We start from the raw sequence: 71,786 nt of genomic DNA, 5'->3' as shown, positions 1-71,786 counted from the left end.
GAAAATTATTGAGCTTCGAATTTTATAAATACTGTGCCAATCATTAAGTTTTCTGCAGTTTGAGATGCACACCTACAAAAGTTGTACTCTTATTGACAGTTTATTCATACAGCAGCTTAAATAAGTATTTAACATGTCACAATTTTTCTCACTACATATACTGTATTAGCAAAGGTGCTATTGACATGACAATTTCACCAAATGTTAGGTAACCCAAGTAATTAGAACAAATAAGCTCAGAAATTGAGTTGTGTATAATAAAGTGAAATGACACAGGGTAAAAGTATTGAACACGCCAACTGGTACTTTGTGCAAAAGCCTTTGTTAGCAATGCCAGGTTCAAGACGCCTCCTGTATGGAGAAACTTGCCACATGTATTGCTCTGGTGTGATTTTGCCCCAATCCTCCACACAAGCAGTCTTCAAATCTTGAAGGTTCAGTGGGCTTCTTTTATGGACCTTGAGTTTCAGTTCTTTCCATAGATTTTCGATTGGATTCAAGTCAGGTGATTGGCTGGGGCACTGTCGCGGCTTTATTTTAAAATATTTGCAGATAAACAATTAAGGAATGCGCCATGAGCAAAGCTGACTCACCACAAGGCTCGAGTTGAACGTCAGTAGCATTTTTACATTGTGTTCTTCATTCACTCCATGAACTAAGTGCATCATCTTTTCTCATGATCGCGACTATCTACTGTGACATATATTCTGTTTATATCATACATATACATCTTCTGTCCAGGTGTGAGGTGCCTAAACTTTTCCGACATCCAGTGTGTTGGCATTTCTCTCGCTTGTGGTCGACGTAACAAGTAGAGATTCACTGTCTAATCTTTATTTCTAATCAAAAGCTGTGCTAATCTTAAATCTAAAGCGATGCAACACTGGAATCTACAGGGATCTCTTAGTCATTACAGTGATTTACCAACCTGAATTTCAAAGACAAGCTGGGCGAGACCCTCTTCCATGCATCATTTTGAATCCCACTCGAGTCATAGGCAGGACATGCCCCACTGCAATATGATTGCTGCATGACAAACCCCGCTACATTATGACTGGCTGCTGCATCCAGGTAGGACACGCCCTACTGCATCCAGGTGGGAAAAGAAGTCTCTTACTGGAGTGTGGTGGCGTAATTACAAATCCCACTAACCTTAATACAGCCCAACCTACCCTAACACTAGGCCTAACCATAACCAACTTGATTGTTTTTTTTTTTTTTTGTACAAATGTGATAGATACATACTTGAATTGGTCATCCCGTTACATCCGTGTAGCCTGCCCTCCCTGCAATGCAGCAGCCAAACATTTTGCAACTCTAGCGGGAGTCATCATAACGCCTCCCAGTTGAAAACATACTTGACGAATATAGACTGTAGGTCAGTGGCATTAAACAGCTGGATTCCAGTTGACGAATATAAATGTCAAAGGCATTAAATGAGGTAAGCGGAGTGTTAAGGCCTTGGTGTTGTCTGTGTGTAGAGTGTAGGGACTATGGCGCCCCAACGCAAGTTTGCCCATATTTAAAAGTAGTTGCTCGCGGCCTACCAGGAAGTAGCCTAGTGGCTTTTCCCGCTGGTGCGGACGTGAAGTAGACCATATGTCATTGTTGTTCTATCCCAAAGCTCTGGACACTGGAACACTGCATTATTACTCCATTCATGATGGTGGGACTTGGAAAGCCAACTATTTGTTTGTGTTACTCGGTGTAAATTTTTTTTTTTTTAAAAAGGTTTTAGAACCACTGTATTAGAAAGTATGATAGTTGAGAATGTGCAAATGTTACTTGTACAATTGTAAAAGTTTTATGATGGCAACAGCCTGTAAAGAATTAATTTCCTTTGACATGATTTCCTGTGGAAAAATAGTTTGAAATTAGAACATCAACCAGCATCACAGAATTGATTGTGTTCAACTTCGGAGGTTCTAATAAAAATTCTTGTCAGAGTAGGCACATATGCTTTGTATTCCCTCATGTTGTGTTCACTCACTTGGGGAACCTTTTGTTTGTTGTCTGTGAAGACATAATACGTAACCTTGAAGTCAACCAGGAAGTACTTTTCAGCCGACTCCAGGAAGGCCTCCAGGAAGAGAGTATATCTGTGCAGAAGTGGGAACACACCCAGAAGGATAATTAGTGAAGACAACCGATCACTCACAATTAAATACTGGAGATGCATACAGTACATACAAGTTTACGACAAAGACCATTACATACTTGCCAACGGCGAAAATCACCACAGCAACTCCTGGATACATTGTTTTATAGATTGCATCAATTACTACTGGGTCAAAAGTTCCCTCCCAAACCAGGGGGACATTCCAGTTTGTCACTGAGTTAACATCAGTGCGTCTGAGGAGAGAACATTTTGAACTCAATTACAGCATTCTGTGTCGCAGTCATTAGGCTGGCCACCATCTGTGGGCGATTAGTGTACATAGTGTTTTGTGTTTGTGTCATAGGTGTGCTTGCACCATCAAGTATCTTGAGTCTGTTAATTCAACTGTCAGATAAATTAACTCAGAAATACAATAGAAAAGTAAACAGAAAATGACAAAAACACAGTTTTTGTATCGCTCACCCTTTCTGAGTACTTGGCTGGGCATATTTCAGCCTGGAAAAGAAGAAGGTTGGATTTTGAAATGTGTCAAGTAAATGGATTTCAACAAAACAGGAATGATGGGTTAGGTTATACATTAGCAAATACCCCCAGTGTAGCCTTCATGCCTTTTTACATGACTTAAAGCAGAAATTGAACTTATACAAAGCAAATGTGTTTTTACAGGCGCCATTAGTTAGGTCCGTTTTAGGGTGGCTTAAACAACCTTATCTTCCATCTCATCAACAAAAATCCAAATAATAGTAGAGCTCATTTTTGAACATTGTCTTCTAACTGTTACAAAATACAATTCAGTGTTTTTATGGCAGGTAAAACTGCTGAAAATATACACAGCGAGAGAATAAAACATTATTTACTGGCAAAATGTCTTATTTACCGGCAAGGATTTGCAATTACCACAGTAAATGTATGTATGACCACAGTAAATAGATGCATCACTCACCCTGCTTGCATTTTTAGTTCTTCAATACTCCAGCGCCCACAGTTGTTCACTCCATCTCGTGTAACTACATCTTCTTTGAGTACATAGTCTTTTGGGGATGCATTTTGGTTTATCTGTGCACTGCTGATTATTGCATCATCCTCTGTCTTGGGCAAATTGGCCAAGTGGAATACACTGAAAAGGGGAAATATTCATGTATGTGAGCTACAATATGAGGTGGATTTATACGAATCATGGACATTTAAAAAAAGGGTCATAAATAGGAATCTGCTGATTGGTTTCCTCTTTGTGACCCTATAAAGAAATATACACTACTCACTGCATTTATTGACATTGGTCATGCATGTACACTGTGTAGTTTTTACCTGACAAATGAGTTAGAGTACCCTAAGAAGACATAGAGAGTTCTGTGAAGAAGAAACATAGTAAAATCATTGTCACTTTAAATAGGTAGATAAGGTAAAAAGTATTCACACTTGACACTTGAGAAACAGGAGGGTGATTGTATTGATAATTTTGCCTTATGGTGTTAATAATATAATGAAGTGTTGTGTGAGGCAAAATGGTGGTGATATTATGACAAGAACAAGTATCAAAATAAAATGGGTGAGAGGGGAATATGGTCTATTTCAATTGTTAACAGGGTTTTCTGCTTTTCTGTGTGACTTCACAGTCTTCATAGTTAGAGCTGCAGGGCAAGCATGTATGTTTCTTTCAAACATAAATGAAAAAAGCAGCTTAAGAGTGTGACATAGTTGCACTAGCTTGTTCTGGGTTGTCCCCGGGGCTTCCTGCCGATGGGACGTGCCCGGAATACCACACCAGTGAGGCGTCCAGGAGAAACCTAATCAGATCCCTGAGCCACCTCATCTCTCTCCTCTCGTACTCTCCGGGATCGGTCCCGTCGCCGCACTGGGCGCCTGGGTCGCCGCCCGTCTCCGCCCCTCCAGGTTTGGGGATCTGAACCTTTCGATCAGCCGGGGGCGACATCGCCCCGCCTTCCGAACGGCACTTTCCCATGCCTTAGGACCGACTGAACCATGTTCAACTGCTGTTCACATGAAACCCTTCTCCACTTCGGCCTTCAAAGCTCTCATTTGAATATTTGCTACTACCACCAAGATCTGCACCTGCGGCGGCTCCACCCGGGCACGTACGCCCAGCGGCGTGGGCTGCCAAGGGCGAGGCTCTCCTGCGCCAAAGCGGGCCCCACCCGTTTACCTCTCAACGGTTTCACGCCCTATTGGGCGAGTCTCTCCTGCGCCAAAGCGGGCCCCACCCGTTTACCTCTCAATGGTTTCACGCCCTATTGGGCGAGTCTCTCCTGCGCCAAAGCGGGCCCTACCCGTTTAACTCGCTCTTCTTTTCAATTTTCCCTTAAGCTACTTTCCCAAACAACCCGACTTCTGGAAGGCTGCGGCCACTTTTTGTTCTGCACGCAGTGCATGTAGATTGTTCCGCTTTACTCCTCTGTGTCATCCACTCTGCCTGTGCCCACGCACGCGTGCACACACACACACACGCACACGCACGCACACACACACACACACACACACGCGCACACAATAATACAATAATAATACAATAAAAGACTCATATATAGCGTTTTAAAGCTGTGTAAGTTGCGTATTTGTGACAGAAATATACTGTATATGCATTTTAACTGCTGCAGCTAAAATCCAATTTTATTTTTTATTTTTTTTTTGGGCAACTGAATTTTTGCCCCCACGCTGTGGGGCACTTTGCCTTATTTTGGGATATAACTGTGAAAATGCATACTCTCTCCATCTGTCTGTTGATCAGTGCAGTTATTGTAAGTTATTTTGTAGCTCATGTTACATGTTCTAGTTTACAGTTCATGGTCTTGAAAGAAGTTAAAAATTAAGAACAGCAGATATCGACATTCCAGTTATTTGAAAAGAGGATTGGATATCTTAAAATTTTCTCCCTGAACAATTGTTACAAAGGCTTCTACACTTGGCATTCCTACAACAGAATAAGTCATCGCTTCCTGTGGGTATATCAGCTTTGTGTTCAATTAAACAGGCCCACATTTTCACACAAAGTTAATTTGTGATTGAGAGTAACCTGAGACGAGATATCATTATTTCAGTCTTCATCCATTGGGCTGTGAAAACTTGCCTTGGCTCAATCATGGGTTTGGAAACACTGAGCTGGCTACTACAGTATATACAAAGTATATAATGAAATGAGTTATAGCGTAAAGTATGTTTCTGAAAGGTGTTGAGAACGCTTCTTCAGTGTGCCCTCTTTTGACTTTGAGCACCTCCAAACGTCTCCGCACCCCTGTGGTCCTTTAAAGTTTTGTTTGTATAACAAAAAAAAAATTGCCTAGAGGAAATTTATCAGAATCAGAATCGTCTTTATTTGCCAAGTATGTCCAAAAAACACACAAGGAATTTGTCTCCGCTCTAGTACAACAACAGACTAGCAAATAAGAGAAACTTTGTCTCTGACAGTTTCAGTTTTGGAATTTGAGTTTCGTATTTGTAATAAATATGCTCCTGTGGAACTACTGTAGTTCTAATTATAATATATAAACAACTTCACGAAATTCTTTTTAAAAAAATGAAGCAAATACAAGCATGATGATGATTTGACCGTCTGGCATCAAAGCACACCTGTCTGATGTTTTGCATTCAGTATAAAACCATTGCCATTATAATGTTGTGAGTACTCACCCGAAAAAAAATAGAGAAAAAGTCAAGCAGACTAAAATATTAACCCTGCAAACAAAGCGCAACATCTCAGCTTTCTGGGCAAACGTCGAACTTACTGACTTAAACATTCTAAACTAAAATGTCGACTAAATTCCCTGAAGCAGATGATCTACTTCTGACTCCTGTACCGACTAGACTGACTACTGTGCAGCACTGGCCGGGGAAGAGACATACAGAGAAAAAGGGGAGGGGCGGTGAAGCACACTGGACATGCATCGGTCCCATCTAACATTTGCATGCATGCAGGGACAAGCAGTTTCAAGAAGTCTCCAGAAATATGTGAAGGAACAATAACTTAATACATCCACTAGTCAAGTGCTTACTTAGTAATGCACTTTGTTAAGAGTGGCATGAGGTAAAAAACGTAAACCAGCTACTAAAAATATATATATATTTCTGGACCTGCTGTGTGTTAATTTGGATTCAAAGGTGTTTCAGAGCTTAATGTTTAATATTTAGGAATAAGATTTGTGTGATTATCTAGAGTTGTGTTACATATATGCTTTTACTACACATTATACCAAACTACAGAATCCAAGCACTTTAGCTAAGACAACAAACAAGATGAGTCATAAATTATTTGTATTACTTTTATGATTCATGTGTTGATAACAAACCAACCTTTGAAGATTGAACCAGGGTTTGAAAGAAAAGTGAAGCAAAGAGAATTCAATTCTTCGCCAAGTCAAGAAGACGAAGCTGAGTTTCCGCGGAAACAAGGCGAGGTGGCCCGAGTTGGAAGACCAACTCGAGCAATGGATTAATGAGCAAAGAACAGCCGGGAGAAGAGTCTCTACAGTCACCATTCGACTGAGGGCAGTAACGCTTGCAGAAGAAATGAAAATCGAACATTTTCAAGGAGGTCCATCTTGGTGCTTTCGTTTTATGAAATAGCGCCATCTATCCAACCGGGCAAGGACTACCGTGGCACAGCAACTTAACTTAATCAAAAGGGCTGGATGGACGATGAGAAAATGAGAGAGTGTCTGAGTGAGGTGTACATAAAGAGACCGGATGCTTTTTTCCATGTGTCACCGTCCCTGTTGATCTGTGACTCCATGCGCGCCCATCTCACAGCCGCTGTGAAAAACCAAGTGCAACTAAGACTGGGAGGCAACGCCGGGCGAGTTACGCCACCATATGTGAATGGATTGTGGATGCTTGGGTTAAGGTATCTGCTTTGACTGTTGTACGAGCTGTCGCGAAAGCCGGCATCATTGTTGAACAGCCCCCCGGCAATGAGACTGACTCTGACAAAAACGGTCAGAAATAGCCATATCTTTAATGTCAACCGATAGAATTTCAACATCCTTTGAGATGACTAGGTCTAAGATGTGACCTTGAGTGTGGGTTGGACTCTTAATGTTGAGAGAGGTCAAATGTGTCGAGTAGTAGTAGTAGATTTTTTTTCCATGTTATTGTCAACATGAATGTTAGTCTCCCGTTATGACAAAATAGTTGTAGTCAGTACAAATAACTGACAGCAGTTCTGAAAAATCCTCCATAAATTTGAAGTCGTTCTTTATTAAAGAGCTAATTTCGACAAAAGATCATTAGGGCCACATGAGAATGAAGTCATACAATTACCAAAAAAAAAGTCATAATGTTACAGGCATACCTTTATGCTATTACAAAAATCCTTTTTTGGTTGTAGTTTTACGACTTTATGTATACATTTGAGTTTATTTTCTCAATAGTTTTCTTTTCCATGTTGCTCTAACGCTTCCTTGAACACAGAAGTCCAAATGATGTCTGTGTATATTGAAAATATTTTGTAAAACAGTCAAAAGTTTTTCTGTACTTTATGTTTGTCATACATTTAATGAACTTGCAGTAGTCAAACTTTGAAACCACACATCAAAAGAATGGCAGGACTTTCCTCTCCATATGTACTGCTTGTTTATCACTACTGCACAATCGGTTTTATGTGAATGTCAAAATGTGTTCAGTTATTTCTGCCAATTAAAGGTGTCATTTCCACCAGTGCCCTGTCATGTACTATCCCATTTAAAAGCTGCAGCAGGGGGCTACAGTAAATCCAACCAAGGTGGAATCAGAATCAGAATCATTATTTTGCCAAGTATGTCCAAAAAACACACAAGGAATGTGTCTCCGGTAGTTGGAGACACTCTAGTACGACAACAGACAGTCGATTGACAGAGAACACTTTTGAGACATAAAGACTTTGAGAAAAACAGTCACTGAGCAATAAAGGGTTGCTAGTTATCTGGTAATGCAGTTTGTAAAATTGTTAGAGGAACCATATTTGGTGAAAGTGGAACTAGAATCATGTGATAGAACAGGCACATGTAAACAGAAACACAAACTACCACTTAGCTGCTCTGCTTTTGATCTTGCACCTTATATCTCACTGATATTTGAATGAAACTGTTGACACTCCTTCAAGACCACTGACGTCAAGTTGAAGTGGGTTAGGGGTATAGAGTTTCTATACTACTGCCGCTCCCAAGACCTCACAAACAGCAGATGCTCTTAAATTTTGTTTAGAAATTCACTTTAATTCCTTGGGTTTTGACATTGTGGTTGCCCATAGCAATGAAATACTGTTGCAGAATTTTTATTTTTGATATATAAATTATACTAATTAATATCATAATAGTAGTTTGAATGTTCTCCCTGCCCCTGCTTGGGTTTTCTCCGGGTAATCCGGTTTTCTCCCACAATCCAAATGATTGTGATTAAAGACTCTAAATTGTCCATACGTGTGACTGTGGATGCGAATTGTTGTTTGTCTATACGTGCCCTGCCATTGGCTGGCGACCAGTTCAGAGTGGACACTGCCTCTTGCCCGCAGTCAGCCGGGATAGCATACTCACGACCCTAGTGAGGATAAGCCGTGTAGAAAATGTATGTATGGATGGATGTTTTCCGTATTCTAATTACCTCACAAAGATTGGGATGTTTTTAAAAAGTGGTGATTGAATAATATTTTTTTCTCTGGTAGATTGGTGGAATCTGGTGGATTAAAGCACAAAGATAAAACAACAAAACATTTTTACTACAACCCCAATCCCAATGAAGTTGGGACGTTGTGTTAAACATAAATAAAAACAGAATACAATGATTCGCAAATCATGTTCGACCTATATTTAATTGAATACACTACAAAAACAAGATATTTAATGTTCAAACTGACAAACTTCCTTGTTTTTCGCAAATAGTCATTAACTTACAATTCCACGTTCCAAAACAGCTGGGACAGGGTCATGTTTACCACTGTGTTACATCACTGTTTCTTTTAATAACATTCAATAAACGTTTGGGAACTGAGTACACTTATTGTTGAAGCTTTGTAGGTGGAATTCTTTCCCTTTCTCACTTGATGTACTGCTTCAGCTGTTCAACAGTCCGGGGTCTCCGTTGTCATATTTTACGCTTCATAATGCGCCACACATTTTCAATGGGAGACAGGTCTGGACTGCAGGCAGGCCAGTCGAGTACCCGCACTCTTTTACTACGAAGCCACGCTGTTGTAACACGTGCAGAATGTGGTTTGGCATTGTCTTGCTGAAATAAGCACGGGTGGATGGTTCCTTTTCCTCTTTGGCCCGGACGACACGACATCCACAAGTCCCAAAAATAATTTGAAATGTGGACTCGTCGGACCACAGAACACTTTTCCACTTTGCATCAGTCCATCTTAGATGAGCTCGGGCCCAGAGAAGCCGGCAGCGTTTCTGGGTGTTGTTGATAAATGACTTTTGCTTTGTATAGTAGAGTTTCAAGTTGCACTTACGGATGTAGTGCTGAACTGTATTTACTGACATTGGTTTTCTGAAGTGTCCCTGAGCCCAAGTGGTGATATCATTTAAACATTGATGTCGGTTTTTGATGCAGTGCCGCCTGAGGGATCGAAGGTCACGGGCATTCAATGTTGGTTTTCGGCCTTGCCCCTTACATGCAGTGATTTCTCCAGATTCTTTGACCCTTTTGATGATATTATGGACCATAGATGATAAAATCCCTAAATTCCTTGCAATTGTACGTTGAGGAACATTGTCCTTAAACTGTTCGAATATTTTCTCACGCACTTGTCCACAAAGAGGTGAACCTTGCCCCATCGTTGCTTGTGAATGACTGAGCAATTCAGGGAAGCTCCTTTTATACCCAATCATGACACCCATCTGTTCCCAATTATCCTGTTCACCTGTGGGATGTTCCAAACAGGTGTTTGATGAGCTTTCCTCAACTTTCTCAGTCTTTTTTGCCACCTGTCCCAGCTTTTTTGGAACGTGTTCCAGCCATAAAATTCTACATTCATGATTATTTTCTAAAAACAATACAGTTTTATCAGTTTGAACATTAAATATATTGTCTTTGTAGTGTTTTCAATTAAATATAGGTTGAACATGATTTGCAAATCATTGTACTCCGTTTTGGCACGGTGGCCGACTGGTTAGAGCGTCAGCCTCACAGTTCTGAGGACCCGGGTTCAATCCCCGGCCCCCCCTGTGTGGAGTTTGCATGTTCTCCCCGTGCCTGCGTGGGTTTTCTCCGGGCACTCCGGTTTCCTCCCACATCCCAAAAACATGCATTAATTGGAGACTCTAAATTGCCCGTAGGCATGACTGTGAGTGCGAATGGTTGTTTGTTCCTATGTGCCCTGCGATTGGCTGGCAACCAGTTCAGGGTGTACCCCGCCTCCTGCCCGATGACAGCTGGGATAGGCTCCAGCACGCCCGCGACCCTAGTGAGGAGAAGCGGCTCAGAAAATGGATGGATGGATGTACTCCGTTTTATTTATGTTTAACACGTCCCAAACAGGTGTTTGATGAGCATTCCTCAACTTTTTTTGCCACCTGTCCCAGCTTTTTGGCACGTGTTGCAGCCATAAAATTCTAAGTTAATGATTATTTGCTAAAAACAATAAAGTTTATCAGTTTGAACATTAAATATCTTGTCTTTGTTGTGTATTCAATTAAATATAGGTTGAACAAGATATGCAAATCATTGTACTCCGTTTTATTTATGTTTAACAAAACGTCCCAACTTCATTGGAAATGGGGTTATAGATTTTTTATTTGGCACAACCTAGTGCCAGTGAATAAGACATGTAGTTATCCAGATAAAATTTATTATAACAATCTATCAAAATGTGTAGCATGCCCGTCTGTAGATAGGTATACCTGTCCTTGGCCTCTCGTGAACATCTGTACCCTCCACGCTTCAAGTACGCTTCAAGTATGTTTGCTGCCGTATAATAGTTAGATTGGTAAACTCAGTTCTAGTCATAAATTGCTGTCAAACAAAAGATGAGTCATTAATTCTTTGTATTACTTTATTATACCATTATATCATCTGTAATACAATACAAACCTCTTAAATTTAAGCTATGACGTTTTATTACTGCATTATCTTCTTACATATTGCATCATTATCATGCACTTGGGAATAATTTGCTGGTGCACAACTGGGACAAAGAATAATCACTACTTAACTTGACATGAATATTACTTAAAATTCTTAAACAGTTCCTGATCAATATATACTAAAAAAAAGCCCAGCTGTTCATTACACTGGATTACAAAATATATTTTTGGGTAAATTGTCTATGCTTTTCCAACTGCTTTAGGACAATTTTGCATTGCTGAATCAGAACATGACATTTCTCTTGTCCAGGTCACTTTTTCAAGTTGTTAACAGTTTATTATTAATAATAATGAATGTTACAAACGTTGCTTACTGTAAAAAATACTCATAAAAAATACTGAAGCCTTTCTTCCATGCCACACGTTTTTGTTTAATTTTCTAAAACAAATCTAATTAACAATTATTATACATTTATAATAATATTATATATAATCATATTATACATGAACTATTTGTTTGGCTGAAATAATAGTTTCACTTTGACCACGGGCGTTGCTAAACATAAAGCACTACTGGGGCACAGGCCCCCTACTACAGCATATCCCCTTCCTCTCTCTCTCTTTCACACACACACACAAACACACACGGACACACACAGACATACCGCTTTATCCTCACAAGGGTCGAGGGTGTGCTGGAGCCTATCCCAGCTATCTTCGGGCGAGAGGCGGGGTACACCCAGCCAATTGTAGGGCATAATTAAACAAACAACCATTCGCGCAGTTTGTGTATATATATATATATATATATATACACATGTATATATATATAATTTATATATATATATATATATATATATATATATATATATATATTATATATTTAATTATTTCAATATTTACTTATTTAATTTTGGCACTTTTGCTCCCCCTGTGCATCATGAAACGTATAGCTGTCATTCTTGCCCATCAAACTCAGTGGGTGGGCGGTACGCGGGACTAGTGCTGATTCATCTCCAATCAATTGCTTTTTCCTTTTTCCGCGAGTTAATCGTTCACATTTTAGTGTCAACGATTAACAATTAGACAGTTTAGTGAGTCCAGGAGGTGCCTTTCATAGATATTAGAGTGCTGCTCTGACCGAAGAGACAGAGCGGCCGGAGCGTCACGTGACGTGATGTTTACAGGCAGAACTGACACATTCAATATGGTGGATGCACTCACGAGTCCCTGCCAATGGCCAACACGCCCGTTCTTAAATTTATCGAAAATGGAGCCCGCCCTGCCTCTTTAAACACTGCACTTCTAGGTTATGTTGAAAAATTCAATCTGACGCTCTCACTGCTCCCTGAGAGTGCAGTGTGTCGCATCTACCACTGCAATGTTTCTCATTGATTCATTAATTTGCGATCTGCTCGTGACGGACGTGACCTTCCCTGCTCCGCCGCTCGAGATTATAAATTATATCTACTAACAAAAGGCAATTCAGAACTAACAATGCAACGATGTGGCTGTAAGCAATATCCGCAAAGTGGCCCCTGGCTCGCTGCGCAGGCTGGTGGGACCCACCTCCTACGGCTGATCTGGTCGATATCAACGACAGAACTTTAAACAGACATTGCAATGACAGGTTGGGGGTCGGAGAACTCCCTAACGGCACCTCTCGCTAGTAGGCTTGTTGGAAATACATTGACAGCACAACAAAACAAACAAAATAGTGGTAAGTGTGTATCTGTTGTTACATGAGAAAAGTATTGCTGCCAGTTTGTCCCAGTCGGACAAGCGTCACAAAAGTTGACTGCACATTACTAGCTAACATTAGTTAAAACAGCAGACCCGCTATTAAACAAGTTGAGACAAAACAACACATACCTTTTTGGATTTGTTAACACTGATTAACCATGGCGGCCCGGTGGACCACTGGTTAGCGCATCTGACTCACAGTTCTGGTTCGAATCCGGCCTGGGGCTGTGTGGATTTTTCACAGCACGCATACATGCTTTGCATTGCATCCCACGTCCCAAGTCAAAACCCACCATTTGGACTACCAGCAAATATAGGATTAATCAGGAACTATTGTGATTCAATTGACTGCCCATCCCCCATCACTGCCAGCATCCACATGGTATGGACGCTGTTGACGGTATTTTTCCAGTATTTGAGTCGATACCAATTATGCCAAATTCGGTGCAGTGCTAAACACTTTTTGGTTGTCGAGAATGTTTTTTTTTTGTTTGTTTTTGTATTTTGCTAAAGTGAGCATGGTGTCATGTGTCACTTTATCAAAAGGAGGGGTGATGTCTGGAGTGTTTTTTTGAGTGGTTTGTTTTGTTGGGGCACGGTGAACGACTGGTTAGAGCGTCTGCCTAACAGTTCTGATGACTGGGGTTCAATCCCCGGCCCCGCCTGTGTGGAGTTTGCATGTTCTCCCCATGCCTGCGTGGGTTTTCTCCGGGCACTTCGGTTTCCTCCCACATCCCAAAAACATGCATGATTAATTGAGAACTCTAAATTGCCCGTAGTTGTGCATATGAATGCGAATGGTTGTGCCCTGCGATTGGCTGGCAACCAGTTCAGTTCATATTACAAATTACACAAACTACAAGACTAGTAGACAATAGATTGTTTATGGTGGGAAAAGGTACACAGGGGCCTTAATGAAATTCTTAGCTGATACTAGCATACAGTCAGCAAAGACACATTTTAACTGTCATCTGAAAAATGTAATTTCTAAATTTCAAACCCCAAAACCTCAGATGAAAAATCTAATCACGTTACAGATGGTACGTTTGGGCATTATTGCAGATCCTGGTGATGATGATTCACTGTTAGTATACCCTTTTAGCTACATTCAGTGCTGGTAACTGATTGCATGTCGATAGGTCATAGAGGAGCAGAAGATAGGTCATAAAAGCTGAGCAACGACCAATCACCTGTTGTCTGAACTGATGCGTGCACACTATCATAACTCAAACCCCTCTCAGTGGTTTAGCATTACTTGCCATAATTATTGTGTTCAATATGTGAAGTGATGCTCCCACTTTGACAGTCGACACAATTTCATTCCTTATGTGACGTGACAACTATGACGAGCTTCTTTGGTTGCATGCGATTGCCACTACCTCTACTAATTTCACTTCCTAAAGTGTGAATGTTCGGTTCGCTCTCAAAATCGCTCAAACTGTTATGTTTGTTTTTTCATGCTGCTGCAAACTTACATGTAGTGTCTTCCCCACATCCCACTTCGTCATCACTCTTTCCGCGCACCTTAACTTCTTTTTTCTGTCCACAACACATTAACCAAACCGTCCTTGAGGTTCTTGTTTCTAGCTGGTTCACTGGATATCGTATTGCACTTGTTTTCACTGTCGGCTCTTCGGGTGCTTTGTTTCTTGTCTTGTTGCCTAGCCCTTTTGATCAAGTCTTTGGTTTCCTGCATGGTTGGCTCTGCGTTTGTCCAGCATACGCTTGTAGCCCCACTAACCCTCTATCACTCTCTTCTCCTACTTGTGACCGATGCGTTCCTGACCTGTTTCCTCATGCTGACTGTTTGGATAATATGACTAAAATGGGCTCGGATTCTTCAGTCTAATTTTTTTGTGTTGTATTACAACCTTTTTATGAAGGATTTTCTTAAACCTACATTATGGTGTGAAACGCTGGATATATTTTTTTAGGGTATTTGTTTAATACATGTCATATCACTGTTTACTAATTTGTCATTTTGTTTGATTGATTGATTAACTGATTATCAAAAGGGGGGATTTGTTATGGCAATATGACAAAATATATTCTATATACTCTTTTATTGTATTATCCCATAGTTTTGTGTGTGATGATTTTATTACTTCAATAGTCATTTGTTCTTGTGTGGCCTAGCAGCTAAATTGTCTAGTAGCTAAATTGTTTCTTGGTCCTTTCCGTCATACTGCCTCACTGGCTGTACCAAGCTCCCTTTTCCCTCAAGGACAAGATAAGATAACTGTATGAATATGTCTTTCTTTCTTCTTTCCTCATTCCCCTCCCATTTTTTCTCAGTTTATTAGGCATTGCTTTCGCATAAGTGTCTCAGAGACGGGCAGAGACGCGAAGCAACTCGTAACCTCTCTTGAATGTCTCTCTCTTTGCAAAGATATTATTAAAACTACAAAAGACTGATTGTTTCCTGATTTAATTTCCAAAACACTTGCTTTGAGTTTGGTAAATTAAAACTTGAATCCAGTGCACACTCTGGTATTTTTATCTCTCAAAGAACACATCCGCCAGGTAAAGTCTGTATGCACTGCAGTGCAGTGATCACTAAGCAGACTTTACAATTTCCAAGCATTTTATTCCATGTGTTGAATGATGTACTTGGGGAGTATCTGTACCAGCAGTCATCATATGGCTACGAGACATCCTTCAATGGGTCTTCACAGCATAACTATGAAGTAGGTAACAATTGTTTGGCATGTTTTAGGTAAGCCCATTCACCTTACAGAATGAATCACTAACATGAGATTATACATTTTAATGTGCAGGTAACCCTCATTATAGCGGCCTTTAAGTCAACAGCAGTACTCCTCACACCAAGGCTACAGTGGACAAGCACAGAGATATGGTTAGAAAAAAACCAACACTTTTGCTGTGTTAGCACAACCCTGAAAGTAAATGAATGATTAAACTGATTTAGTCCTAACACGGTAGCGGCTGGTCAAGGTGGCTCCTAACAGTATTTTCAATATCAGCAGGGTCAAAGCCAAAAGTACGTGTCTTACTGCTCCCCCCAGGGAGGACCAGGAGCACACGCAATGAGGCCCTTCACCTATGAACGGGTCAGTGAAGTTACATGATTATTGAATTCTCCTTTTGCTTCAATCAATGAGGCCAATCAAAATGAAAAAGATGTCATTATTTATAGTCGACCCTCTAATGTTGAATATATCTGTCTAGGTAAAAAAAGGTTTAATTTTTGCAAGTGTTTGATGGAGGAACATATGGTTTCTATTTCTATAACATCCTATGGGGAAAGCCTAAGTTGACCAGAGTCAGAATCGAACCAGAGTGGGTTGTGTTTGATATAAGACGGAGAACTGCATATCTCTCAGAAGTAGCCTTCATGTTGATAATCAACAATGCCAAAGCACACACCAGTTTTTGGAATACCCAGGAACATTGCAAGGAATAATGGGTTTGATTTTGGTATAATCGTGTACTGTATATAGTACATGGCTGGTGGCCAAGTTAATAATAATAATAATAATAATAATAATAATGGATGTATGAATAATTGTTCATGTTATTTGTAGGCACCTTTCAGGGCACTCAAGGTCAAGCATAGTAAAAGAAAACAAGCGGTACAATAAAATAAAAAAACATAAAAGTCACGTAACATGTCAAATGATATGGGAAATGTGAAAGTGAATAGGCAGTCCGGAGTAGGTGAGTATCGAGTTTGGATTTGAAGATGAGTCTGTTTTTCGGATATCAGGTGGTAGTGAGTTTCAAAGAATTGAGCTGAAAGCTCTGTCCCTCACGATGGACAAATGGGCAAAAAAGACAGTGAGGTGGATGGAGGGCGAAGAGCAGGAGGGTATGGGAACGTGAAGGAGGTCAGTAAGATATGGCGGCGCGAGGTTATTTATGGCCTCGAAGGTGTAGATCAGTATTTTATATTGGATGCGGTAATGGACAGAGGGCCAGTGTAGTTTTTGCAGGGCTGGAGTGATGTGGTGAGTGGAGGGGGTCCTTGTGATGATACAGGTGGCAGTTTTGGAGAAGCTGTACCTTTTGTAGTGGCTTGTGGGGGAGAGCAAACAGAAGGGAGTTGCAAGAATCCAGGCAGGAGGTGCCTGGATTGTTTTTTTCTTTATGTTAAATATGTTTTCAAATATGGAATTTACATCTACTGTACAGTATATTTGTCCGTGACCATATACACTAGTAGTGATAACATAATGACCACTGACAGTTAAACATTTATCTACAATGGCAGCTGTCAGTGGTTCACAACTTTTTCCATTCAAAATTGATGCTATAGATCACTGATGTCAAACTCAAGGCCCGGGTCCTGATCCGGCCTGCCGCATCATTTTATGTGGCCCGCGAAAGCAAATCATGTGTCAACTTCCATGATTCTTGTTTAAAATTGCACATTGTCATCCATCCATCCCTTTTTTGAGCCGCTTCTCCTCACTAGGGTCGCGGGCGTGCTGGAGCCTATCCCAGCTATCATCGGGCAGGAGGCGGGGTACCCCCTGAACTGGTTGCCAGCCAATCGCAGGGTACCTAGAAACAAACAACCATTCACACTCACATTCACACCTACGGGCAATTTAGAGTTGTCAATTAACCTACCATGCATGTTTTGGGGATGTGGGAGGAAACTGGAGTGCCTGGAGAAAACCCACGCTGGCACGGGGAGAACATCCAAACTCCACACAGGCGGGGCCGGGGATTGAGCCCCGGTCCTCAGAACTGTGAGGCAAACTGTGAGTCGTCCACCGTGCCGCCCACATTGTCATATGTAAGAAATAATGTTGAGATATTGCAAGCATTTTTGCAACCGAACTCCTTTTTACAGTAACAATACAGTACAATAGTTGAACAAATTATTATCCTTGACTTCTGATTTGAAAACCAGTTAGCCATGAATTTTCTGTGTATATGTAATAATGTGATGAGGCGATTAAACATTTTTATGTTTTCACAGCCGTAACAGCCCTCTGAGGGAAACCGTAACTACAATGTGGCCCATGACAAAAATGAGTTTGACACCCCTGCACTATAGATGGTGACTTTGACAAGGGATGAATTCTAGTGGCTGTTCAGGGTTAGAATATTTTCGAGATTTTTTTTTGGAGTGTTTTCAGTCTATGGTGGGAAAAGGCCAACGTGAGTTGTATGATCCCTCAGAAGAGTGCTCTGTAAAGATTAATGCTGGTACCGGGTATAAAGAAAAGGGCAATACGGCATACTGTTGATTTGTTTATTTTATTTATATTGTGTACTAACAAAATCCACAATTTTTTTTTATTAATAAAACTGCTCATAATGTACTGTAGCTACAATATAATGGTAAATGTAGAATCATGTCAGAATCAGAATCAGAATCAGAATCATCTTTATTTGCCAAGTATGTCCAAAACACACAAGGAATTTGTCTCCGGTAGTTGGAGCCGCTCTAGTACAACAGACAGTCAATTTACAGAACACTTTGGAGACAGAGACATTGACAAAAAACAATTGCGCAAAAAGATGCAGAGTCCTCTAGCACTTAGAGCAGTTCGAATGACTAATATTGCAATAGACCGGTGCAATGACCATTGTGCAAGGGGCGCTGAGACTTCAAGGATTGTATGCGGTTTAAAGTGACGAGTAGTGCGATAATCTGGGACAATGTTGGTTGTGCAAATGTTACAGATACTCCTCAAACAGTGTGCAATGGAGCAGATGCTACTCTGGCATGAGTGGCCAGTATATGCAAATAGTGCAGCACGGCGAGACAACTACAGTGAGTGCACGAGTAATACATAATTGGCCCCACAGAAATGTGACAACGAACTCAAGTCAAAAAATTGCCAGCTTGTTGTAATGGAATTATAGGTTAGGTGTTTAAAAAGTTGATCGCAAGAGGGAAGAAGCTGTTGGAATGTCTACTAGTTCTAGTTTGCATTGATCGGTAGCGCCTACCTGAGGGAAGGAGCTGGAAGAGCTGGTGACCGGGGTGCGGAGGGTACGAGAGGATTTTGTACGCCCTTGTCTTAGTTCTGGCAGCGTGCAAGTCCTCAATGGTGGGTAGGGGGGTACCGACAAACCTTTCAGCAGTTTTGATTGTCCGTTGCAGTTGGAGTTTGTCCTTTTTTGTAGCAGCACCAAACCAGACTGTGATGGAAGAACACAGGACTGATTCGACTACCGCTGTGTTGAACTGTCTCAGCAGCTCCGGTGGCAGGCCGTGCTTTCTCAGAAGCCGCAGGAAGTACATCCTCTGCTGGGCCTTTTTGAGGACGGAGTTGATGTTAGTCGCCCACTTCAGGTCCTGAGAGACTGTAATTCCCAGGAACTTGAAGGTCTCGACGGTTGACACAAGGCGGCTGGACAAAGTGAGGGGCAGCTGTGGCGAAGGATGCCTCCTGAAATCCACGATCATCTCTACAGTCTTGAGCGTGTTCAGCTCCAGGTTGTGTCGGCCGCACCACAGCTCCAGCCGCTCCACTTCCTGTCGATATGCAGACTCGTCACCGTCCTTGATGAGGCCGATGACAGTGGTTTCAACTGCAAAATTCAGGAGTTTGACAGTCGGGTTCGCTGAGGTGCAGTCGTTCGTGTCGAGAGAGAAGAGCAGCGGAGAGAGGACACAACCTTGGGGCACCCCAGTGCTGATGCTGCGTGTGGATGAGGTGGCCTCCCCCAGCCTGACCTGCTGTGTCCTGCCCGTCAGAAAGCTGTAAATCCACTGGCAGATGGCAGGTGAGACGCTGAGCTGGAGAAGCTTGGATGAAAGGAGTTCAGGGATGATGGTGTTGAACGCTGAGCTGAAGTCCACGAACAGGATCCTCGCGTAGGTCCCTGCACTGTCGAGGTGTTCTAGGATGAAGTGCAGTCCCATGTTGACTGCATCCTCCGCAGACCTGTTCGCTTGGTAGGCAAACTGCAGGGGGTCCAGCAGGGGACCTGTGACACTCTTGAGGTGGTCCAGCACGAGACGTTCAAAGGACTTCATGACCACAGATGTCAAAGCGACAGGCCTGTAGTCATTCAGACCCGAGATTGCAGGTTTTTTGGGGACTGGAATGATGGTGGAGCGTTTGAAACAGGATGGAACTTCGCACAGTTCCAGAGATCTATTGAAGATCTGAGTGAAGATTGGAGCGAGCTGGTCCGCGCAGACTTTGAGGCAGGATGGGGACACATGGTCCGGGCCTGCCGCTTTGTTAATCTTTTGCTCAAACTGATTTCTGCCTTTTATTTGTTTTGAATAGTGTCCTTTTAGCTCAATTGAAGTATTTCATATTTAAAAAAATTTCATCCATCTTTATTATAAATTTAGTATGACGTGTTGGTTAAAGGTACTTTGGCATATTTAAAAAGACTCTTAAATGGCTGAGGAAAAGAGGCCGCTAAACTGTGCAAATAAAAGTGTAGGATTTTGTGGTGGTCAGGACTTTTAGGAATGACATTTTCGGGTTGCATGGTTTTAACACCCAAGTCTTTTATCATTTGGATTGGAGTATTGGAGCTGAAGAAAAAAGTTGCTCTAAAAAACATTTGGATCCCGAATGATAATTTCTATGTACGTCACTGGAGGTGTAATTTTATCATTTGTCCATTTGGTAAAGCTTTCAATATTGCAAATCTTTCCTTTCGCCTCTCGTGTTGGATGTTTTATCTTACACATTCCAGATGATGGCAGTAAAGTATCAAAATAGGCCCTATGAGATTGTACCTCTGTGCTTCCTGTAGTCGTCAACGTCACTTCCGTTTAGTCACATTGTTGATGGCGTTATTTTTCTGCAATAGCCGGAATAACATTTAAACGTGCTGATGCAAGCGGTGGAGACCAAAACGTCGAGATGCTAGCGACATTATCGAGTTTTCAGAGTCTTCTTCGGCTTCACCCAGGCAGACGTTTAGGACTCGCCTGCATTTTCGCTGAGAAGAAACTCGCCTGTGCCGCTCGCTGTCTCCTTCCAGCGACGTGGAGACTGAAAGTCCCCGGCAGAGATGTCAGCACTGCCGCTCCATTGCAGGCAAAAGTCCAAGCTAAACGGAAGAAGAGGGAGTTTTCCGAAAAGAAACTGGTAGGTCTGTGAGAATCTCTCTGTCATTACGTAAAAACCCCACAATCGTGTCATACTGAGTGGTATTTCTAATATTTTGGGCAAAATAAAGTCCACATCACCCACGTGAATTACAACTATAAACAGCTTCAGCTTCTTACTGACAGTATGTAGACTGTATCTGTAAGACTTGTTTAAAAATGTGGTTTTACAGCTCTTTTATTGGATCTCAATGGATAGTGCACATGTTGTTTGTACAGCAGTCGCCTTTGAGTTACGGCACATATTTTACATTCGAAAAACATCCAAACAAAAATGTCACAAAAAGTACAAATTGTATACTGCAATGAAATAATAATGATCGAGTCTGAATTTACTCACAAATTTACTTAAGTGTGGAATATGCGTCAATTTAGTTGAGCACACAACACAAAGCTGTTTCTTATAAATGGAAACAGATGAATACACAGGTTAATTGTACCTTTTGCCATGGAACAGCATTTAATTTTTCTGCCTGTCACTATATGTTGCTGTCATAGAGGAACTAAGATGCATTATTTGTACTAAATGAATAATAATTTTCAGACCAATTAAGTTAAATCCCAAAGATAGCTGGGATAGGCTGCAGCACGCCCGTGTGAATTAATCAATTAATTTGTGATTTGACATGGGGGTAATTACTTTTTTACACACGGCCAGGTAACTATTTTTTTCCTTACTAAATGAAATCACCATTTAAAAACAGCATTACTTTCTTGAGCATTTCTACTTTTAAATAATATTTCTTGCACTGTATGCAGGTTTAATTGTATTTTAAAAAAATCTCATTGTTTTAAATATTTACAAGCGTTTTTTTTCTTTGTTTTTAAATGCTTTTAATCATGTAACGCACATTGAGTTACCTTGTGTATGAAATGCGCTATATACATAAATTTGCTTTGCTTTTAAGTTCACTTGGGGTATATTTGTCTGACCTTTACCTGTGTTTGGTGATATTACATTAAAGTGTGGAAACTATGCAAAAATACAAGAATTTAAGAAGGGGACCAATACTTTTTGACGTCACTGTAAAATGCAGAGAAGTCACATTGAAAAGTAGCACAGATTGCACAGTCTGATTGTGTAAGTGTTGATGTGACTTCTATCCACAGACTCGCCACTTCGTAGACCACAGATGTGTGCGACTGGTGGCCGGTTCGGGCGGAAAAGGGGCTTGCAGCTTTCACAGCGAGCCGCGAAAAGAGTGGGGGGGGCCGGATGGAGGAAATGGGGGTGATGGAGGAAGCATCTCTTTCAAGGGTGAGAGAAAAGTGTGTACCAAACGTGTATCAAAATCTTCAATGCTGCATACATATTTGTACAAAATTTTATATTGCTTTGCTTTCAGCTGATCGGTTTGTCAAGTCTCTGGCTCAAGTAGTTCCTGTATTCAAGGCAGAAGATGGACACTCAGGAGGCAGCAAGAACTGTTATGGTCGGAATGGCCGCCCAACCTTTATTTGTGTGAGCTCAGACAGTATTTGTCAAGTTTCTAGTAATTTAGGAATCTGCTTTGCCATTGTAATGTGACTGGGACACCTTGCATTTTCTGAAGGTTCCAATTGGCACTGTGGTGAAGGAGCAGGGCAGGACGCTAATGGATCTCTCTGAGCATGGGCAAGTGTATCTGGCTGTGTTTGGAGGGGCCGGAGGTAAAGGCAACAGGTTCTTTCTCTCCAATGAGAATCGTGCTCCAATGTCTGCAACTCCTGGAAGTGTGGGCCAGGAGAGAGTCCTTCATCTGGAGCTGCGCACTATGGCCCACGCTGGACTGGTAATAATCTGGTTTAGTTTAAAAATGCACGTTGTTTAAATTTGCCATAAGACACTGAAAAAAAAAGAATTTCATATAAACACTTTTATTCAATCAGGTCGGTTTTCCAAATGCTGGCAAATCCTCTCTTTTGAGAGCCATCTCCAATGCCAGGCCTGCTGTGGCTGCTTACCCTTTCACAACACTCAACCCACATGTAGGAATTGTCAAGTACAGGGATCATGAGCAAGTTGCAGGTAGAGAAGCTAACAGGATTATTATTTGTATTTTAATGTTAAATGGTGACTTTTACAGTGCATCTGGAAAGTAATCACAGTACTTTGCTTTTTCCACATTTTATAGCAGCCTTATTCCTTAATAGATCCATACAGCCATTTTCGTACAGCTTATTCTCACTAGGTTTGCAGGCGTGCTGGAGCCTATCCCAGCTGACTCTGGGCGAGAGGCGGAGTACACCCTGATCTGGTAGCCAGCCAATCGTAGGGCACAGAAACAAACAATCATTCACACTCACATTTACGCCTATGGGCAATTTAGATTCTTCAATTAACCTATCATGCATGTTTTTGGGATGTGGGAGGAAACCGGAGTACCACAAAAGCACAATGTGAAAAAAGTACTATATATAAAGTACTATATATACACACACACACACACACACACACACACACACAGCGGCTGAAATAAGTATTTAACACGTTACCATTTTCTCATTAAATATATTTCCCAAGGTGCCATTGACATGAAAATTTCAACAAATGTTGGTAACGACCTAAGTAATCCATACATACAAAAAATGTAGAACAACGAAGTTCAGAAATTAAGTTGTGTGTAGTAATGTGAAATAACACAGGGAAAAAGTATTGAATATGCCAATTGGTATTTAATACTTTGGACAAAAGCTTTTGTTTTCACTGACAACTTCAAGATGCCTTCTGTATGGAGAAACTAGTCACACGCATTGCTCTGGTGTGATACACAAGCAGTCCTCAAATCTGGAAGGTTCCGTGGGCTTCTTTTATGGACCTTGAGCTTTGGTTCTTTCCATAGATTTCCGATTGGATTCAAGTCAGGTGATTGGCTGGGCCATCCGAGCAGCTTTATTTTTTTTCTTTGAAACCCATTGAGAGCAGCCCCCCACCGTCATGTTCCCACCTCCGAACTTCACTGTTGGTATGGGATTTTTTTTAGGCTGATGTGCAGAGCCATTTCTCCCCCAAACGCATTATGGTATCCAAACATTTCAATTTTGCTCTCATCCGGCCAGACTATATTCTCCCAGTATTTAACTGGGTTGTCCAAATGTAGTTCAGCAAACTTTAAAAGTATTTTGACATGCATTTTTTCAGAAATGGGGTCTTGCGTGGTGAGCGTGCATACAGCCCATGGCGGCAGAGTACATTACTCACTGTTTTCCTTGTGCCAACAGTACCTGCTAATAAATTATCATGAGATGTCTTGACTCACACCTTGGCAATGAGACCTTTTTTTTAGGCCATCAATTAGGACTGAACCAGCTGATATTCATTTGCACTGAAAAAGGGCTGGATTGCTGTTTGATTATTGATAGTTTTTAGGTGTTGTCTTGGCTTTCCATGCATTTTTGCACCTCCCTTCATGTGTTCAATACTTTTTCCCTATGTCATTTCACATTTTTACACAAAACTTAATTTCTGATCTTATTTGTTCTACTTTCTTTGAATGTAAGGATTACTTGGGTTGTTCCTAATATCAGGTCACATTTTCAGTTCAATAGCACCTTTGGAAGTATATTTAGTGAGAAAAATGGTGACGTGTTAAATACTTATTTCAGCCCCTGTATATATTTTTATAATTTTGGCAATGAAGCTAAAAATTGAGCTCAGGCACACACCTGCCTATAAAAGGTCCCCACCATCACCACACACAGAAACACACAAATGCACGTCAGTACAAACCAATCATGAAGTTAAATCAATTGTTAGGAGACCTCTAAGGCAAGATTGTCTCAAGGTACAGATCAGGGAAAGAAAGATTGCTGCTGCTTTGATGGTTTCAATGAGCATCAAATGGAAGAAGTTCAAAACTACCAGGACTCTTCCTAGAGCTGGCCACCCATCTAAATGAGCAATCGGAGGTGAAGGGTCTTAGTAAAGGAGGTGACCAAGAACCCGATGGTCACTCTGTCAGAACTCCGGCCTCTGTGGAAAGAGGAGAACCTTCTAGAAGGACAACCATCTCTGGAGCAATCCACCAATCGGGGCGGTATGGTATAGGGCCCAGACATGTTTGGAGGTAACCAGGCACAACTCGTCATCTGCCCGATACCATCCCTACAGTGAAGTGTGGTGGCAGCATCATGCTGTGGGATATTTTTCAGCAATATGAACTGGGAGATGTGTCAGGATTGAGGGGAAACATGAATGCAACACTATACAGACTAAAGACATCCTGGAAGAAAATATGGTCCAGAGTGCTCGTAACCCCTCACTGGGGCTATGATTCATCTTAAAGCAGGGTGACAACTCTAAGCACACAGCCAAGATCCAGTATCATAGGAATGGCTTCATGACAACTCGGTAAATGTCCTTTCGTGGTCCAGTCAGACCCCAGACTTAAGTCCGGTTGATCATCATCACAAGCTTGTGGCCTCAAAAAAAAAAAAAAAATGCTGCGAAAGTTGGATTAACAAAGCATTGAGCAAAGGCTGTGAAGATTTCTGTATCTAATTTTTAAAGAGAAATGATGTAATTGAATCCATTAAGGAATTTATTCGGTTTTGGAATAAGACAATGTCAATGTAGTAAAGCATTGTGAATACTTTCAGGATGCACTATATACAGTACTTGCTATGCTTTTAACAATGTCTGTGCTGCCTGATACAGTTGCTGACATCCCAGGCATCATTGAAGGAGCACATCTCAATCGAGGCCTGGGCATCTCTTTCCTACGACACATTGAGCGTTGCCGATTCCTCCTCTTTGTTCTGGACTTGTCGTCTCCAGAGCCCTGGACCCAGCTCCAGTACCTGCGCTATGAACTGGACCAGTATGAGCCTGGTCTGTCTCAGCGGCCTCACGCCATTGTCGCCAACAAAATAGACTTACCCAAAGCCCGTGAGAACTTTCATACTTTGAAGAGCCATGTTACTCAGAGAGTCATTCCTGTGTCAGCTGTCACTGGGCACAACACAGAGGAACTCATCCTTCACCTTAGAGAGCTGTATGACGGCTACCTCCATGGAGATGGAAGCATAGAGGAAGAAAACCCCACAAGATGGTAATGAGAATGGAACAAGGTTTGTCAGAAACATTCCAGGACTGGTGCCACAAAAGATATACAGTGAAGCCTCGATAAAATGGACCCCGATATAACAGATATCCATCGGGACTGAAAAAGTGTGTCCAAAAATAGTTTCCATTTCTCGCTTAAAATGCCATTGACAAAGTCTGTTAGTTCCAGAATTGGCCGCTGTTGCTTACTCGGGCTGTTGCGCAATGCAGGCAGAGAATGGGATTGATGTATTGCCAGGTCACAGAGATACAGTATGACTAGATCCATTTCAAAAGACGTGCCTCCTGTGCCTTTCTGGTGACCATGTTGAGTGTGGGGAATTGACGTGGCAGCTATGTGATGATGGTTCAATCTACTGCCAATTGTGTATTGAGCATGGTAGAGAGAGAGCGGCATGGCTCTGAGGAATACAAAACCGGAATATGCTATTTTTGGTATAGTAACATTTTTTTTGTCAAGCCGTTCCCCTTTGGCAACGGATTTGGAACTAGGAAGTACACTAATTCCTCGCTGCTCATGAAAGCGACTCTCTGATGAGGAGTACTGTATGTCAACAATTCATTATGACCAAGCACACCGGCGTTATAAATTTGGATAAAATATGAAACTTTCAAACATTTTCAAGCTTTTTTTAGATTTATTTACAATAACTTCGTACTGTACTTGGTGTTTTAGGTCACAAAGAAAACCTACAAACAATAATTTTGTACTGTACAGTAATATGGGTTCATATGGCCTAAAAAAAAAGTGCTTCAATGTAACAGACCATCGGCTATATCGGACAACCCACCGCCCCTATTAGTCCGTTCTATCAGGTTTCCACTGTATTTCAAATTCAAACTGCAAGTATTCTCTCTTGAAGTAATCCCATCTGGGTCTCACGCCCTTTCCCACTTTCTCTGACACACTTTCAAGCACTCCTGGAAGGATTATTCCGGCATCCTTTGCAGCTCTGTTGTCATGGCCGCCGTGACGTCGGCCACATCTTGAAAACGGTTCCCCTTAAAGGTCAGAGGACAAAGATGTTATGGGGTCAGTTAAAATTCATATTTGCATTGTTTGCATGCACAACATTTCCAGCAAGTTCTCAAGTATAGTTTAGCTAAAAATTAGGTTTTTAGGCGTATTGAGCACGCCCCGAACATACCCGAAAATCGAGACGTCGGGGTCTAGGTACTCTATTCACCACAAGGGCTACCGGAAGTGATGTTGGAATTGCCAAACACGGCGTGCTACACTCTGTACGCAGTGGTGAGCAACGTGTTGGTACATGAGGAGGAGGAGGATGTCAAAGTACAGGAGCACCCAACTGAACATGGCATCCTCAAACCGTACATGTTTGAGCCGATCAGGAGGTCGGAACCTGACAGAGACGACGATGAACAGCCAAGTAGCAGCTGTACAACAGAAAAAGAGTGGCCACTGGTTCGATATAACGGCACTGCCGGCAGAAGAGACAACATAGTACTGCGCAGAGTGGATTGGAAATACAGACTGCGCAATGCGCGCGACAAGTTGTGCGGGGTACGGAAGGTACGGATGAAGGTGCCCGAGCCGACGGCCCCCGCGCGGCGATCTCCCGAGAGCGCGGCTCCGGGGAGCGCACACCAAACCACTGCCGCCCGAGCGCGCCTACATTAGGATGGCCTCGCCCCACCCACCCCACCGGCCTGTCCGGGCCGAGGCGTCCCGCCTCCGCCGCAGGCCGGGTGGCACGCGCGAAACGTGCGGTCCCCGGTGTGGTGTCTCGATCGATCGCTCAAAATGAGTCTATAATGTATATATAAATGAGAGGTGATCAAAATGAATCACTATAAGATATACGATTTAAAAAATCTAACAAATCTGTGTAAATAAGATCCAATCAATTCCTTACAATTACATTTTTTTTATATATGTATTGGTTTTATATTGAAGAGAAAGACACAAAAGTAATATAGTAAAACACCCCAACTTTTATTTGTGAAAAAGCAACACAGAGCCAACAATTTTTTTTAAGAGCAAAAAACACACTGTCGTCATTGTTGTCGTCAATCAATCAATAAAAATAAAGAAACACTATATATCTTTGGCAATCGTTTTAAAAAGAACAAATAGATAAATAAATAAATACATAAAGAAAAATAAAGAAACCCTATATATCTTTGGCAATCGTTTTAAAAAGAACAAATAGATAAATAAATACATAAATAAATAAATAAAAATAAAGAAACACTATATATCTTTGGCAATCGTTTTAAAAAGAACAAATAGATAAATAGATGAATAAATAAATACATAAATAAAAACAAAGAAACATTATTTATCTGTGCATAGGTCAGATGCCACTGAACATTTGGAGGGAAGTAAAAAGTTTGGAGGCTTCCTCCTCAGGAGGTGGTAACATCAGATAGGATCCCAAGAGAGTCCTGATTGTATCCCGGGAAAAAAGGCACGTAAGTGGTCCGAAGCGACGACGACAACAGCACCACGCCGGATGCTATTGTGTGTTCGGGGTGCGGGGGGGATTGTTGCGAGGTTGAGGCAGCAGATGGCGTACGGGTTGATGTTGGGTCTGCGTGTGAGAAGAAAGCAAAATGAGAGGATGCATGGAAAGGGAAGACGACTGAAAGACGCAGATGTTGTCTCCAGCATTACCTTTGATTGTGCCTCGTCCCTCTTCTCAGCGAGCCAGTCTTCCACCGAACGCCCTGCCGACTGAGAGCAAAAGTGCTCGTTCCTGTAACGGCTATGGCCAAATGCTTTTGACTTGGGGTTTCCACAGAGCTTGCATTTATGTTGAGTTGCATTTCTCCTTTTGGGACCACCACTGCTGCCAGGGGGGGTGCTGACACTTGGAGTGGCGAAGCCCATATGCGGCCGTATCTGATGCTTCCGTATGCGAGCAGCAGCGGACGAAGACGAAGCGGCCACAGCAGCAGCAGACGAGGACGAAGCGGACACAGCAACAGCAGCAGCAGCGGAGGAGGACGAAGCGGACACAGTGGCGGAGTAGGGTGAAGCGGATGCAGCAGCAGCGGCGGCGACGGAGGAGGAGGAGGATGAAGCGGACACACGCGCTTCAAAAAGCTCTGGCAGGACAGGCCCTCTGTGAGTGACTGCCAGACCAGAGCTGTCGTTCGGGTGGTGGTATTGCAGGCCTTTACTGGGCTGCACCGCCTTCTCCAGTAAAGGCTTGAACGGTGGGAGTGCCTCTGCTGCGACCTGGTCTGCGTGGGCGCCGGAAGCACTACGCACAGGCCCCTGGCCAGTTCCTCCTTGCTTCTCCGGTTGTACCTATTAAAATAAATAAATAAAAGGCAAAGTAAAAATGGACAAAATATACAGGCCCGGATGCGTGCAAGTGAGTGAGTCTTACCACTGTGAAACGGTCCGGTGATTGACCTCCACCAGCTGGATGGGAGCGGCGGCCAGCAGCTGCACAGACCTGCAGATCTGTTTGATCCGCCCAAAGTCACGCATCACTAGCCCCCATCGGCTCATCCGGATTCCGGCCAGGCTGTGCCCCTGAGCGTGGATGTGGCACAGCGCGATGAAAATGGCCTCCATCAACCTGCTCACACTCGGGATGTGCGCCACCTCCGTGCCCTTTCCGATGGCGAGACTATCCGCAGAAAACGCTGCCACGTGAGTTGCCAGCTTGGAAACCTCTCACATACCTTACAGGACAAACCGCACGTACCGTTTGGCACTGTCCACGCCCGTCGAGTGGCGATTTCTGGCCCGAGGTCTTGAAGCAGTCCTTGGACAACCTGTCCTTGTGCCGCGTAAGAAGGGCAAGGGGGGCCTTGTCCCTGGAGTCCACCTTCAGCCACAGATCCCTGATGTTGGCCACCTGCGTCTGAGTGACAAAGGGACACAGACGCAGCCCCACCAGCGCCGACGCCAGGCGGAAGACGTGCTGGTAGCCTGTGCGTCCGTCCGGTCAGAGGACGTCCTGCGTCAAACGGGCGGCTTTTGGTCAAACTGGGAATTCAGCAAAAAAGACAAATGGACGGAGAGGCCTAACATCCTCTACGTTGGCGTCTGGAGGTGGTGGGGGCCCAGCCGTCCTGTCCCTGTCCTGGCATTCCATCATGGACTCAGACAAGGCCATGAACTCCGGGTCTCCTTCGTCCGGCTCTTCCACGTCGACTGCCCTGTCATCCTCCTCCTCTTCCTCCGCCACCTTGTCCATCCAAGCAGTCGGGTCCTCATCCTCCCCCTTCTTGTCACGAGCGCTGGTCTGGGCGTACAGGTAGTCCAAGCCGATGAGCTCCCCTGAACGCGAGCAATTTCAAGTCAGAACGTGTCACGCCGGTGGGAGAGAGAGGGAGGGGGTTGGCCTGGCACATCCCTACGACTTACCGGTGTACTCCCCCGGCGGGGTGTAGTTTTCCACCACCGTGCGTTTCAGCAGCTTCTGCGTCAGCTTTTGGAAAGCGCTGAGCAGGCAGGAGTTGTAGCAGCGTGTCAAGGTTGTCGACAGGCCCCCCACCACGGCTGCCCTGGCTCGGTCCTTGTTCCACCGGGTCAAGCCCTCCAGCAGGTAGACCTGGAAGTGGAGGGCGTTGGCCACGGTGCCTGCCAAAGAGGACAGAAGGAGAGTTACGCTTGCCCGACCGCCAACGACCCCCGCCACAAAACGCTCGCGCTCCTCACCTGGAATGAAGCGGCACTGGTGGAGGTGGAAGCACTCCAGGGAAGTGGAGCCTCGCGCGCACTTGAATATCGGAAGCTTGATGCCACCTCTCGTCACCTCCCCCACCTTGGTGGATATGGGGACGCCGGGCGGGTCCTGGATGCAGGCCATGTGCTGGCGCTGCGTGTCCCAGATGTGCCGAGTCCTGGCCTGGTCGAGGAGAGCCATGCCCATCGTATCCTTGGCCTCCCAGAAGTGGTCCAGCACCTCCTGGATGAACCGCTCCGTCTCCTTGGCCCCTCTGGTGCGGCGACGGCAGTGTCGGCCCAGCTCCCTGGCCGAAAAAGTGACCGGTCGGCCGCCGTACGCACCCTGCTCGGCCTGCTTGGCCCGTCTCAGCAGGTTCCTGTCCTCGGCGTCCCACTCGAAGATGGCCAGGGACAGCCTGGCCGTGAAGGGACCGTAGAGGATTTGGGCGTCTGTGGTCACCCCCCTGGCGAAGCGCCGCATGAGGTGCCACACGTCCAGCCGCACCATCAGATCCTTCCAATCGCCGAACATGGCCGCGACCTAAGGCACGCGGGAAAAGAGAGAGCGTTAGAGTGGGACGCGAAAGAGCCTGCGCGCCGAAGAATCAATTTCACCTACCTTGACCTTCCCGGTGGCACAGCAGCAGTCGCGGTCCACGTACAGAAGCTGAGGCGGGGCCTGTCCCGCCTCCCTGTACCGCCGCATCAGTCCGCTCGCCATGCTCGACAGCCTTTCACCCTCGGCGACAGTGAGCACGGACATGAGCACCTGCCCGTGCTCGTTGCCCACGTTGGTGACCCAGGCAGTGGTTCCGGCCGCCCCCGCAAGCTTCTTGGCCATCTGTCAGCGCAAAGGCACGGGGTGAGTGTCAGCAGCGGGCGGCGTGGCGGCAATGGAAACGATGCGCACCCTCGGACGACTACGTACCTTCTTGGTGGAGTGCATCTTCAGCACGCTCCCGAAGACCGACGTGATGCGGGCCTTGTTCTCAGGAAGGTGTGGAATCACCGCCCTCACGAAGGTGGCCAGAAACCAGACTGTGCGGGGCACAGGGTGCATGCACCCTAGAACGCCGGTGGGAACACCCAGCTGCTCCAGCACAGAGAGGTACTCCAAACTGTGCCTCAGCCACTCCAAGGTATGCCCCTCCTGGATTTTCCGTCGCAGGCTGGTGACGGAGTTGCCCAACGAGCGGTCCTTCAGCATGTGCACCACCTTCAAGTCGCAGGCCAACCTAGCGGGAAGCAAAGTGATGCGGCGATGTGCGAGGCTGAGCCGACGACCACCGCTCGCTCGGTTCCTTTCTTACTTGTACGTGAGGACGGCCGGGAACTTCAGCTGTTGGTACATGCTCATCTGCTAGATGATGGCTTCTTCCCAGGCCGAGTACTTCCGGCGGCAGCTGTTGCACTCCAGGTACTCTGTGCCCATGAAGTACCAATCTTGGAGGTCCAGCACCCGCCGCACGGTCCGGTACAGCCCGCCTCCGGTCAGCCGGTGCCGGCAGTGGGGGCAGGCCAGCTTCAACCCCCACATCTTGTACGGCGCCCAAAGGAAGAAGCGGTGGTGGAAGAAGGGCTTGGAGGACGTTGGGGGCTGGGTGTAATAAAGTGGCGTTTTGGGGGGGTCCCACCATAGCTGAAGCTCCGACGTCAGGACGATTTTCCCACGGGAGCCTTTGACGTAGAACGCTTTGGCCAGCCATTCGTGCTTGGTCTCCGGCAAAGTTTGGCGCCAGCCCTTCGGCAGCACCTGCGACAGGCGGACGATGATGACACTCTGGTAATAAGTGCGGGGCGCCCACACAGGCACCCGTGTGCCTGCCTGCGTTGCAATGCCTACCTTTGTGTCGGAGGTCGACTCTGTGCCAGCTGTCTGCCCTCTGGCAAGTGCACCTACGCCAGAGGCGGACGCGGCGGAGGTTGAGGCAGCTGCTGACGGTTCCTCAGACACTGTCGAGTCGAGACATCGCTGTCAGTCTAATTTCATTCTCACTCAGACTACGCAGTAGAGACATTAAATTCACTCACGCTGAGACTCGACTTCTGCGGCGGCTTCCATTAGCTGCTGGTCAGACGGCTCACCCTCTCCTGTAAAGAAACGCCTGTAAGTGTCAACAATAATTTTTAGTAATGATGATGGTCTCTATGATGACCACGTTTACCCGCGTTGTATTTGGCCTGTCTGTCTCGGCCCAGGATGTACTGTTGGAAGGAGTGCAACCGCAAGCCCTGGAACACCTTGGTCTTCCTCATCCATGCCACGTATCTAGGATAGGATAATTTCATTTAACCTAACCTCCCTCATGTTGGTTAATGACATTTTTCACAGGCAATAAGACAACTTACGATCGATGCTCCTCACCGGGGGAGTCGTACAGGAAGCGATAGGTGTCATGGCGGTACTCCCCGAACTCCAGCAGCTTGTCATCCATCTCCCTGACCACCGGCGCGCCCATGAGCATCATGCGGTTGCGGACGGCCAGGGACATGTCCGGGAACAGCTGCGTGTAGGATGCCAGGGCGTCTTTGTTCCGAGCCAGGGGCGACTGTGACGTGTCTCAGCCGTCCCGCTCCTTCTGGTGAGAGGCCAGGATGAAGGAGGCGTAGCCCACGTCATTGCTCAGCAGCCACTTGAAGGTCCGGCCCCGGTATTGACCAAACTGGAGCTCACACTCGCTGAGCACCAGCTGCCAGCACCCGGGGTCTCCCCCACCCTGGACCACACAAGCCTTGGCGTCCGCCGTCACCTGATCCGCCATTTTGCAGGTCGTGACCGTAGCTGCAGACCTACGACCATGACCAATTTGTCATTATAATCAAATAATGTCACACGTGATAGCAATGTACATTTATTGGGGGGGGTGGCATCGTCGTCATCATCATCATCACGACGCTCATCCTACAGTGTACCTAGAGGCTCGGGCTATCTTGGAGGCTTCCTTGTAAGACTCCAGAGTCAGCTGTTTCGATAAAGCCAGGTAGCGGAATTGAGGATGGAAATCCATCGTGCTGAAAATAAAATCAAATAATTTCTATCTACCATTAAAACCTTTCTGACTTACTGGAAAGCCACGTGTGTCAACACAAACAATTAATGTGACCCAATAACAATGACGTAATAGGCTGAATACTATTATATCATCATTCAGTTAGAATTTTTCACAGACCTGTTGAACTGTTGCTGTACTCATGACTCGGGAACAACGTGTGTGGACACAAACAAATTCATTCGCCGCAAAAAAGTCATTTTAACCCAATAAAAACGATGTAATAGGCTGAATACTATTATATCATCATTCAGTTAGAATTTTCACAGACACCTGTTGAACTGTTGCACTAATGACTCGGAAGCAACGTGTGTGGACACAAACAAATTCATTCGACGACGCAAATAAGTCATTGGACGGACCCAATAAAAACTATGTAAAGTGAAGAAATTAATCAAAGGAAGTTTACCTTGAACGGCAATGGCGTCTGTATTACGAACGGCGGCGGAGGGTGGGAGGCACCCTCACTGAGGACAGCCAATCGTGAGTGTAGAGAGTTTATGGTGTATGCTGATTGGCCATCCTAATAAGTTAAGTGGACCCATCAGCGAACCCCGAGTATGGCTTCCCGCGGGGCGGTTTGTTTGCGCATCCCATGAATCCATAATTTACTTGCTCCAGCATCCTCACTTGGCGATAGAAACATAGTCATGAACAGACGCAGTATGAGCAGTCGGCCGTTGGTGTGAGATTCATAATGCGTTGGTCCCATCCATCCATCCATTTCTGTACCGCTTATATTTATTTGTTGTGATATGATATAAGTATACCGTAATTTCTCGTGTATAATGCGCACCCATGTACAATACGAATCCCCCAAAGTTCACCTCAAAATTCTGGAAAATTAAATATTATCTGTATTTTTTTATTTTTTTCAAATAATTATTCCGATGTTAAGCACTTTATTTGAACAGATTCTTTCCTTAATTTACTTGTTCTTATTTTGAAATTCACAGCCCTACTTGTATTTCGTAAATTAGAAAACACACAGTTGTGCTCATATGTTTGATTACCCAGGCAGAATTTGTAAGATGGGTACAATTCTTTAAAGAAAACATGAAGGGCAAAGCGAAACACATTTAATTTTATTTTAATGGGATTCAAATTAAACAGTCAAGCATTTCAGGAAAGCATTATTAAACAAAACATAACCATAAAGAAATTAATGATGGTTGTTGTTCAGTCATCAGTCATATTTATATATAAAAAAAAAAACATTTCACAAATTCTCCCAGGGTATGTAAACTTATGAGCACAACTGTACATATATGCAGTCATACGTACCCCTGTCATATTGGAATGAGAGTGTAGGCTACATCTTTTTTTAAAACCACTAGGTGGCAGTGGCATTTTGGAAGGAAAGTACTGCTTTTTCATAACTACTAGATGGAGGCATACATTAAAAAATGTGAGTTTTTTCCATTTACCCCTATACCTATATTTAATGCGCACTATTGACTTTTGACACTTTTTTTGGGGGGGGGGGGGGGGGGGGAATGCGCATTATACACGAGAAATGACGGTATATCTATAAAGTATTTTATTGGACATACATTATGTGCATTTGGTCAGTATTCTTCTGGTTTCTTGGCGAGAACACTCTAGAAAAAGAGACACTGTTCTCTGTGGGTTTTAATTTTAATTTCTTCTGCACCATGGCGGGTGTGAGATTTAGTTCATCTTGCTGGCGGTTGAGGTCCCGATGGCCGTAGGAAAAATAGTTGGCACCGCAGCTGGTTTCAGTCTCTGCCTAACTACACTTGTGTATCCAATGCTTTCTACCAAGTCTTTCTCAAAACACGCCGGTTCGAAGTGATCAGCACAGAGTTTGGAATGCTTGCTCGGCACCCATAGCTGGCCACATTTCTTCCCCCCGTCAATTGACTTCCCTCTCCCCTGGTTACGTATTCCTTTTTCACTTGGAAAGCTAAAAACTATCTCTTGTCGCTGCATGAACCATTTGTACAACCAAATGCCACACAATTAACCATCGTGAAATCGCTGATACATATGACAACAAATATACAAGGACGGGAACAACTGCATGGAACAATAGCACATAAGACCGAATGAACAGGCCGTTTGGCTAGTGTTGCGTCACAGCGCGGCAAGAGCCAAAGACCGGAAGGCGCTAGATGCAAAAAGCAAAAGGTGCATTCTGAATCATATTTAACTGCTGTGTATCTGCTATACCTGTATACTCACTTTGAAATGGAAGCTGTGGTTTGTACAGGGGTTCTAGAATTATAAAGTTAATTTTTAACATCTTTGTCCTCTGACCTTTAATGACCCCTGAGCCAAGACAGATGAGTAGGAAGGTTCCTCCAACCCAATAATGTGCTTCTTGGCCAGGAACTGTCGGATGCTTGTGGCAGTGTAAATTGGCAGATTGTCATGGTGAAGCAGCCATAAGTTATCCTGCCACAATTCTCACCTCTTCTTCCGCACTAAATAAAGCCAATGTTGCAGGATCTCTGTGCTCTATCATGCTGCTTGATCATCTGGCCTACATTGAAGGGGACAACTCATAGTTTGCGGTTTGAAATGTGTCTTTTTTGTGACACTAGTTCTGGACGTTTTATAACATACCCCAAATGTTCATCTGTTGTCAGCTCTTGAATAAATGTTTACAAACACAGTTGAAGATTTTTGTTTTGTGAGTTTATGCAATTTAGGATCCATTGGATGACTCATTTTAGAATTCCTGGATAGAAGGTAAGTTTACAATACAGCTAAATTGCCCACTAAATAAACCAAAGCAAACTAACAAGGAAGTCTACTCAGTATGACTTGCAGATAAAATAGATTTGTATTAACGAATTAGTGAAAAAGATAATCTACAAATGTAGTGAGAGGAGAGATGCCACCAGGTCCTCAGATAAATGAGAGTGATGTTTGCACATTCCCACCAACAGTTAATGCTGCAGCAGAAATTAGCATCAATGAACATTCCGTGCACACACCAATACACAAACGTTCACATTGAATATTCATCTAGTACAGTGGACTCCATTGATACCATGGCACCATTAGTTTCATCCCCCTTTAATACCGGCAATTGTACTTTGTCTCCCGGCATTACAACGCCAACCCACCAAAGGATCATGGCCTTTGCAAACCTGAGCAGCAATGTGCAGAAGCAAAACATCACACACAAAACTAATACGAGCGCTGCTGAAATTTGAACTAACACTGCATCCATTGGCCCAAACCTATCCTGTAACCAGGTATTGGCTGAGCAGCCTGCTTTAGCTGAAGGGCCAAAAGCGTCTCTAATGACCTTTAACGCTTCTACTATGCTGGTGATATTATCTGAGTTGTCTGGTATCAAAGTGTAACTAGCATCTCCTGTCAAATTCAGAGAAACACACAAACCACCCTGCCTGGCCAAAATGTAGTCAAGTGCCATATCGTGTGTGAGCAAATTTAGTCAATGGCTTCTGTGTGTATTCGACAAAAGCTCAAATCCCTTAATCGTTTCATTAGCAAAACCCTGCAAAGTGTACGGTATATTATCAATGTGATCCGCCAAAAATGTCACTCCATACCATGGAAAAAGTCCAATGCCTTCCATTTGGCTTGCTGGTTCTTTAAATCCCCTTAATCAGTTTGCTACTCCTGTTGACCCCACTGCCATGAAAAAAATAGTCTTTGTCCCTTTCACTCGCGACTAGCCTGGTCTCAGATGCTATGCCGGCTGTGTGTTCACCTTGAGAGGTCAGAACAGCAGTTTTCCTTTTGACATCAGACTTTAAGGGACCTTTATTCCGTCGACTGCCATTAGAGGAAACGATACTTCCTTTAATAGTTATCCCTTTAGCTGGGGCTCTAACTCGTCCTTTTTCTTCTACTAAGTCGACTATATGGGTCTTATAGGTTAGCTTTAGCCATGTAGTAAGTTCACCTCGATTATTCAATAAGGGTCATATACAAGAACAAGTATATTTTCCCCTCAATTGGTTTTACCCTATCAACAAAAGTCCACAACTAGTTCCCGCATTGGCCCATTGGGTGTTGGAATGTAACCTGGAGGTGTCATCACCCCTCTCCTAACATTGTTTGTCAGACATATGGTGCATCTGCCTATAATATCGTCAATTTGTTCCAGCAAATATGGTGCCCAAAATGCATATTCTTTCATAATTTTCCACTTCACTTCCCCCCTTGCGCCATGGGCTTACCCATGCGCCTCCTGAATGAACAGACCCAACAGGTCCGGGGGTGCCACTATGAGACCCACATGATTTCTCCACAAACCACTGGAGTCTTGGCACGCTCCCCTATCAACCCACCGCTGCTTGCAATGTTTTAACCCTCAGTCGTACTGTAACTTAAACTTGCCCTAATTTTCTCACCGTTCCCCTTTTAGTCCAGTACATCTTTTAGACTCGGGTTCGGACATAACTGCATCATCTAGTACAGTAGACCCCAGACTATAATGACTCATTATACCATAGTTACTATTACCTTTATTGTTAATGCCAACTTCCATATATCTGCCACTGAAGAATTATAACTTCTGCAGGGGTGTTAATAGTTGTTTTTTATTAATTATTTCCCCTCAATCATATCGTACTCAGCTTCATTGTGACGCTTATGTACTTACTACCATATCATGTGAAATTCCTCAACATTATTGCATTAGACGTTCCTATATTGGTCATACTTTGTACCCCACTAGTCATGCACCATTTCTTCCTAAGCTTTCATCCATCCACCGTCCCCTCAGATTCTCTCCTCAATCTAACCTCCTGTGATGAACCTGCTTAACCCAGAAAACTCCAATAAAAGTATAGCGTTGAATCAAAGTTCGGAATTGGAATACTAACCTCCCTTTGGGATACATTACGAATCAATGTGTCCACTTTACCCGGGCCACACTTCGTCGACAGCTGTCCCTGGTCCACCCGACAGTAGATGCTACTGGTTGGGGTCAGTACAGCAAAGTTCCAAAAGGCTACTCGCAGAGCAAATACACAACAACAGGAATACAAACCACCATTCACATTTAAACAGGTCGTCTTCCCCGTTGCAGAGGCCCATCTAACAAGTCCTGCAAATAAGCCCTTTAATAAATTAGTCACAACTCTGCAAAAGATGCTCCTGCCAAGGGGGTGGACTACATAATTCCTGTATACATACTCCAGAGAAGGGACAAGTCGACAATTGTCACCAAACATTGCTATTATTCCCCAAATCGTTGTTAACATGTTTCACAAAAGTGTCAATGTCAATAGACCAAGAATCACATAACAATCAGCATTAAGTCAGCAATCCAACAACCTGCAATACAACAACACGGTCAAGCTGAATGGGCGTCCTGTAAAATAATGTTATTTCCACAAATCAGAGTCTTCCCCTCTTCATCATGTACACAGTCGCAAAGGTCAATCCTTTCAGCAGTTTTGATTGTCCGTTGCAGTCAGAGTTTGTCCTTTTTTGTAGCAGCACCAAACCAGACTGTGTTGGGAGAACACAGGACTGATTCGACGACCGCTGTGTAGAACTACCTCAGCAGCTCCTGTGGCAGGCCGTGCTTTCTCAGAAGCCGCAGGAAGTACATCCTATGCTGGGCCTTTTTGAGGACGGAGTTGATGTTGGTCGCCCACTTCAAGTCCTGAGAGACGGTAATTCCCAGGAACTTGAAGGTCTCAACGGTTGACACAAGGCAGCTGGACAATGTGAGGGGCAGCTGTGGCGAAGGATGCCTCCTGAAGTCCACCATCATCTCTACAGTCTTGCGCATGTTCAGCTCCAGGTTGTATCGGCCGCACCACAGCTCCAGCCGCTCCGCTTCCTGTCGATATGCAGACTCGTCATCGTCCTTGATGAGGCCGATGTCAGTGGTATCATCTGCAAACTTCAGGAGTTTGACAGTCGGGTGCGCTGAGGTGCAGTCGTTCGTGTAGAGAGAGAAGAGCAGCGGAGAGAGGACACAACCTTGGGGCGCCCCAGTGCTGATGCTGCGTGTGGATGAAGTGGCCTCCCCCAGCGTCACCTGCTATGTCCTGCCCGTCAGAAAGCTGTAAATCCACTGGAAGATGGCAGGTGAGACGCTGAGCTGGAGAAGCTTGGATGAAAGGAGTTCAGGGATGATGGTGTTGAACGCTGAGCTGAAGTCCACGAACAGGATCCTCGCGTAGGTCCCTGCACTGTCGAGATGTTCTAGGATGAAGTGCAGTCCCATGTTGACTGCATCATCCGCAGACCTGCTCGCTCGGTAGGCAAACTGCAGGGGGTCCAGCAGGGCACCTGTGACGCTCTTGAGGTGGTCCAGCACGAGACGTTCAAAGGACTTCATAACCACAGATATCAAGTCGACAGGCCTGTAGTCATTTAGACCCGAGATTGCAGGTTTCTTGGGGACTGGAATGGTGGAGCGTTTGAAACAGGATGGTACTTTGTACAGTTCCAGAGATCTATTGAAGATCTGAGTGAAAACTGGCGCGAGTTGGTCCACGCAGACTTTGAGGCAGGATGGGGACACATGGTCTGGGCCTGCATTCACTATACTGTATTACTATTTACTATACTGTATCAACTTAATATTGTAAGGATGTCTATAGTCGACTCGTGTCCCTTGAGTAATTTTCTTAATCCGGTTTGCAAACAGGAACTTCTATGTACATCTACTTACTATAATTACAGACTCTCTTTATATTCCCAAATTTTGTAGCATAGACTGGTTGACAGCCTAATATAATCACGAAGGTGCTTTTATATTACAAATATGCTCTTCCCTCATTACATCACTCATTCAAACTCCGCGTGCAGACCGGAAACGCCCCGACCTACATCGACCTCTCCGACCGCCTTTGAAAAGCCCCTTAACACAGCCGCGGCTCCTCAAAAGAGTTAACAGCCTCCTTTATCCAAACACCGAAGCGTCTTCTGACAACAAAAATGTACGTTACTGTTCTCAGGCTGCTTCCCCGGGCACGCAGAGCTGCGGCTGGTCCGCTCCACCTTCCCGGAAGTAGAAAGCCACGACGCAACCCTGGCATGATCATATCCGCCAGGCACACGCGTTAATTTATCTATTATTTAATTTATCTTCCAGAATATCGTGTGCATACCTATGTATACACACAATACTTATACCTTATTTAGTTATGTAATAAATATAATGGGTACCCTTTATACATATTTACATATATATTAATATAATTATATTTATCATAGTTCTAGGATTTTCTTTATATTATGCACAGACCATATGGAGTGTTCTGCTGGCCACAAGGTGACACTCTGTGTCCGTGAATTACCCACACCCGCCTGCTGGCGTCTAACAGACTGGCCTGGTGCCCAAACGGTACCCTTATCTCGTAAGATGCAACTCAGTCCTCTTTGAAGACTCGAACCTCTGCTGTAAACCAAAGACAGGTTATGGTCTGAGAAGAGAAGGAAACCCCTAATAAACATACAAATGACTGAAGGAATTCCTTTGATGTAGAAATACAAAGAAAACATGGTTGGCTTGTATACTGATCTCAAAACTCTCAAAGGAATTCTGACTTCGGTACTATTTAAATATACTACAGTAAGCAGTTACACACTGTAAGTGACAGGTTGTGAAGAGCACAGTTGCCCTGGAGGTCTGACACTTCCAGGAGCAACTCATACAATCCGTTAGAAACGATGTTCTCTTTCACCAGGTAATCCGAGATCTGTGCACACACAGTGAACCAATGTCAGATGTTATACCGTAGTGTTTTAACCCTTGTGTTGTCTTGCGAGTCAAAAGTTACCCACTGCCATGTTTAGCTGTAGAAAAAAAATACCTTAAACGATCTTTTTCCAACGTGAAATTTTATGACTTTTCCTAAAGGGACCCCATCATTAGAAAAAGTGATACTTTGTTTTTCTTTATGTTTCCATGTGGGCTTTACACTACTAGGGTACAAAGTGGGCTTTACACAATCCGAATCAGAATCAGAATCATCTTTATTTGCCAAGTATGTCCAAAACACACAAGGAATTTGTCTCCGGTAGTTGGAGCCGCTCTAGTACAACAGACAGTCAATTTACAGAACACTTTGGAGACAGAGACATTGACAAAAAACAATTGTGCAAAAAGATGCAGAGTCCTCTAGCACTTAGAGCAGTTCGAATGACTAATATTGCAATAGACCGGTGCAATGACCATTGTGCAAGGGGCGCTGAGACTTCAAGGATTGTATGCGGTTTAAAGTGACGAGTAGTGCGATAATCTGGGACAATGTTGGTTGTGCAAATGTTACAGATACTCCTCAAACAGTGTGCAATGGAGCAGATGCTACTCTGGCATGAGTGGCCAGTATATGCAAATAGTGCAGCATGGCGAGACAACTACAGTGAGTGCACGAGTAATACATAATTGGCCCCACAGAAATGTGACAACGAACTCAAGTCAAAGAAATTGCCAGCTTGTTGTAATGGAATTATAGGTTACGTGTTTAAGAAGTTGATCGCAAGAGGGAAGAAGCTGTTGGAATGTCTACTAGTTCTAGTTTGCATTGATCGGTAGCGCCTACCTGAGGGAAGGAGCTGGAAGAGCTGGTGACTGGGGTGCGGAGGGTCCGAGAGGATTTTGCACGCCCTTGTCTTAGTTCTGGCAGCGTGCAAGTCCTCAATGGTGGGTAGGGGGGTACCGACAATCCTTTCAGCAGTTTTGATTGTCCGTTGCAGTCGGAGTTTGTCCTTTTTTGTAGCAGCACCAAACCAGACTGTGATGGAAGAACACAGGACTGATTTGACTACCGCTGTGTAGAACTGTCTCAGCAGCTCCGGTGGCAGGCCGTGCTTTCTCAGAAGCCGCAGGAAGTACGTCCTTTTTGAGGACGGAGTTGATGTTAGTCGCCCACTTCAGGTCCTGAGAGATTGTAATTCCCAGGAACTTGAAGGTCTCGACGGTTGACACAAGGCGGCTGGACAACGTCAGGGGCAGCTGTGGCGAAGGATGCCTCCTGAAGTCCACGATCATCTCTACCGTCTTGAGCGTGTTCAGCTCCAGGTTGTGTCGGCCGCACCACAGCTCCAGCCACTCCACTTCCTGTCGATATGCAGACTCGTCACCGTCCTTGATGAGGTCGATGACAGTGGTGTCATCTGCAAACTTCAGGAGTTTGACAGTCGGGTTCGCTGAGGTGCAGTCGTTTGTGTAGAGAGAGAAGAGTAGCGGAGAGAGGACACAACCTTGGGGCGCCCCAGTGCTGATGCTGCGTGTGGATGAGGTGGCCTCCCCCAGCCTGACCTTCTGTGTCCTGCCCGTCAGAAAGCTGTAAATCCACTGGCAGATGGCAGGTGAGACGCTGAGCTGGAGAAGCTTGGATGAAAGGAGTTCAGGGATGATGGTGTTGAACGCTGAGCTGAATCGGGATCTTTGGGGCCGATCAGCGAGTTGAAAAAAAAAACGATAACCGATCCGATCACAAGATGGAGGAATGTGTCTATTTAAATGACCTGTTCGTTTACTGTATATACTTGTGTACTTAATTGCTCCAAAAATTATATTTACAAAAAATAATGTATCTTTGTTCATCTATTTATGCCAGTGAGGCATAGTGACAGACAGAACAAATGATTCGTTATGATATATGCAATGTTTTGTTGCCTGCTTGCGAGCCGTATGGTATTAAAAGTACGGAAACATACCTCAAGCAAGCCTTAGACGGACGTCCTCTCCTGTCCTGAGCACCAATACACATTTCTCCCCATTTTGTCCTTATAATACAAAGTCGGTGCGCTCCACTCTTGTTGTCGTCGCCACGGTAACGAGTGTATCCGGTCGCATTAGAGTTGACAAAATAAAGCCCAATGATTGTAAAAAACGGGATGTTTTTATCCAGTGGAGAGGATATAAAGGTATCCTGAATCAACGGACCCCTATTTGGCTCCTTGCTGAAGCCATGAGTAGATGTTTCACTCTCCAACAGGTCCTGGATGAGATATTTTCAGGAACTCAGGAGGAACAAGAGGATGAAGGCTCACCGGCTCTTCCAGCTCCTTCCCTCAGGTAGGCGCTGCCGATCATTGCAAACTAGAACTAGTAGACATTCCAACAGCTTCTTCCCCCTTGCAATCAACTTCTTAAACAGCTAACTTATAATTCCATTACAACAAGCTGGCAATTTTTTTGACTTGAGTTCGTTGTCACATTTCTGTGGGGCCAATTATGTAGTACTCGTGCACTCACTGTAGTTGTCTCGCCGTGCTGCACTATTTGCATATAGTGGCCACTCATGCCAGAGTAGCATCTGCTCCATTTGCACACTGATTGAGGAGTATCTGTAACATTTGCACAACCATTGTCCCAGATTATCGCACTACTCGTCACTTTAAACCGCATACACTCCTTGAAGTCTCAGTGCCCTTTGCACAATGGTCATTGCACCGGACTATTGCGATATTAGCCATTCGAACTGCTCTAAGTGCTAGAGGACTCTGCATCTTTTTGCACAATTGTTGTTTGTTGTTGTTTTTTGTCAATGTCTTTATGTCTCCAAAGTGTTCTGTAAATTGACTGTCTGTTGTACTAGAGCGGCTCCAACTACCGGAGACAAATTCCTTGTGTGTTTTGGACATACTTGGCAAATAAAGATGATTCTGATTCTGAAGATTTATCTGAAGAGGAAGATGGGGAGGAATACAACCCAGAGGATGATGCATCTTCAGATGAAGAAGAGGAAATCCCTCAAGCTGATGGAGAAATATTTTTGTCAATGAACAGCAAAATTGCATGGTCCTCATCAAATTCAGATAGCAACCAGGGAAGAACAGCAGCACCAAACATCATAATGATGACTCCAGGGCCAACAAGGCTGCTCATGTCAAGGACAATTCATTCACCTTTCTCCTGTTCATCACACAAACCATTGAAAAAAATCATCCTGGAGAATACAAATTTGGAGGGTTTGCGGAAACATGGAGAAAACTGGAAAAATATGGATGAGATTGACCTGCGTGGCTACATAGGGCTTTTGATATTAGCAGGTGTATATAGGTCCCTTGGCAAGGCTACATATAGTCTCTAGGATGCAGAGAGTGGCAGAGCAAATTTTTGTGCCACAATGCTGCTGAAAATCTTTCACACTTTTTCAAAATGGCTGATATTTGACAACCTTGAGTCAAGACCAACAAGGTGTGTGACGGACAAACTGGCAGCCATCAGAGAGGTCTGGGACAAGTGAGTTGAGCAACTCCCATGCCTTTACAACCCTGGGCCTCGGCCAGTAGATGAGCAGTTGGTTCATTTCAAAGGTATTTATATTATTTTCATATGCAGTGTAACTTACCTGAAATATTTTTTCATTTTATTGTGGTGTAACAGCCTTGATTCATGCAGTTTTCCGTGACACTCACACTCAGTGATTGTAATCTGTTTTTTTGGGTTGTTTTTTTTTAAATCAAGAGGTTGCTGTCTTTTCCGGCAGTATATCCCAAGCAAGCCAGCAAAATATGGCAGGAAACTATGTATGGCCTGTGATGCAAAATCCAGCTATGCATGGAATATGCAAGTGTAATAATAAACAGTGCAATAATAAACCTTTACTGTACTATTCAATATATAATATATTATTTATATATATATATATAATATATATATAATATATATACTATATATATATAATATATAATGTATATATATATTATATATATAATATATATCTCTATATATATTATATATATATTCACTGGTGATCGTCTTTGTATTGTGTAACAAAAAAAATACATGACAAAAAAATGAATTAAATTGAGTTGAACTGATAAATAACAGGTTGTTTCATCATGCAAAATAGATTTTGGATTTAAAATTCAATTAAGATGCTTTATTTTGGGGGTTTGGTAGGGCGGGTCCTTTTTGACCCATAGGACAAGGGGAGGAAACGGAATGTTAAGATCACACAAGGGTTAAATTAAATTACAATGGATGCTGACATGACCGAGGTTGTCATGTTGCACATCGTGGCGCATCCCAAAAAAATGTCTGAAATGGTCCTTATCTTTCTTGGGTCAATCTTCCACTTTCCCATATTATCTCCAAGTAGTCTGAAGTGGAACGGTCCGCCGTATTGGTCTTCATCTGGGTCCAAAGCTGTTATATTGACCTGAGCTCGACCTTCCGATTGGCACATATTAATGTTGTTTTCAGTCAGTGATGGAGTATTATCCTTGTCTTCACTTACAAGTATGTGGAGCGTTGCAGTGCCTGTCATTGGAGGTAAACCTGGTGACCAAAATAACATCACACATATTTTGAATAACGTTATATAAGCGTTTTGGTGATAAAATATCTATAACTTGTTTCTGACCATATCATCGTCAACAGCACATACTGTGGCTTTGGAGATACTGTCCTTCACATAGAGTGATTTTCTGTCTAGAATTTTGGATGTAGTTATTGCTCCTGTCAAGCTGTCCACTGTAATCCAGTCAGATGTATTCTCTCATTTCACATAGCTAAAAAATGTGTATTAATTTTGCATCAGTTTTTTGTTAACCTGAAAGGTGAAAATCCTCAAGATTTACACAAATGAGTTGACCTTCTTGAAAACAGGATCTCTAGCTCTGAATGTCTCCAGATACTGTCCTGCAGCAACATTCTCACCAATTGCAACTTGCTAGTGGGGCTCATCAAAAATGTGCGGCTCATTGACATCTTCTACTATCACATTCACACCATATGTGGGCTGACCAGCAGTCATATCACCTCTCTTGAGTCTTCAGTGTCCAAAGACTAGTGGTACTGCGTCTCACAACAGTGCATGAAAAATATGGGATCTCATATTTGTGTGTCTACAGAGAACCTGTCTCGTAATCCAATGACTATACCAGAAGTAATAATGGATGTTTATTATTACTGTATTTGAATTACAGCATGTATAATACAGATTTTCATGAGCCATATAGTAAAACAAATACAATACTGGTACTGTACACCAATATTAAAGACCGTATGGTTGTTCTAGAGTTATGATGGCAATGGCAACATTACAGTTTTCCATTTAACAGGCGATGCCATCAAAACGATTTTGATGTCAACTTTACATTACTGCACATAGGATAGAAGCAAAATACCTTTTCTACATACAGTAACCCTTTATTTGTCTTTTCTTGTTTATTTCCCGTGGATCCCATATTTTACCCTGCATGCTGCTGTACTTCTTCTATCTTTGACAGTGACTTGAAGGCGTAAAATAAGAAAATTTTTCAGCCCTTCTTTTACTTTTCCCAAGCCCTGGAGTTAAGAAAATGAGACATTTGTTCTGCAATGTTAAAACAGTAGTTATACAATGCAAACTGAAACTGCTCACAGTCTGTCCTGTGATGACAGGAAAATGATTGTTTTCATCTTCTACATTGATCATGACGGTGCAGGAGCTGGAGAGCTGGTTTGGTTTCCCATGATCTTTGGCCTCCACCAAAAGGGTGTATTTCTTTGCTTTCTGGAGGGATAAAACATACCTATTTTTTACAAGTACAAGCTAACAAACAGAAATCAGTAACAGGCAACATTTAATAATGCATCGACTGTCTATAATGTGTGTTATGTTTAGGGTGTGTGGCTGGCCTTAGGGTAAGATATGACAACAGTCAATTAGATTTAGAGCTTGCGAATGTCGCAGCAGGTGCAGCTGGGGGAAACCACCTCATCCACACACACCATCAGCACCGGAGCCCCCCAAGGATGTGTCCTTTAGCGTCCTCCTTCACACGCACCCTTTCCCCTTTAACGGCCACATGCTGTCCTCAGCCACGTCCGCCTTTTCTCAATATAAGCAGCGTGTCGGCGGGAAATGCTCCCAGTCAGTCAAGCGGAGCGCTCATCACACAACATTTATAGATTTTGGAACTCGGTGCACACATAAGGCGCACCGCATTATAAGGCACCCCGTCCATTTTGGAGAAAATGTAAGACTTTTAAGTGCGCCTTATGGTCGTGAAAATACGGTAAATAAAATCTTTTATTTTGATTGGTGTCAGCATCTACTGCCTGAACAGCAATCAGTCCACCGCCTGTCAGATAGAATGTTTTAGTTTTTGCCTGCTTTCAAGTGTCCTTGTGAGCTCCAAGCACAATTGACAAAAACATCCAAATATACATTCAAACCCAAAATTATTCATATCCCCGTCAAAATGTGACTTAAAATAATGTTTATCCAACCACAACGTTTTTTTCTGGTTTGGAAAAACAATAGGCATCTCCAAGAAGATAATAAGATGATGCACAAGAGGCATCGCTTTGGGAAAAAAAATATTTTGCAGCTTTTATTTACATTTGGGGGAAAAAAGTGGCATGCCCAAAATTATTCATACCCTTTGCAAACTGTCGAAGTCTATTGGAAAAGGTAAAAAAAAAAAAGTGCAAAGTTCTATACCATCTTAAATAGTTCAAGCGACTCTAAAACATCCTAATTTCCCTGATTCATTGTGAACAGCAATTTTAATCAACTTAACAGGTGGAAAAACAGCAGCTCTCTGCAGTTGGTTTGTCGACAGTCATGGCATAGACAAAGGAGCTCATTGAGGCTATAAGGCCATATCTAAATGTTTTAAAGTACTAGTGGTCTTCAGTGCTAAGTATTATTAAAAAATACAAGACGTTCTGCATGATGGAAAATCTCAGAGGACATGGTCGGAAGCCAAAAGTGATACATGTGGTGGCCAGGATGAAAAATAATCCAAGTATCACCACCAAGGCCATCCTGGTAAATCTGAGCTATGCTGGTGGCAACATCTCAAGGCAGACAGTCCAATAGACACTGCACACTGCTGGGTTCCACAGATACAGACCAAGGAGGATTTCAGCACTACAACAACCCAAAATACACTGCAGAAGTGGTGAAGAAATGGTTAGCGGACAAAAACATGAATGTTTTGTAGTGGCCCAGCCAGAGTTCAAACTTAAATTCAATTGAGAATCTGTGGATCAGAGTCATGGCTAGGAGATCCTCTAACCCGAAAGAGTTGGAGCTCATTGCTAAAGATGAATGGACGAAAATAGCAGTGGAGACATGCAAAACGCTAGTCAGTAATTATAGGAAATGTTTGATTGCCGTAATCGCTGATAAAGGCTTTTCTATTGGTTTTTAGAGAAGAGTATGAATAATTTTGGACCTGCCACTTTTTGTTCAAATGTACATAAAAGGTGATAAATATTTTCTTCCGTAATGATGACTCTTGCATCGTCTTATTATCTTCTGGGAGATGCCTGTGTTATTTCCAAACTGGAAAAGAAAACTTGCTGGTTGAATAAAAGTAACTTTAAGTCAAAATTTGCCAGGGGTGTGAATAATTTCGGGCTTGACTGTTTAAACTCTATCACAAGCAAATTAAAGCATCTGAGATTCTTAACAAAATTTTAAAGTTGAAATCATGAAATTACAATGTGATGTCGACTCTTTTACAGTGATCTCGTATATTTCATGGTTAAATTGTGGTGAATGGTCATTTCCATCCATAATCTGTACGTCAATGCCCAGTTGTGTGTCTACTACATTTTTGACCCTGTCTATTGCCTGAAATATCAGATGTAATTGAAAGGCCAAATAATGTGAAACCATTTATTTGTCTGTCATTCTAATATGTTCCAGGATGTTGTGTCTGCTGTGCATCTACAGTATATTCACTCTGACCTTCAAGAATTTCCCCAGTGTTTTCATCACTTTCTATTATGTCTCTTGATTCCAAATCAACACCTTAGCCATGTATCTTGAAAAGGACAGATTTTCTCTCCACTTGCACCTTTACAATACCAAACAACAGTAGCAGCAATTGTATTCTGGACTTGTGTGAATAAATGCTTGTCATGTAATAACAGGTTCAATGTTGGACGGTACTCACTTTGCCCAAGGAATATGGAAAAGGCCCTTCATAGCTTTCATCAATAGTGAAGGAATCAATGATCCAGCTTCTTTTTTGTCGTTTCAAAATATCTGCAGCATTCCTGTGCCTTCTAAACACTGCAAAGATTCCATATTTAAATCTACACAAAATTATTCAGCAATAATTTTTTTTCAAGAAGTTGATCCATCCTACTACTTTTTCTGTCATGTTTTTAGTATTATTGTTCTACCGTATGTTCTTCTTCTTCGTTTAAAAAAAATATTTTTAAGTCCTCCAGTCCTTAAAGACTGCCTCTCAAAGATCATTCTTACCAGCATTATTAAAATACTGAGGTTGACAGTCTCCATGATAGAGCCACTGTGTTGTTGTAGAAATTAATCCCTCTGAGAATAGGCCCTTATTTCAACAAAGCTACATGAGAGTGCAGTGGCATGTCAGGCAGGTTTGGGCTGAACAAAACACCTGTGAGTGGGAGGATGGGTTTGGGATTATGCAAACTGTGCAAAGGTGAGACGGAAGATTAGACATTTGGTTCATTTACATATGCATAGATCATTTTACATTTGAGACTATGTGGGTCCCGATATGCACATGTTAAACAATGAGAAACAATGAGCCTCAACCCGGGAACAATGAGTCCCTGCAATTTATCATCATGGAATACAGATACAGTAATCCTACGCTATATCACAGTTCTTGGTTCGCGGTCCCACTGTGTTGCAGATTTTTATTACAGGTGTTACTGTATTTTTTTATACTGTTTGTACAATATTTTGTGTTATCCATTGCTGTTGTTCTCTCTCAGTATATTATATACAACCCCCATTCCAACGAAGTCGGGACGTTGTGTTAAACATAAATAAAAACAGAATACAATGATTTGCAAATCACATTCAACCTATATTGAATTGAATACACTACAAAGACAAGCTATATAATGTTCAAACTGATAAACTTTATTGTTTTTAGCAAATAATCATTAATTTTGAATTTTATGGCTGGAACACGTTCCAAAAAAGGATATCACCACATGATGTCGGTTTTTGATGCAGTGCCGCCTGAGGGATCGAAGAACACGGGCATTCAATGTTGGTTTTCGGCCTTGCTTATTTGATTTCTCCAGATTCTCTGAACTTTTTGATGATATTATGGACCGTAGATGATGAAATCCCTAAATTCCTTGCAATTGTACGATGAGGAACATTGTCCTTAAACTGTTCGACTATTTTCTCTCGCACTTGTTCACAAAGAGGTGAACCTCGCCCCATCTTTGCTCGTGAATGACTGAGCAATTCAGGGAAGCTCCTTTTATACCCAATCATGGCAGCCACCTGTTTCCAATTAGCCTGTTTACCTGTGTGATGTTCCAAACAGGTGTTTGATGAGCATTCCTCAACTTTTTTGCCACCTGTCCCAGCTTTTTTGGAAAGCTAATAATAATAATTATTATGGCAGAGTTTTCCATTAAAAGGATTACTTTTTAAGGTTGTTTTGAATGTTGCACAACAAAATATGTAAAAAAAATAATAATAATTCATCATGGCAGTTCATTAACCGTTCAATGATTAGTTAATAAGTCAGTTATTTACCTTCCAAAGAATCTCACGTGCTTTGTCACAACGAAAAAGTCACAAGAAATGTGTCAATATAAAGTTAAGTAAATGTAATAAACATTCTTGATTGTTTTTTATCAAAAATACAATTTGTTGGCGACATTATCCATATAGTTTAAACAAGGATTCGTCAGAAAGATCTCTTCAAATGTCTTGTTACAACACATAGCCAAAAGGCATTACACAGACATCAGTCTGACATGTATCTTTTACACCTTCACCATTGACAGACAACTGCTGATGTTATTTTTTGAAACCGCTCAGGATTTGGGTCAGTTGCACTGAATGAATTTAGTTATTAGAGTGAGATGAGATAACCCCAACTCTACTTTTTCTCCTTCTCCCATGGCTGTGCTCATGATGGAAGCTGTGCATCTTCTAAGACCTCACCCTATTCTGCAATTCATATCATAATCCTTTGGCTGGGCTTGTTGCATGCCAGTGTCAAAAGGAATTAGCATAAATAAAAAATACGCTTTTTATATTGTGATAAACTGTAGCATGCTGAGTAACTGTAAACACACAACATAACCAATAGGTGTGGCAAGTGCTTTCCACAATTATAAAATGGGCCTTTATTTAAAAAAATACACGTTTTAAAATAATACTGCCCTAAGAAATCAAACTCCCAAGCTAGAAATAATGCAAAGTGACAGGTACCCCGATTAAAATAAAAAGGCAAACAATTCAACCTGTTTTCAGGAGAATCCAATATAAATCTGTACAAAGTACAAGTGTCATCGGTATTGGGAAAAAAAAAAACTTTTTTTGGTAAGTAGTTTTACAATTTTGTAAATACTTTTTTTAAATGAATATTTTTTTCTGTCTCAAAGCAAAGTGTGAGCAAATAACCTTAACAAACAAACCCAATAACTTTATGGAGAAGTTACGGCAAATGCAGTGTTTTCATAGCAAAATATAGCTACTATACTTACTGAAAGAATTACTTACCATTTTTGTAAATTACTTGTTATGAAAGAAATTACAAAATATGCTTTGAGATTAGACCAAGTTGACGGTAATTGCCAGTGTTGTCCTTTTTAAATTTGCATGCCTTTTTCCTTCATTATCTGGTTGCAGATGATCCCAAAGGGCTTAAACTTTGGTCCCAAATCATTCAAAAACTGAAAATCCTCTCCACAGATGCTGAAAGACAGATCATCCAATGACTGACATCTGCTTTCCTCTCCCTCGTAGATGTACTCATGTGGTTGGTATTCTGGGTGAGCCAAAGGGTTTCCGTCAATCATGTAGAGTCTCTGTGGGTGCACAGATTGAAATAAAGGTTTGCCATATTTACTGTGGTCCTCATCTATTTTGTGTATCTGTAGCGATGCGATGCAAAACATCTCTCTTACCCTGTTGAGGTGATCTGAAATGTCGTGGTTGGACACCAAGCTGCTTGCCCGCTGATACTTCAATGAGCCTCCCTAGTCATAGAAGTAGATTTAGAATTTTAGTATGCAGAATATCATATGTAGTAGCTGTGTAAAAGAAGCAGACTTTTCATAGTTTTAAAAACAAAAAGAGGAGGAAATCAGATATTGCTTACGATTTCTAAACACTACTAAAGTCACAATCAAATCATGATTTAATTTTTTGTTGTTGTTGTTGTTGTTGCCCCCTTTTTTTTTTTTTAATGTACCCAAGACACTTGAAATTATTGTTAGTCACACTTACCTGGTGCAGGTTTTTGTTTGCAGACAATGTAGAGTGCTGAAATAAAGGGAATTCATGGTAATTCAGATGTTCAGTCTTCACTGACCTGGTTTTACCTTGTCTGGAAATGTGTGTCTGATGTGTTACAAGTCCCCTTCTCTAATTGGATTTTCTATACTTCTGGCACACAGTGGGGGTATATTCTATCTATCTATGACTGTCATCTGACATTGATTCCTATTCCAGGGCGCCCAATTGTTAGCTAGGTATCACGTCACATGCATACATGTATTCCTATGGTCTACACACTCCTGTTTAAATGCCAAATTGAAAAAAATTGAGACCAGTGTAAAGCATTTTAAAACTTTTTCCACCATTAATGTGGTCTATAACCTGTGTATTACAATTTTTTTTAAATTTTAAATTAAAAAAAAATATTTTCAAAAGGGGAAGTCCAAATAAACGACTGAAATAATGTGGTTATACAAGTGTACACACCCTCATACCCCCACCCTGTTATACATGGGATGTGGATGTGTTCAGACTTAACCAATCACATTAAAACCCATGGTAAATGGTGGTCAGCACACACCTGCTGCCATTTAAAGTACTTCTGATTATCCCCAAATTGATTTTTAGATATTCTAGTATCCTTGTGCTAACACTGCCTGCTATTTTAGAAGCGTTATTTCCTTCAAAGTGTTTGCGTTGCTCATTCGCTACCTCGCCTACGGCTAACTGAAACAGGATGCAGAGACACAAATTTTGCCCACGTTAGCCATGCTAGTGAATCAAAAATCGCCTTTTGTCAAAAGCCCTTTGTGATGGAAGGTAAGGTGAGCGCTCTCATTCTGCTGTGTGTGAACGGTGTTAGTGGTTTAGTTTCCCCGCGCTTCGTAAAAATGCTTAAATTCGTCACCGAGTGCAGACGGGAGAGCCACGGTCCAGCGGCTGCTGGCTAAGCAGACAGGCTCACGTGTTTTCCCAGCTGTGGGGAGCGGCGCATCGGCGAAGATAAGACCTGATGCCACTTGGCACCTAATTAAAGCATATTAGTGCAACATACACGTTTGAAGCGTCGATGGTCAATGTGTCCTTCACATTAGTTCTAGCAGCTAGGTAGCTGCCTTATTCAACAATGCAACAGGCACTAATCCCTCTGGGTCGTAGCTAGTCATTTGGGACCCCACAGCAAACATAGTCATGTCTTCCCAATATCATTAACTGTACTGTACTGTGTTGTACTTTAAGTTCCATTTTGACAAAACATTTGTTTTGTAATTCAGACAACTTTGTCCTACGTATGGAATCGGTGACAATGATCTGACATCTTAAATTAGCTTACTAATGTTTATCACCAAAGATTTAGAATATTTATGTATATCTTCGGCGGCACAGTGGCCGACTGGTTAGAGCGTCAGCCTCACAGTTCTGAGGACCTGGGTTCAATCCCCGGCCCCGCCTGTGTGGAGTTTGCATGTTCTCCCCGTGCCTGCGTGGGTTTTCTCCGGGCACTCCGGTTTCCTTCCACATCCCAAAAACATGCATGAATTGGAGACTCTAAATTGCCCGTAGGCGTGAATGTGAGTGCGAATGGTTATTTGTTCCTATGTGCCCTGCGATTGGCTGGCAACCAGTTCAGGGTGTACCCCGCCTCCTGCCCGATGACAGCTGGGATAGGCTCCAGCACGCCCGCGACCCTAGTGAGGAGAAGTGGCTCAGAAAATGGATGGATTTGAAAAGAATTAGCCTATTTCCTGACCAATATAAAGTCCTCAGGATCATTCTTGAGGATTATTAAATAACAAGTGAATCTTCTCAAAACCTTTACTGCAATTATTAAGAACAATCAACACTGACCATAGTTTACCATTTCAACCACTTTTATACTCACTTCTTGGTGATGAAAAGCATTCTTGGGTGACTCTCCACTTTAGCTCTATACGTGGCTGACACTGATAGCAGTGCTACTGCTATTGGCAAGAGCGACATTATAAAGTATTACACATTTACAAGGCATGATGTTAAATCAATTTGATGGATTTTCTTTTTACAATTCAAAAGTAAAATAAAGATTTGTTATTCATATATATTCATCATAACATGGCATGGCATACAGAAAAGAGTTGTTTATTTGTTGGCTGTATCGAGTCTTATGTTGGTCATACAGTAGAATAATTAATTTCTTGTGTTTAGTGAATAATACTGAAGATAAACTTCTCACAAAAAAATGCATGCTAAATGCTAAAAATATTAGTTTAAATAAAAAATGGAAAAAATACCCCACAATTACCCCTCCTTGAGCTGTCACCTTATCGTGGTGGAGGGGTTTGTGTGTCCCAATGATCCTAGGAGCTAGGTTGTCTGTAGCTTTATGCCCCTGGCAAGGTCACCCATGGCTAACAGGTCCTATCTCCGGGCGGGAGGCGGTGTACACCCTGAACCGGTCGCCAGCCAATCGCAGGGCACATGGAAACAAACAACCATTCACACCTACAGCCAATTTTATTTTTAACAATGCTGCCAACGAAGTCAAACCGTGGGGGACCCAGGTTCAAGACCCCAACTGGACCATCCGCCACCATCCCCCGGACTCACAGCTGTGGTGTCCTTGAGCAAAACACTAATACCCCAAAATGCTCCCTGCGCGTTTCAGCTGCCCCCTGCTCCAGTGTGTTCCACAAACATGTGAATGTGTTCACTGTGATGGGTTAAATGCAGAGAACAAATTTCATGTGCATGCGTGCATGCATGCATGTTCATGACAATAAAAGCTGATTCTTCTTCTTCTTCTAAAAAATCTTATCAGCTTCCCAGTGACGAGGACTCGCTAAGTGTGGCTAAAAGTTTAGCCACATAAACACGTGATGTTGTGATGTTGTACGTACAAGTGTGGCTAGGAGATTTTTATCGTGTTTAGCCACGTTGGCTAAAAATTTTCATGATCCAGTGCCAACCCTGCCTTCAGAAGGCCCCAAGTTCATCTGAAGAAAAACAGCCCCAAAGCATGATGCTACCACCACCATGCTTCTCTGAAGGTATGGTATTTTTTTGGGTGATGAGCACTGTGTTTGCACCAAACCCTCCTTTTAGAATTACGGCATTAAAGTTCAACCTTGGTTTCATAGGACCATCACAAAAGCTCTTACACGTGAGAAAATGTGTTATGGTTTGATGAAACCAAGGCTGAACATTTTTTGGCCACAGTTTGAAAAGGTATGCTTGGCACAAACGCAACACCTTCCTCTCATCACTAAAAGAAAGCTACACTTACGGTGAAGCATGTTTTTCTTCAGCTGGACCTGGGCTCTTAGACAAGTTGGAACAGTTTGAAATGGCAGTCAGTGTTAGCACAAAACGTTCAATCTTAAAAAAAGATGACAAGAAAAGCCCATTAGAGCAACTTAACCTTTGTTTGGTGTTACTCACAGGCACTTTAAGTGCTGACTCACTTGTTGGCTGTTAATACTTACTACATTGTGCCACTTGTTGCCCCGAAAAGACTCTCTATGATATTGCTGGCCCAATGACGTCATGTCAGAGTTAATCTGTTTGGAAAATGGATTAAAATTAGGACAATATTATTTGTACATTAAGTGTAATTTTCTTCTCCCGCTACTCTAAATCTGTTTTATGTGCTTTCTTGTACAATGACAACAAATAGTCTGAGTTGTAAGTGTCTAAGTCTTCAGTCATTACAGGAGCCATATTAGATATCTGGGTGAAGAGTGCAATTTATCAATGCAACTAAGTATTGACCAATGACACATGTAATGTATTTTATATACAGTAGTAGAGTGATTGCATGTGGCCAATATTTGAGAATGAGTGGTTGTAGTGATTTTATTCAGCTTTGTATGCCTTTTTTGTTAAACCGATTTATTTAAATTTTCATGCAGAAATGTTTTGTATGTGAGGAACATACAGATTACATTTTGATGATAGCCAACATAATATAACTGAGGGAGCTGAGATCATAATTCACCACAGTATGAAACAGAATTGTGTAGCCACCAAGCCTACCTCAAGATATGGAAATGGTGGCTGAGATACTACACTAGAGAGATCAGTATTGCAATAGACTGAGTTGAGAGAATACCTGCATAGTTCCCTGCTTTCGTCCGTTTGTCACAGCCATAGCTAAATCCTTTTTACACGTCAGCAGCAACATCGGCTCAGTCTAGCAGAGGTGCATCATAAAATGAATTACTAATTGCCACACACGGGTATGCGTTCACAGAAAATAAAATGCAATAGCTGTCGGCAAAAGTTGAATCGAGGTAACAGGACTCTTCTTGGCTGTTGAAGGATTTTCACCTCTAAACCAAAAGGCTTTTTTAGCTCTAAATCTCAGGTGTTCCCCTATTTATGTCTCTGGTAGGTGTGTCTCTTAGGGGTGGTGACATTAGTGTTGTTGTTGTTGCCAGATGTGGCTGTTGAATGACCACTTTTCCTCATTATTCGTCGTTTACCAGGTGCCAAACAGCCTGTTAGTGTCCTCCTTATCAATGGTGTGAGATAATCTTTTGCATATTGTTGTAAGCGGACATCAGGCGATGACATGAAACTCCTCCTCTGTTTCAAGAAGACCTTTCTAATTCGACATATTTGGTTTCTGTCACTCCTCTCAAACCTGCGGTCGTCTCTGTTCAGAATTTGGACATTGTTGTCCTCAAAGAAATGTCCCTTTATATTTTAGATGCAAATGAAACACTGACTCTGAAGCTGAAGATGCTGCCATCTTATATTGTGCCATGCGTGAAGTGAAGAAGCCTTATGGACTAAAGTTGTAAGGTCTTCAACAACTAAGGAGAGCCCAGTCATTTGCCCGATTCAGATTTTGCATATTACAATGACTTGGATGACTGAGAAGCTAACACTACTGTAATAGATAATTCCCTTTGTACCCGTATGCTGCAATTTGCGTATACACAGCAAAGCCAACACACCTTGCATTTGGCTCCACCTCCTTCCTGGTTGTACTTGATTAAGGTCTGGTGACCCTCATCTTGTTGTACCTCGGACAAGTGCTGAAACTGTTTTCCACACTCACATATCAAGATGAATAAGATTACTGCAAACCCAAAAGACAAACAGTCTGTATTTAATGGATTACAAGAACATGGTATTCAGCAATGACCCTCAACTCAACCCTGGATGGGTGTGTTCAATGGCTTACAAATGAGACCGTATGCAGTTCTATCATCAGAAATTTTCTTAATGAGGGAGTACTAACACTGCTGAGTGGCATATTGCAAATTCCATCATTTCCACAACTTCCATCCATCCATCCATCCATTTTCTGAGCCGCTTCTCCTCACTAGGGTCGCAGGCGTGCTGGAGCCTATCCCAGCTATCATCGGCAGGAGGCGGGGTATACCCTGAACTTGTTGCCAGCCAATCGCAGGGCACATAGAGACAAACAACCATTCACACTCACATTCACACCTACGGGCAATTTACAGTCGTCAATCAACCTACCACGCTTGTTTTCTGGATGTGGGAGAAAACCGGAGTTCCCGGAGAAAAGCCAGACAGGAGAACATGCAAACTCCACACAGGCGGGGCCGGGGATTGAACCCCGGACCTCAGAACTGTGAGGCACACGCGCTAACCAGTCGTGCACCATGCCGCTGTCTCAAATATGTAAATTATAAATACTGTTTACATATTTTAAACATTCTGGTACCCACATACACATACACGAAAAATCCTAGGGGGCAAATCCTACTTTGCGGTTTTTCACCTTTCGCGGGGAGTTCTGGTCCCCATTAACCGTGAAAAACGAGGGATCACTGTATATATATATATATATATATATATATATATATATATATATATATATATATATATATATACATATATATATATAACATGCTTTGGGCCTTCTCCAAACCTTTCCTACATAAAGGCACGGAATTGTCTTTTTTAAGTATTTCTGCAACCCTGAACAGGATAAGCATCTTAGAAAATGGATGGATGGATTTTTAAATTGAACACGAATGGCTGGTTTTATCCCCATCCCTCACAGACTGATTGGTTGAAGGGGAGAGAGGTTCGTCCTATAAAGTGTACAGTATCTCTATGGGGGGGTACAAACAATACAGTGGTACCTTGACTTTCGAGCCAGCTACTTATCAATGCAATTTCGGCACATTTATTGAAAATGAAAACACTCACAAGGAGCATGGCGCTAAACCTGAACTAACTGCATGGTAAATGCTCACTCACTAGGCCACGCCCCTTAAAGGCACATATTACACAAATACTACAGTGTCTGTTAATGTAACTTTAGTCTTAATTACCTTCATAAAACAGTCTTTTCTTGAAGTTAAATTCAAAAGTCTTTATATTTTTGGGGATGGGCTGGAACGCTATTTCAATTTATCTCATTGGGGGTAACTAATTATTTCCAGTCAGTGAACCTAATAATTGTCTCTTCTTTTTTTTCGATCACAGACCCCTGCTGGGTTTATATTCCATTAGCACTTATTTCATGTATTCAGGACCTAAACCCTTTCGTGATTTATAGACAAGTATCAGAACTTTACAATCTATTCTAAAGCTGACTGGCAGCCAGTGTAAAGACTTTAGAATTGGAGTAATATGCTCTGACCTCTTTGTTCTGGTTAGAACCCAAACTGCAGCATTCTGAATGACCTGCAGCTGTTTAATGCTCTTGACAACTGTAGTGTCCTCAACTACCAGTATAAATGATTGATGTATTTATTTCTACTTTACTTTTTAGCACAGAGTAGCAGAATATGACAATACTCACACAAAAATAAGAGCAGTGATGCAAAGATAAGTCCAATGGCAGCTGGTCCCAGACTTGTTGAGAGCGGTTGTTTATAGCGACACACGTCTCCTCCTTCACAGTCACACACAGTTACAACTACAATATCCTCTCCAGTTATGCCCTGTTGGTCTTCAATCATGAGGGGCACTGAGTAATTGCCGTAAGCAAGTGTCTTCAGACTAATTAGCCCAACTTCCTCACCTGTTGCAGCATGTAAAGAGAAGTATGTGGTGGTTTGTCCATTGGAACAATATCACTTCTTTAAAAAAACAAACAAACAAACGAAACAAAAAAACATATGTTTACCTGTGGTAGGGTCCAATTTCCATCGCTGCACTCGGGTTGCATCGTCACTCTTTAGTGTGATGGTGAAGGGCCCGCTGTAAGGATGCAAGTCCAGATCCTTTGCAGCAAGCATGACCTTGTTTCCACACATTGTGACACTATTATTGCTCAGCTTTGGCTTGTTGTCATTGATATCCAGAAGGTGAACCAATATGCTGCCTGTGCTCGTGGCTGGAGGCACACCTTGGTAACCACAGCAAAGAAAGTGGCACTTGTTTCATTGTTTTTACTACAGACCAAATAATAGTAGCTTGTATTTCCTTCATACCATCATCTATTGCAGCAATCAGTATTTTGTAAACATCATCATGAACAAAGGGTGACTCTCTGTCCATCTTCTTAGTGGTTCTGATTTCTCCTGTTCTTTTATCAATGGTCACCCAATCGGCGGGATCATCTAACAAGACAAACCTAGAAAAAAACAGTATTCGCCTGAATTGCATACAATATATTGAAACAGTATATCAGTAATTTGTAGAGGGAAACGCTAAAAATGTGTCTGCACTAAATCTAGGGTTAAATAATGCAAATTATCACTGTTAAACAGATTTGTTCTTCAGTGCAATGGTGTCTTTCTTGGCTTGTGTTGTACCCCCTCAAGCTTATACCTTTTCATTTTTGCATTAATTGGATGTCCTTATTAAATGTACAGATTTACCCTTGTTTATTGAGATTTTGTTACCCACCAAGATATGTTTTTTCAAAAATAATTTATTATCTCATAAGGCATGCTGAATGTAAAAACAAACCTAATTTTGGATCTGTCCGAATCAACATCATGAACCTTTGGAGTGTATAGCAACTTTCCTGGCTCGTCCTCTTCCTTCTCATAGATGTCAGCCGAATCTTTCTCAAACTGAGGTGGGTCATTAACATCTATCACTTTCATTGTGACATTAATTGAATCGGTTAGGGGTGCGCCTTTGTTCAAGGGTGCTGCATCTTTGCACACAAATAGGGGCTCCTCATTCTCTACCCCAATTAGCAGGTTTGTTAGAGCTGATTTCTCAAAGTCTTTCCCCTAGAGGACACACAATTACAAAGTCAGATTTGGTGCAGCCGCTGTTGAATGAAGAAATGTGAGGTGTGGGGGGACAAAAAGATTTACCTTGATGACACTCAGAATACCCTCATTAGTGTCAGGGTCAGTTTCGATTTTGTAGTTGTTTTCTTCATTTCCTTTGATGATGAAGTATTTGGCTCGCCAGCCAGGGGTTTTTGGAGTATCTTTGTCCTCTACTACAAGTCTTAAAACATTTTCCCTTGTGACCATTTCTGGAATTTCACCATGATACTGAAGCGGAGGAACATTTTCATCTTTAGCATCGTGCACTCGCATGACTAGTGACTTAATTAGTAACCTTGTTGACAAACATCCTTACCGTCCTCGCTTTGAACATTGGTGGATGACTGTTGGTGTCAATAATATTGAGAGTAACAACAGCCGTGGATGAAAGGGAGGGTTTTCCATGATCTTTCGCTTGAAGAATTATTTCATACTTCTTAACTTTCTGAAATATGCATATTATAACGAATAACAAGACCTTATTAGTGATGTCGCTTGGACGAGTCACTCTTTGTGAGTGTCTTCACATGCAACCATAGGTGGAGAAAGTCGGTGACACTTACATTGTAGTCAAAACACCCTTTAAAAGTAAGCTGACCCATTCGGGAATCAATCTGGTGTATGTCAAATTCAGGAACTTGTGGGGACTGGGATATCACACTCAGGGTAACTGTCGAGTTTGGGGTGTTCTGTTGATCAGGGTCAGTGACCTCTATCCTAACTGGTAAGTAGCCTTGGTGTGGGATTTAAAGGGTCACACACATATAAACAGTAGATGACTAAAATCCATATTATACAATTACAACATACAACGTTCAACGACTGAAGGCAGAAACTCACCCTCCACTGTGTTCTCCATGACATCAACGCTCACTTGTGGATGGAGAAATTTTGGTGCATTGTCATTGATGTCTTTTATGTCTACATCAAATGCTAATTCTTTGTCTATTGCTCTGCCCGTTTGTACGTCCAAAATGTCAAACTTGATCTGTGGATAAATAATTGTGGTGCTTGTAAGACGATAGTTAAGTACATTTCTGATGCAATTTGAGCTCACGTGGAAGAAGCTGTGCTTCTCTCTGTCGATGGCTTTATGGGCATAGAGCTTTCCGCTTCGTTTGTCAAGAGAGAAGACGCCCAGTGGCTCCTCATCCACGCCCATTCCTCTCATTACGTAATTGTGATTATTGTGTTGATATGTCTTAACATTAAAAATCTTTTCACAAAAAAAGCAAAAGAAAAGAAATATATTTGAGCAGGTTTTGACTATACTGACGTAGTTTTGTTCACAAAATATTGTTTTCACCTGAGATATGTGTTTGGGGTAAGGCCCTGGGTCTTCCTCAACTAATTCAATTGTCGTCAAAACCCACCTTCTTTTGGAACGTAGCAAAATCTCCTGTTGAACACACATTGAAGATGAATACCAAATATTTTTCAGTTTATATTCCATGCAAAACATGTTTTTTTACAGGAGGATTCTAAAATGAAAAGTTACCTGCTTGGCAAGCTGGATGTTGTGTCCTCTCCGAGAGGCCGCTGTAGGTATGACTAAAGCCTACAGAAACAATAGAAACAAGACAACTCATCCCACTGACCTCAGCCAAAGCGCAAACATTTTTTACCTTCGAAATATTTCCTACACCTGAATTTTTATACCCTTTGTTCTCTTTATCCGAAAGACATAGATTAAGAAGTGTCTTTAGCGGTTGTAACAATAAAGTGTTAAAATAAAAAATAAAATAGTGGTATGAAAATGTATTTCCCTCTTCCTAATTTCAAATTATTTATCACACTGTAATCATCAAACCCATGTTAATATCTCACAAATACAACCCAAGTGAATCTTAAAGGCAGTTTGTAAACGTGGATTTTATTTATCTTGGGGGGAATCTAAACCTATCTGGCCCTATGTGAAAAATGTATTGCCGCCTGAACCTGGTTGCGTCACCCCTGGAAGCAATGAAAACAAAGTATTTGCGATAACAACTGATGGTGCGGCCCACTCTTCTTTACAGAATTGTTTTAATCAGTTATATTGGAGGGTTTTACATGAACTGCCTGTTTAAGGTCATACCACAGCATCTCAATTAGACTTGAGTCTGGACTTTGGCCACTCCAAACTTACTGTATTTGACACATGCAAATTGTGTTTAATTAATTCATAGCAAAGGGATTCATTCAGTAGTAATAGCTGTTTATAATTTATTGAATCATCAATAACTACTTAGCCATTGTTTTTGTCACAGAAAAAAGAAAATAGCATCTTTAATGTCTCGTAGAGTTGAAGATGAAATGAAACAATAAATCGGGAGATATTCTATATCAGGAGGAACCTCAAAAGATAAATGACCCTGAGTTTGTGCAATAGGGAATTCGACCAAACCTTTCTGGAAAAATACACCTCTGAAGTCACAAAACACTTCAGAGGTTGAACCGCTGTCACACAAGACTGCTGTAAATCTTGAGCGACTTTACTTGTGCGACTTCATCTCAGTGAACAGATTAAAACTCCTCACTTGTCCTACCCACTCACCACTAACCCTAACCCAAAGGTAAATATAAGACAGTAAGTATAATCAATGAACGATCTAGTTAAGGTTAGAGCAAGTAAATCGTAAAGTATGATACGACAAGCATAAATAAGGTCCTAAGTGGTTAAGGTTATGACAGTTAAGTCTGAGGCGGTCAATATCAGTAAGAAGCAATCTGGTTATGGTTAGGGCAAATAAGGTACGACAGGAATAAATACGGTCCCCACTGGTTAAGATCAGGACAGGTAAGTCCAAAGCGGTAAATATAATTAATAAGCAATCTGGCTAAGGTTAGGGCAAGTAAACCAAGCCAAGTATGGTAGTGGTGTTGACAAAGGAGACATTTGATGAAGAAACATAGAACACAATTTTTAATATGTTGCAATATAGGAAAGAGGCTGTCCTACAGTAAGTTAACATTAATGCTAAAAATGGAATGAACGCTGCTAAGAGAGCTTTGAGTTTTTTTTGAAAATGTACCTAAGACTCGCCTCTGAAACACAAGCAGTAATTTCCCTCTACATGTATTGTATCTGTCATCAGCGATCAAGGTGAGAACTCTTTATTGTTTTTACATTTTTCTGATCACAGCAATAAATTCTATGGAAGTTATTGCTAAAAAGTGAAATGTGTTTTGTATGCAAAATAACTTATCTACTAATCCTTCCTCTCCACTTCCCCATATACATCTCTCACTTGTCATTAAAGGTTGAGCAAACATTTTATTGTTTTTATTTATTAACAGAGCAGTTATTTTGACAATTATTTTGTAGTTGAAAGGGGTCGTAAATATAATTCCTCCATGATGAAGGTTGAAATTACTCTATTCTAAATTGTTTAAGTGAAACATTAAGTTTAGGAATCATATTTTATATTTTTATTCATTAGTTTTAATTGAAATGTACCTTGTAAAGCACACATGTACCGTACGTAGCCCACATGCAGGAAATCAGATTTACATGATTACCTTAATTTAAATTCAATTAGATTTTTGAGCATCAAAACAAACTTCACAAGACTACCTCTTCAATATAATAGTTCAGAATAGTTCTATGTGATCTAAATTGTAAATTGTCAATTTTGGTGAAGGATTGCACACAATAATGTGGCATTGCAAGAACGGCAATCTGAACAAATACACAACAATGAAACAAAATGTGACTTATGAGAGGTAAATGTTACACTATAAAACCGGAGAGTTTAAATTGATGCCTACCAGCAGAAGCATGAAGATGGTCCTCATCCTGATCCACCCTGCTTGATGTCCTCTGTGGTTGTTTTGTTAACAGCGTTGATACACATTAACACACTATGCCTGCAGGCAGCAAGTTGCTTCACTTGACTGCATTAACAAAGGAGTGTTTTTACACATGCGCAGTATTTACTTTGTATGTACATTTAAGAGTTGTTTTTTGGGGGGGCGGAAATGTGTATGTTTTTCAAATCTGAGAAAATGTTTTAATGCGGTAATGTTGATGTTAACTGAGCTCTACTTGTATTCTGAGAAACATTCTTGGCTCAGCTGTACCCCATTCAGGTCAGCTCAGGTGACCTTTTTTTTTTTTTGTCCAGCCTATATCATGTTCAGCCCTGCAAGCACACCAATATTGAATTGTAATTTCATGCTGGGGAATAAAATCTGAACTAAGTGCACATAAATAACCTTTTATTTTCCGGACTGTGCCTACTGCTCACATTCAGTTTAGTGGAAACACAAATATACTATACTTGATTGTCAAGGCTGGCTTGTCTGTCATTTGTAAGTGGCCAAAGAGGCTTGAAGAATATTTAAGAGAATCTGTACAGCCAAAGTTGCATGTAGTCCTTGCATTCAACTGTATGTATAGTAAAGGGTACTATGTAATCAGTCAGAGTGCAGCACTCCAATTCATTTGTCTGGCCCCGTTCTCAGCAAGCACTCCCATACCACCGCCCCCAATAACTGATTACCAACCATGCTCTCTTTGATACATACACGAACCAGCCACACCTTTATAATTTATATATATATATATATATATATATATATATATATAAATAACTTTAATACTTTAATAAAATTGGATCCCAATTCTGAAGATGATAATGCTCAGTTTTGATTGACATGGTCAGCAATAATTCAAACTTGTGTAGCTGTTAGTTAGTTAGTTAATTAGTTAGCTAGCTAGCTAGCTAGCTAGTTAGTTAGTTAGTTAGTTAGTTAGTTAGTTAGTTAGTTAGTTTGGAAGCAGACATTTTGGTTAATGGAGGATGATGAAATATGGTACAAATTGATGGCGGGTGCCTTTTTAATTTTGAGGTGTACCGTTTTACCCTCGTCATGGTGACTAAGACAACAAAAAATATCCTCAAACTCCATTTTGTCCAAATGTGCATGATGCATATTGGATAATTTGTTTGTCCTTGGCTCATGTGCTAGCCCTTCACAAAGTAATCATACTACCTCAGTCAAAGCACGGCTCCAAAGACCCTTATGATGTTTAAAAATTCTGGAAGACGTTTTACATTTTGCTCGGACGTGAGACATCGGGGGCCCCCTCTTACCTCAGGCGTGGAGTAGGGGCTCAAAGGCGAGTGCCTGGTGGCTGGGCCTGCAACCATGAGGCCTGGCCGGGCACAGCCCGAAAAGGTAACATGGGTCCCCCTTCCCATGGGCTCACCACCAGTGGGAGGGGCCATAGGGGTCGGGATGCAGTGTGAGCTGGGTGGTGGCCGAAGGTAGGGGCGTTGGGCTTTCCAATCCCCGGCAACAGAAGCTGGCTCTAGGGACGTGGAATGTCACCTCTCTGGTAGGGAAGGAGCCCGAGCTGGTGTGTGAAGTCAAGAAGTTCGGACTAGATATAGTCAGGCTTGCCTTCACACACAGCTTGGGCTCTGGTATGAGTCCCCTTGAGAGAGATTGGCCTCTCTTTCACTTTCACTGTCCAATGTTCACAAATTCAATGCTCATGACAGTGAGACCTAGAATGGCATGATTGGGAGGAATGCCCCCCCGATCAGAACCCGAGCAGTGTTCCGTTATTAGACTTCTGTGCTCATCAGGGATAGTCCATAATGAACACCATGTTCAAGCATAAGGGAGTCCATATGGACACTTGGCACCAGGACACCCTAGGTCGCAGATCAATGATCAACTTTGTGGTCGTGTCATCGGACTTGCGGCCGCATGTCTTGGACACTCGGGTGAAGAGAGGGGCGGAGCTGTCAACTGACTGTAAAGACTATGTCTCCCGGCAAGCGTGGGAATGCCTCGGGATCACCCCGGAAGAGCTGGATAAAGTGGCTGAGGAGAGAGAAGTCTGGGCTTCCCTGCTAAGGCTACTGCCCCCACAAGGGGATAAGGGGAAGTAAATGGATGGATGTATTCAAACAGACTTCTGTAAATGCTTTTGTGCCTGGCTATTATTTAACCGTATGAAATGGATACAGCAGAGCTCATACAATGGGAAATCTGAACACAAATGTGCAGTACTATGCAAAAGTCATAGGCAACATTAGAGTTGTCATTTGCTTTCATAACCATGAGCAATTACAAGTAGAATTCATAAAGGTGATTCAGTCTAGCCCAGTCTCCACATTTGTGGAGTGTCACATTTGAGTTTGTTTGTCCGTCTGCTTGTTAGTTTTAGCAAATGACTCACTCATAGAAGATGATGAACAGATGCATGGTGCCATTATGATTGGGAGGTGGGTGGAGGTGTATTGTTCCATCAATGCCACAGTGACTCAAATGGTGAAAATACATTTCTTTATCATCACCTTTATCCAGATCCTAAAAAACATGTTGTGGGTTATTCTTTCCATGTGCCATACATCCACAACATTTAATGGAAATTGTTTTTGTTATTTTGCAAACTAACCGTATTTGTCCTTTTGTTCAATCTTTTACTATGTCAAAATGATTGCTGTGAAAAGGGCCATTAAAACAACAAAGCTAGTGGCTGCCTCCCACCTTTTGCACAGTACTATACAGTATATGACACTTGCCATTCCCAGCCCTACCCACAACCCTGTGTTTACTTACACCACACTTGAACGAACTCCAGTTAGTTAAGCTCGTTCTCATGTAAAACGGTTGCACTCACAAACCAAAGAGATGCAAGCTTTTATATTGTAAGTTACTTGTTGAACATTTTTAAACTCTTGTCTGTTTGACAGGTTTGTCTTTAGATCTGTCAACACCTTTGCTTGATTCCAAATATTTTTTAATTTTCCCCCGAATTAAGCATTCAACTAAACAGCGTACGTGGTCATTCCTCAGCTTTTGTTGATCCAAAAATACAGTATATTGAATCCCCAGCTCAGTTTTCTTTTTGAATATTGACTGTCACCTGCAGGCAATAAGCTCAATACCTGCCCCTTTCTGTCTAACCAAACTGCACCACTCCTGCTGCATGGCTCCCCTTACATGTTATATTTTCACTCAAATGTTTGTCAGTGAACAAAAATAAGTTAAAATCACTACAAGGAAAAACCATAGATTTAACTTAATTAGTCCAAGCCCTAGATAATTTTATTTAAAATAGAAGCTTTTGCTGCAGTTTGATAAGTCCAGAATTCAAGTAGTTCTTGGATATCAATGACAATGTGTCCTTCAGGCCAGGGAGGGAAAGTACCATCTAGATTATTACCAGGCTCTTGGCTCTTCATATGGTATGAAGGTTATAGTGTAGTCCGCCTTTCGCCCGAAGTCAGCTGGGATAGGCTGCAACGACCCTAACCAGGATAAGCGGTGTTGCAAAAATGTCCAACTAAAAAGCTCAGTTGTATGTCACCACTGGTTACCTCTATGAAGTGAAAAGTACCCTTTCAAAAGGTAGCCGTGGCCCCGATAATGCTGATGGTGACAACTGATAATGAAACTATAGCTTAACAAACATGCATAACCTGTATAACGAGAAAAACAAAGTATCGAAAATGTTTGTAATAGCCAGGATTGAGCCATTACTGCATGATTGTGTGGTACTGTATGAGCCTTTTTACCTTAAAGGAACCCGTGTTTTAAAATCTCCTAACTCCTGTGGTTCCAAGCGTGTTCGTTTTCGTGAAAGAACTTCGTTCACAACAATGTATCAAAACCAACCAATTTATTCCTGACAGAGGAGTCTATACATTTGCAGAGCTCTGGGTTCGTAACTACCCTATCTTATCCTTAGCAGATAAAGTAGTCGAACTAAAACTATCTGATTCTACCCCAGACTTATACAATGTTTCAAACGGGCCAGTATGGAATCGCTGTCGTCTGATTGGTCCGTAATCTGACGTCATTGTTGTCCTGCAGAATGATGACCATTTGATCTGGCTCCAGACTTCTGCTCCAGGTGTCGCCTGCAGATGTCGGCTCACATTCCTGCATTCAATGTTTATAGTGGCTCCCCGCAGTTCCTTTCTTCCTTGAGATGTGTCTCCAAATACCCCCCGATGGGGCCAAATACCCCTATACTCCAATACACATTCTCTTCCAAACTAGTTAGAATTACACATTACAATATAAAGTATTCTATATTCCCTTCAACCTGTATAACGCTCAACATCAGTACCTTTTTGAAGCTGGTATGACTAACATGAGTGACTGGCAAATCATAACACCCCCTGTATAACATAACATAACATAACATAACATAACATAACACAGCCTTCTTTGACAGACTTGTAGGACAAGCATTTAAGGCATCCACTACTGTATTTTGGAGTTGTATCTGGAGTTTTCTGTGTCCAAAAGGGAAGCAGGACAAGCTCTAACAAAACGGGAAAAAAAACATCAAGGAGATCATATATAAAAATAATTAAATGACCAATTTTGTGGTAGCTTTTTAAACTTCAGTCATTTTTATTCATATGAGAGCAAAATGTTCAAATCGGAAACAGCATGCAGTTTGATTGTAGGGTTGCAAAATGACCCAACTTAGCTTGTTGAATAACCATTGTATTGTACAAATCTTTAAATCCACAACCATACGCATATAGTCCATCAAGTCTACCTTCAATAAAGGCACACCATTTACCATATAATACTAGTTCGGTCAAGAATTTGGTCACATTTTCTGTTTTCCTTAAACCTTTCTCCATTATACTGATGGGTGGCAATGTATAGACAAGAAGCCCAGTTGGTCTTGTGTTTTTTGAACCTCTCCAGTTCCATTTGTCCCACACCCACTCAAACTTACACTTTGAGATCACAGGCATCTTTGTCCTTCAAAAAGTCATTTCACTCAGGGGAGAGGGACAACATGCCCGACCAAGTACTTAGCCAATAATAACACGTGTCGGTTGTGTTGAGTCATGCACAATGCTGTTGCACAACAGAAAGAAATATAGGAACAAAAGGCATGCATTCACAACTTCAGTGCATTTGTAAAAGTGCAAATATCTTGCACAAGCACACAGCAACAGGTTTTGTCAATACTCAATCAAAAATGTTGCACCTAACACAAAAAAATAGAATATCATTCTGCAGTCTAGGTGACCAGAGCCACAGAGCAGAGACCAGGTTTTGTATTTGTGGTGGAGATGGAAAATCATGCATGCTGCAAAAAATGAGACATGATCTAATAATTAAATGATTTTTTCTTTTGAGGTTACAATAACAGTGCACACATTCCACTGGATTTCAATTTCAACATAGTCACTTAAGAGACAACAGATAAAAGCTGGAATCAGTGAGGTTTGTCACTGTAGGCAAACTGTGTGTGTGTGTAAAATGAAATTTCACTCGTTTAACTATAAATTCGATGCATGCCGCAACATGGTGTGAAATCAACTGGGAAAATCTACATCAAGCCTCAAATGCAGCTTAAGAATTTTATATTATGATTGATGTCATTTCTCTTATTTTTACCACATTGAGTAACAGTCTTTTGTTGAGATCTGTCAGATTGTGTCCATTTCAAAGCCTAGATTTACTACATCAACAATGGCAAAGTATAACTAAAGCCACCACATAGTTTTGGGAGTGATTCAAATGTTACGTTTCACTTTATCAAAAAATAATTCTGTGTAAAAATCTATATTAACAATGGTTCCTCGGAACTTCATTCAAAACTTATGGGGAATTTAGAAAAATAACTACTCTTTACAACAATATGGAAGAAATGAAGAAAATTAAAACCACTACCAAAACTAATGATTTCAGTGAATGCCATTCATCACACAGTGTTGTGAGTAAAACACACCCATCATAATTGTATTTTTTTTTTTCAAAAGGATGCTTTATGGCCACTTATGTTTAATTTTCAACATTACAAAACCTGCTATGACTAAGGCGTGAGAATGAAGTTAACTTTTACTACATTGGAACTGTTTCAGCCAGCGCACCTTGCGCAGTTTGTCATCAAAATGAAAGTTATTTTGACTAAAGTCATTTACTTGAGACTTGCCCACATCAGTAAAGTACAACCTGCGGATGGGCTTTTATGGTTTTAATGTATTTTATTTTATTTTTTTAAACTGCAAAGTGATGATGCACTGCAGCGTTCGTGTTGAACATGGCTGCTTGGTACTTGCTTTGAATCAAAGTCAGCAGGAGGGAGGTTCACCTCAGGCAGCACGCAGCCAGAACATTTAAGTGTGTGGGCGTTGAATAAATCCTACTGTATAATTTGTGTTAAATGTCAGGAAACAAAGAGCAGTAGCTTCAGCTGACATTTTTTTCCATTAACAAAGAGAAGAAAATGTATATTTTAAGTAGTAAAGAACAAACTTCTTACAAAAAATATGCACAAATATTCAAAGGACAAATCACAGCAGGTGTATCATGCTCGGGTTTCTCAGCCAATGTGAAGAGGCAGTAAGAGAAAAATTTCAACTCTTTACACCCTGCCTGCTTGTCTCTAAGTCTAATTCTAATTCTAATTAAGGCTTTGTTAAGATTTAGTCAGAAGGCATCGCTGCTCCTCTTCCTCGTCCTCCGTTTCTTCATCCTTAGTATGGGGAACAGAGGTCAGCAATTGTGTATCGGCGTGGATTTCCTCGTCGTCTGACTGGATTACAGGTGTGTCTGCTCCACCCCCGCTAGTATCACTGGAGCCCGATGATGTCGACGACGTGCGAGACTTTGACCCGTGGTGGACTTCATTTTGCCTTTGCAATGGTGGACACACCCTATAGACAACCTCGGCCTCTTCATCTGCCTCATCTTCGTCCTCCTCATCTGTAAACAAAAGCTGTTCAAAATGCCTGTTCTGTCTTGTTTCGGTTGAGTAGATTTCATTATTTCGTGCCCCTTGAAATGCCTGAATTGAAACGAAATTTCTGTTGCCAGAAAAA

At 42.2% G+C, this 71,786-nt stretch overlaps 4 protein-coding genes and 1 pseudogene across 7 annotated transcripts in view; 1 reads left to right on the top strand and 4 right to left on the bottom strand.

The window, feature by feature from the left end:
- Window positions 1-5,952, bottom strand: part of LOC133487744 (globoside alpha-1,3-N-acetylgalactosaminyltransferase 1-like) — an 18,152-nt gene extending 12,200 nt beyond the window's left edge. For all 3 annotated transcript variants that reach the window (XM_061794807.1, XM_061794817.1, XM_061794826.1), the window contains exons 1-6: window positions 5,765-5,952; window positions 3,428-3,469; window positions 3,063-3,236; window positions 2,582-2,614; window positions 2,218-2,352; window positions 1,991-2,099 (exon numbers count right to left, since the gene is read on the bottom strand). In XM_061794807.1, the coding sequence (XP_061650791.1) occupies window positions 1,991-2,099; window positions 2,218-2,352; window positions 2,582-2,614; window positions 3,063-3,236; window positions 3,428-3,469; window positions 5,765-5,871 (600 nt within the window). In that variant the 5' untranslated portion in view covers window positions 5,872-5,952. The remainder of the gene's footprint in view (window positions 1-1,990; window positions 2,100-2,217; window positions 2,353-2,581; window positions 2,615-3,062; window positions 3,237-3,427; window positions 3,470-5,764) is intronic.
- A 14,615-nt stretch (window positions 5,953-20,567) lies between these two features.
- On the top strand, window positions 20,568-36,324 carry mtg2 (mitochondrial ribosome-associated GTPase 2). The gene is made up of 6 exons (XM_061794795.1): window positions 20,568-20,915; window positions 22,046-22,193; window positions 22,282-22,397; window positions 22,489-22,707; window positions 22,805-22,943; window positions 25,572-36,324. The coding sequence occupies exons 1-6, from the start codon at window positions 20,688-20,690 to the stop codon at window positions 25,967-25,969; spliced, it is 1,248 nt and encodes a 415-aa protein (XP_061650779.1). The 5' UTR covers window positions 20,568-20,687; the 3' UTR covers window positions 25,970-36,324.
- A 9,223-nt stretch (window positions 36,325-45,547) lies between these two features.
- Window positions 45,548-49,658, bottom strand: LOC133465497 (cadherin-13-like; annotated as a pseudogene).
- A 1,999-nt stretch (window positions 49,659-51,657) lies between these two features.
- On the bottom strand, window positions 51,658-64,857 carry cdh26.1 (cadherin 26, tandem duplicate 1). 2 transcript variants are annotated; one of them, XM_061794782.1, is made up of 18 exons: window positions 64,738-64,855; window positions 62,486-62,545; window positions 62,294-62,386; window positions 62,045-62,203; window positions 61,828-61,975; window positions 61,551-61,720; window positions 61,304-61,432; window positions 61,030-61,215; window positions 60,671-60,942; window positions 60,190-60,332; window positions 59,883-60,104; window positions 59,556-59,777; window positions 57,727-57,851; window positions 56,877-56,957; window positions 56,251-56,325; window positions 52,799-52,834; window positions 52,477-52,548; window positions 51,658-52,377 (listed from the first exon to the last, which is right to left on the bottom strand). In XM_061794782.1, exons 1-18 carry the CDS (start codon window positions 64,762-64,764, stop codon window positions 52,159-52,161), a joined length of 2,439 nt encoding a protein of 812 aa, XP_061650766.1. In that variant the 5' UTR covers window positions 64,765-64,855; the 3' UTR covers window positions 51,658-52,158. The 2 variants fall into 2 exon arrangements, with proteins under 2 accessions (XP_061650766.1, XP_061650759.1); XM_061794775.1 differs by having other exon boundaries at window positions 61,828-62,203; window positions 64,738-64,857.
- Window positions 64,858-68,591: 3,734 nt separating this feature from the next.
- si:ch211-253b8.5 (dysbindin) overlaps window positions 68,592-71,786 on the bottom strand; it is a 14,866-nt gene continuing 11,671 nt past the window's right edge. Inside the window, exon 4 of the mRNA XM_061794762.1 lies at window positions 68,592-71,670. Within this exon, the coding sequence (XP_061650746.1) occupies window positions 71,384-71,670 (287 nt within the window). The 3' untranslated portion in view covers window positions 68,592-71,383. The remainder of the gene's footprint in view (window positions 71,671-71,786) is intronic.

The sequence above is a fragment of the Phyllopteryx taeniolatus genome, chromosome 1 (assembly GCF_024500385.1).
Source record: "Phyllopteryx taeniolatus isolate TA_2022b chromosome 1, UOR_Ptae_1.2, whole genome shotgun sequence".
In the NCBI taxonomy this organism is placed as follows: domain Eukaryota; kingdom Metazoa; phylum Chordata; class Actinopteri; order Syngnathiformes; family Syngnathidae; genus Phyllopteryx; species Phyllopteryx taeniolatus.
Note: the sequence above shows the minus strand (reverse complement) of the source record. Positions and strands in the feature narration are given on the sequence as shown.

What these genes read in the sequence shown, in the direction of transcription:
- mtg2 (XM_061794795.1), top strand. Translation starts at nt 20,688, where the DNA reads ATGCTAGCGACATTATCGAGTTTTCAGAGTCTTCTTCGGCTTCACCCA. An exon ending in AGTTTTCCGAAAAGAAACTG is followed by an intron (nt 20,916 to 22,045) that starts GTAGGTCTGTGA and finishes TTCTATCCACAG; the next exon opens with ACTCGCCACTTCGTAGACCA. An exon ending in GGATCATGAGCAAGTTGCAG is followed by an intron (nt 22,944 to 25,571) that starts GTAGAGAAGCTA and finishes TGCCTGATACAG; the next exon opens with TTGCTGACATCCCAGGCATC.
- cdh26.1 (XM_061794775.1), bottom strand. Translation starts at nt 64,764, where the DNA reads ATGAGGACCATCTTCATGCTTCTGCTG. An exon ending in GAGGTGGAGCCAAATGCAAG is followed by an intron (nt 56,958 to 57,726) that starts GTGTGTTGGCTT and finishes CACCTCTGCTAG; the next exon opens with ACTGAGCCGATGTTGCTGCT. An exon ending in GCAACAAGTGGCACAATGTA is followed by an intron (nt 52,835 to 56,250) that starts GTAAGTATTAAC and finishes CCTTTATTTCAG; the next exon opens with CACTCTACATTGTCTGCAAA.